The 72089-nt window shown below is 40.8% G+C and overlaps 1 protein-coding gene across 1 annotated transcript; it reads left to right on the top strand.

The window, feature by feature from the left end:
- The first annotated feature begins 37134 nt into the window (after positions 1–37134).
- angpt1 (angiopoietin 1) lies at positions 37135–68658 on the top strand. Its single transcript, XM_072370916.1, has 9 exons — positions 37135–37777; positions 50239–50394; positions 50519–50640; positions 52372–52604; positions 53842–53969; positions 54890–54991; positions 57214–57380; positions 62420–62550; positions 67639–68658. The coding sequence occupies exons 1-9, from the start codon at positions 37469–37471 to the stop codon at positions 67800–67802; spliced, it is 1512 nt and encodes a 503-aa protein (XP_072227017.1). The 5' UTR covers positions 37135–37468; the 3' UTR covers positions 67803–68658.
- Positions 68659–72089: the final 3431 nt, after the last annotated feature.

Here is a 72089-nt window from a genome sequence, read left to right as displayed (position 1 = left end):
AACTCCAGCAGCAAAGAGTGAAGTAAGTAACTCTTCACATTACTGTCACTGCCTTCATACTTTGTTGCTCACAGGCACATTTCCTCTAGCACAGAATGTCCAAACTCTGTGCATACGGAAACTTCTATTGGGTATAGAGAGCACCAAACTAGATATAGAATACAAGAAACTGAAAATAAAAAAGATCAAGCTATAGATTATGAAACTGGAGAGGGATGTAAGTATAAATTCTGACAAAGGAGAAGGTCATGGTGTGAACTGCATTTAATTCTGTTTTCTCTACACAGCTTGAAAAATATGAATAATTAAACAATTCAACACAACCTGAACTTAAAACTTTGTACGGTTCATACAAAGTGTTAAATTTGTTTATACATTTATATTCACAGTGGGGTGCCATGACCTAATATTTGGAAAATTATAAATGATCTCTGTTCATTTAGCCTTCTTACAATTTCTCTAACTTGCTACTGTGTCGATTCTAAATTATGAAAAGAAGTTCTAACTCAAAGGTAACAACAATAAGGATTAATGGAAATGTGTGTCCTTGAATAGGTCCCTCACTGTTCTTCCATCCATTTGTTTGGGAATGACCATGTCGATGTCCTCCCATTGTTCTTCCACCATCGTGGTGGACAGTCTCTCCCAGCGTATTGATGCTACATTGCGAAGGCAATGACGATGTCACAAGTCCGATCAGGAGAAACCTGCAGGGAATCAAGCAAGAAAAGACTTGAGCCTGAAAAGTTGTCCACAAGACAAAATGTGCCAAATATGAAATCTACTACTAATTTGACTCTGTCAGAAGTCAGCCATATCAAAATTTGGCTGCTCTCAAAGGTCATTTCTATCCGTGCCTTTGTAGCATGCGCATGGTTGAGCGCCCTCTCCGCCCTTGTTCCTGCAGGATATGGCGTAAGGAGGTACGGCCAGCATGCATAGCCTGTCCCCAAGTAGGACATTGAACTGCAGAATAAGAGAAATGTTGGTTAGATATACGTGTGTTAAGACTTGGCAATTTAATGCAATATGTGCCTTATATGCCTATCTATAATAAAGTATGACGAGCACTTTAAATTCCTTAAGATGACCTCTACACCTGACCTCTCATTAAATTACCAAACCTCTGTGCCAGTGAGGATGCTCAGACGATCCTAGAATCGTGAACTGATTTCGGCCATTTAGCCTCAATGTTGGAAATTAAATTACCTCCATCACAGATCATCTGTATGCATGGAGGATAGGAGTCCATGATGAGGTGTTTGGTTTCACAGGGCATTAATGTAATATTGCTCAGCATTACTCAAAGGGGTTGATGTGGTGTTTTTCAAAATGAGAAATCCAGTTCATAGTCTATGGATAATTATCCCCAAAACGTATTTGTACATTCAGGCAGGAAAAATTTTCGTTTTACATAGTCGGCCTCCACAAGTCCAGCAGGGGCCTGGATGCGTACAGTCTAGTGCACCGATAACATTGGGGAAGGGAGATGATGAACTTCATGCAAATACGTCAGCCACTAATTGTTTTACATTATCGACTGTTGTAAATGTGGAGCAGCAGCCTGAAAGGACTGTGTTTGTGAAATGTGGGATGGAGATAAGGTATTAATTAGTTCTAACGAATACATGTTCTTTTTCATTTAATTAAAATGTTCAGTACTTGTATAGTTGCGTTGCACTGATTGATTTATTGATTGTTTTTATTTAATTTTTTCAAGACAGTGAAAGTGGTGATATGATGACCACAAATTTTTTGTTTTGTTTTTATACAAGATTTGAGTGGTGGGAGCGCGGAATTCTACCAGATGGAATTTTGTTTCGGAAGTCCGTTTCAGTCAGTCAGACCCAAGAGCAGGCTAGTTCTGTGGCATAAGTTACCATGGTTACTCAGCGGGCATTCAAATAAGCCATGTTGGTTGAACGGAACTCTTTCTTAAATAAGCCAGACTTTCCCTTAATCCAGCTTCGTGGAACCCTCTGATCTCAGTTTAGTTTCCAGTTTATTTCGTCTTTGTTTCACATCCTCCCCAGTAGCTGTTCCAAGTTCCCTTGGTTTGGTTCCCTCAGCTCTCCTGCACACCTGTCTCTAGTTAATCTCAGCTGCTGTCTCATCAGTCCCTTCAGTATATAAGCTCCATGTTTCTGTCTCTTCTGGTTAGTGTGATCTTCTGTTTTTCTCATGAGTTTATGGTTTTCAGACCTGTCTGTGCTTTTGGTTTCAGTTTAAAATAAAACTTTCAGTTAGTTTTCATTCTGCCTCTGGTGTGCTGTCTGCACTTTAGTCCTCAGAAACTTCCACAACCCACCAGTCAACAACAATTTGCCTCATTTCCCTGAAAAACTTGGTTCCGATTGGGTGATGAGAACGCGTTCTGTTGCTGTGATGCTAACATTTGTAACGGTGTCACACCGCAGTGGTCATTAAACACTGCATGAATGTTTCTCTCAAAAGAAAAAAAAAAAACTAAAGCAAAAGGAGGATCCGGTGGAGTTACTGAGCACTGCAGATGTTTGCCTCAGAATGACGTGTTTGTAAAGCGTCTGGTTGATGATGCAGAGTTCTGACATTTGGAAATGCTTCCTGTGTTCCTGTCTACAAGCATCTGTCAACCATCAGAATACACCACCACAGAGGCAGCAGAGCCAAAAACAGGCAGGATATATAAATAGTAATCAAAGAACAAAGCTGAGAGAATCCCATAATGACACCGTTTAGAGAAAGTTTGAAGGCTTATGTCTGGAAAAAAAAAAGTTAAACACACAAATCAATATGTTAAGAGCCATGCTTGCTGGGTGTTATGTTTGTGTCTGTGATAACTTACAGCTGACACCTGTGTGTGGAGATGAGTCAACACAACATAAACACAAACATAACAGTGAGTCTGTGTTTAACACATTCAGACAAAACTGAACAATATACCTGAGGACCGGCATCTGTTCACACCTGATGCCAGTTCCACAAAAAAACAGGAAAACACACCTGAAGCCTTTTACTCTCTGTGCCTCCTTTGTTTGTTGCCAATTCGTCTTGTCTTGTACACCATCCCAGCATTACTTTGTCTTGTATTCCTAGTTACCGGATCGACCTAGTTATCGACCTTGAGCCTATTTTTTTTATCACAATTATTGCCTTACGTTTTTGTACTTTCTCCTGTACATTTATTGTACTATCTAGCACTGTCTAGTAAACAGTTTGAATCTCCACCTTTGTCTCTGAGTCTGCGTCACGAATCCTTCTGTGTGCCCACCCTGATAACAGCGACCGTTTGTTCGAGACATACACATCAGTATTAAACCCCAAGATAAGGGGACAACGTGATGGCAGTTTTGTCAATTGGATCCTCTCTTTCTTACACGCAGCTGTCTCCCATAGCAACTAATTAAGAGGGCAGAGCCAAAATGGCTGCCCTGTTCTAATACTGCTTATGAGGGCAGAGCCAAGATGGCTGGCCTTTCATAAAAGCCTTATGCCAGCGCGTTTTATGTGTGCTCCTAATACAATATAACACGACAGCCTCTGTCTCTCGGCGGGCAGTAGCTCCATTGGCACCCATCACAATATTTTGCAGCTGTGCGGTTGTGGTTTTGACGATCGCATTTATGTTTTTAATGTTTTAATTGACGTTTAAAATTCGATATCTTGTCTTTCTGTAATTAATAGGTCCTGGAAGCATAAGGTTTTCATGCGTAGGCGGCACATATTACAGAAAAAAATAGCGTTTTCAAGGTTCTTTTGGGTCAAAATGAAATAAAAATATACTTCTGATCATTAACGACACTGCAGAGTTGTGTAGTGGCTATTGCTTAGAAATAGTTCTGCTTCTTTTCCGAGAAAAATCATAATTTCATTGGTTTGTTGCGTTGCAATTTACACTACATTTCCCATGAGTATGTAAGCTAACACACAGTGAACATAATTTGTACGTTTTATTTGCACCTTTTAAAGCCAGCACAGTTAGAAATTAAAGCTTTTATATTTAGGATAAGCTATATTTTACTGTAAGATGGACATTATTATACATCATGCGCAGCAGTAAGTGCAATTTAAAAAACATAAATGCGATCATCAAAACCACGACTGCACAGCTGTAAAATATGTGGTGCCAGCACGAAAGATTATTGAAATGCATTCATTTTAAAGTTGTCCTGAGCAGCACAAAAATGAATTATAAATCATTGCAGGGAGCATGTATTGGACGATTTAATTTCGTGACAGTTTCACGAACTGCCGTGAGACTGGGTTGGGGTGAGGCAATGACATCATACATCAGCTTCTTACAGCCAAACTCAGAAGGTTAAGGTTGGATAAGGAAGAGGTCTTCAGGAGTGAGGACAAAGATAGATTACAAAGAGGCGAAGTACAAGTTTAGCAAGATAGTGAAAGAGGCTAAACGACTGTACTCTGAGAAGTTCCAATCAACGACTCTGCGTCTGTCTGGAAAGGGCTCAGGCTGATCAACTACAAGCCAAAACCCCCCCACTCCATAAACGACCAACCCCTAGCCAATGACCCGAACAAGTTCTACTGTTGCTTCGATAGACAAAGGGACAGTCCTGCAACCATCCCCCACGACACCTCTCAACAGCTGCAGCTTCAGTGTATCAACTCCACCTCCCCAACCTCAGCAGGGGCCGGGGTACCACTACCAATGCCCACCTTAAAGTCTCATTCTCGTCTCCAGAGAGGGTGATTGGCTGCAATCTTCCATCTCTCCAGGATCTGTACACCTGATCAAACTGCTCAGAAAAGTATTTGAGTAGTTGAATTTGTTTGTTCACAGACCACAGAGGTTTCATTCAAAGTAACCGAAAATCAGAGCCGTGCTAACGGAATATCTCCCTCACATTACTTGGTTCTGTATATTCTGTATTCTGTATATAAAAGTTTCACCCATTTAAGGTACTTTTCTCCCATCCCAAACCATCAACTATTTCCATTCAATCCTGTCGAAGGCCTTTTCGACTTTGTTTTCCAGCATGGCGCATTTCTCCTGTAACATCTTAATAGTATTGTGCACGACGTGCAGGCTGTCTGTTCTCTGCTTCTATAATCCTATTGGCTTGCCTTTGTAACTCATTCTTTAGTCCACTTTAGTCCGCTCAACACATCTTCAAACTTTTTCGAAAAGTTGCTTTGCATCGAACGTATGGCGCTGATGACTTCAGCAGCTGACCCTTCCTCTGCTCCCGCCTCCACAGCTTCCATGCCAGCCGGCTGAGCTAGCTTTAGCTTGTGGAGTAGACGCTGGTAGTTTCGATGTTGTTGGGTTTTGCTGAGCTGCTTTCTGGTCTTTGGTGTTGACCACGATGCTGACTGGAAGTATGTACGGTTTAACCTTATTGTGGTCTGCTTAACACGATAACCAGTAAGCTATCCTCGGAGCCTTGCTGAGATGCGTCTCACCAATGTCCCGCCATTACCGGAATGTCCCCCCCTCACATTACTTAATCTTCAACCTGTGAAGTTCTGTTGAGCCAGAGACTGTGGTTCCGACTGGTTTTCCTTGACATGAATATTCACAGAAAAATGCAGGACCTCAGCTGAGCTGGATCCACCTTCAGATGAGAGAACTGAAGGTTTAAACTCTGTGGGTTGTGCTGTGAGTTGAATCTGATTCCTCGTTCCTTTGCCACGAACTATAGTCATTCTTCAGCAATTTTCTTAGGTCAACGGCTGAGTTCAAATGTAAAGAAAGGCATGTGCTGCTGTTGACCAACGGCAGTGAGGAATGCGTCTGCTATGGTCACCGATGAATAGTGTGGACCTGAGGCTTCTGATGAAGGCATCTCAGGTCATCAGTTTCTGTTTATGTTGGTCTGAAAGTGTCAGGTGAGGATCAGGACATTTTACTCAGGATGACACATGTTCACACACATGTTAATATAACTGAAAGATTTCCATCTTTCATCATCAAATGGGCACATTTTCTTTTTGTAACATCATCTGTAATCTCAGGATGCTTCATCCATCAAAGCATGAAATCTTTCTGTGAGTGTTAGATACAGTAACTGCTGCATGCTGACAGGATAGTTGGTGTTAGAATAATTCCGTTCATCTGGTTCTGATCTCAGTGTTTCCAGCACATTGCCACATCACCAAAGCTGTTCACTTTCAACGGTTCTTCAGCGGTTTGTCTGTGTATTAATCATTTACATTTAATCATTAATGATGGTCCATTTTGGAAGATCTGCAGTTTCCTGTCTGGCTCACTAAAGAAAAGGACATCAAACAAACCCATAACTCCATCTGGATGTGTTAAAGGTCCTGACACTAGAGTGATTCCACTTCTGACAGACTTTTCAGTAGATCCTCAGAGCTGAATAAGGTCAGCTGGAATTCTTGGTTTTTGAAGATGTTTCACCTCTCATGTGAAACGTGTTTTCAGTTCTTAATTAGTTGGTTGGTTCACAGTGCGAACAGCCCCTCTACTACTTATACTACTTTCAGATGAGAGGTGAAACATATTCAAGAACCACGAAGAAGAGGTGCAGTTGACCTTATGCAGCTCTGAGGAGCACCACAACCAGTCTCTGAGACCATCAGCAGCAGAACAAAGCAATCTCTGATCAACAAACCCAAATATTGAAGTCCAGCTCTGCAGCACCCACATCAGAACTTTCCCCTCAGAACCAGACCGTCCCGTGGAGACATCCAGACAGATGAGTTTAATGAGTCCTGAGGGTGTTTCCATAGAGTTAGTGCTGATACAGCAGCTCAGCCTGAACACAGTTAAATCAGAAGTCAGTCAGTTGTGAGACTCAGTCAGAAACAGATCCAACATCGGGACATCATACTAAGCTAATTCAAACAAAAAGAATCCTCTGTTTGTCAGTCAGTGAAACAGACAGGGACTCGGGTCAAAGGTCCTGTTTACCCACAGTGACCTCTGCTGCTCAGTAAAGGTGCTGCAAGCAGAGGTATTTACTCCACAACAGACTGATGATCTCTAATCAGCTCATCTGAAGTGAAACACTGTAGTGATGCTGTACTGATAGACTCCGACATGAAGGCATCCCAGCAGCCTTTTAATTAAACTAGAGTGAAGAAAATTTGGTTCAGACATGAATGTACAGCTGCTCATCAAGTTATTCCCAAAACAGTTTGAAATAAAGAGTCACTCAGAATTATCGAGGTGGAAACTTTGAACAAACATCTGATATCATGGAGTCACATTTGAATAAGATGATTACACATGCAGCAGAATAACTGACTCTTATTGTACCTCCATTAGTCCAAAGTTGAACCAAAAAGCAGTTTCATTAACATTTTCTGTTTGTTTACCTCTCTGTAGGCCGTCTCATCATTGTCATTGATTAGGCTCATGATGGTTGTGTCGTCCATGAACTTACTGATAGTGTTGGAGCTTTGCTTGGAGTACAGGAGGGGATTGAGCATGCAGCTTTGCGGTGTTCCTCTGTTCAGGGTCAGCAAGGAGGAAGTGAGGTCACCGACTCTCACCACCTGGGGCCTGCCTGTGAGAAAGCTGAAAATCCCCTTGCAGATGGATGTCCCCAACACAAGGTCAATGAGCCTGGGGAAGAACTTTGAAGGAATTATTGTAATGAACGCAGAACTGTAATCCACAAAGGGCATTCTCACATATGTTTTCCCTTTTTCCAGGCGAGTGAGGGCATTGTGCGTTGCCAAGGCGATGTCACTCTTTGTCACCATATTAATTCTGCGTGTCAGGAAGGGAGGAGCAAATGTGGTTTATGACTATGAAGCAGTTTGTTCTGCACAGTAATGATGGTGGATGAATGGAAGGCAGTGGGAAGCACAACTGTCTCACAGAGAAGCTGAAGATGTTGGTGAACATGCCAGCTGGTCAGCTTGGCCTGAGATGCTGTCTGGTCAATGCTCTATGAGGGTTGACCTTTTACAAGGACTGTTTCACATCATCTAGGGTCAGTGTGGTAGTCTCATTGCTCAACTGAGGACATATGAAGGGTTCCTTGCTGGCCATGTCAAAATGACCATAGAGGGTGTTGAACTCGACCAAGAGAGCCGTGGTGGGCTGGGCACCGACTATGTTTTTCTTCTGCAGAGAGGACCACCAGTCTACTTTCTGTCTGAAAACTCACAGCATGTTCTGATCACAGTTTGACATCCATCAGTGCTGATGAGTCTGTGGTGGGTTCAGCAGGTTACTCACTGCCTCCTTCTTTCACGCTTCTAACCGACCCAAAGCAGCTGAGCAGCTCTGTTAGTTGACCAGCCTCAGTTTAACATGACCACCATGTCACCCTGTTAGGTTCAGCCTACAGTAAAAACATGCTGGAAGCAATTAGTGGTCGGACCCTCCCATCATATTCTCATACCTAACCAGCACCAACAGCAAACCTTCCATCATCCCACTGCCCTCTTACCTGAAAAAACAAAAACCCCAGACGTGCCGAACCAAGGAGACGGACTCCTGCCACTGTCAGGAGTCTGCAGACATGTGGGGTAAGCTGGTAACAGCAGAGCTCAACCTGGCCTCTCTTGGATGTCATTCCCACACAGCTGAGCAGGGAGTAGGTGGACCACAACTCAGTCAGGGAACAGAAGAAGATTAAACTGACAGAGTTCAGTTACAACAGAACATATCTGAACTGGAAACATCTCAAACTAATGTCAGAAGGTGAGTCAGAAACAATCTGCAACCTATGATTAAACTGAACATCATCAGAACGTCTGTGAAAGACATCAGCGAGGCATTAAGGGATATTAAAACACCACATGTACGGATTAAGTTTTATTTTTCTTTGTTTGTGTGGGAGAGTAGAGCAGATGGGGCTGCTTCTGTTTTAATAAAGAATTAATTTCACAGCCTCATGTGTTGCACCATAGAGAACATAAAGTATTCTCTAGTGTGAGAGTCACACCAACATGGTGAACAGAAAAGTATTGTTATGCTCTGAACCTGCAGCTGCAGCCTCGTTCATGTTCATCCAAACAAGTTCCAACATGAGGGTTAGAAAAACTTTTCTGCTATAAGTCTGCTGGGTGCTTTCCACCATCTCTGTGTTCTGGGAACTCCTGATAAATTGTCTGATTACAGATGAACTTTGAGCCATTTTGGTGATTACAGATGTTCACTTTAAGTCAAAGTAAAACAGACACCACTGAGTCCTACTCCAGTGGGAACTGATTTGTTGCTCTGAGCTGCTGTATGATTTTGGTGTGTATGGTTTTAAACACATACACAGTTTTATTCACTGGCTTGAGCTGAAAGATGGAGGATAACTGAAAGAATAACTCCAGCAGGCCATTTGCACCACACAGGAAGTCTACCTGTTTCATCTTTGGGAAGTGGTTTATTTTGTGACACAGCAGAGAGATCTTAGACTCAGAAGTGCAAACGCTCTCTTCTTTATTAACAAAGACATGCTGAAAATAACACCAGGACAGAAAGTGGTAGGTTTAGACTATGTGACACGTCATCTTATTAAAGGTGTGGGGTGGATCTGTGGGGAGGTCGGTCTGTCTCTTCATCATCTCCGGAGACGTTTTTGTCCTTCACTTCTGTCTCAGATTCTCTCCTCATGCTTTTCATCCTCCTTCAGCCACACCTGGGAGTTCAGGACAAAACTGAAAGATGAACGGCATCTTCTGTCCTCCTCCATGATGACCAAAGACTGTTTATTATTTCTATCCAGGAGATGAAGTGGGAAAATGAGCTGCTCCTGGAACGTGTTTCTGCTTTAATCGAGCAACAGAAACCTTTGTTGTTCCAACCACGCTGCTCTAACTGCTTCCAGATGTAAAATTATAAGCACTTACAACCATCAGAGCCCCCCCCACCCCCCCCCCCCCCAAAAAAAAAGGGAGATAAAAAAACTTGGCAGACGTTTAACTCTATGCAGAAATTTTTATCTGTTTCAGTTTTTCTCTAATATGAGGATTTTATTGTTTCTAAGAGGCAGATTGTGTGTTCTTACCCACACAAACCACTACAGAAGTGGGTGTGTGTTTCATTAACTAATTATAGACCAAACACACACCCACACTGGAAAAGAGAGGGTGCTGAGCTTTTTCCAGCTTACTGAGGAAAAAGTTGTTATTCTTTCCTCTTCTGCAAACAGTGGGACAAAATATCACATTACTTACCCATTCTATGGTCTCCTTTTTAGTTTAATTCCCTCATGTTTAAACTCACTGAATGATTTTTGTGCCTGAAGACTCGCTGGAGTTCATATAAAAGATGAAGAATGAAGAGCAGAAGAAGCATTTTTTTATGTTAGTTATCTCTGTTTTAAACCCTGTTCTTTCCTCTGTGTTACACCGACCTCGTGTCAAAACATGAAGGAGTCATGGAACAGAAATGTTTGTATTCATGTTGAAGAAGAGAAAATCTTTATTTTTAATGTGATACCAGAGTTCTGCTGAGATCTAACAGCAGAGATCATGTTTCTCCAGTTTTAGCTTCTCTTCATTGGCTCCCTGTTAAATTCAGAATAGAATTTAAGGTTCTTCTCCTCACATATAAAGCTCTTAATGACTGAGCTCCATCACATCTTAAAGATCTCACAGTTGGATATTTCCCCAACAGAGCACTTTGCTCTCAGGCTGCAGGTTTCCTTGTGGTTCCCAGAGTTTCTAAAAGCAGAATGGGAGGCAGAGCCTTCAGTTATCAGGCCCCTAAAAGCAGAATGGGAGGCAGAGCCTTCAGTTATCAGGCCCCTAAAAGCAGAATGGGAGGCAGAGCCTTCAGTTATCAGGCCCCTAAAAGCAGAATGGGAGGCAGAGCCTTCAGTTATCAGGCCCCTAAAAGCAGAATGGGAGGCAGAGCCTTCAGTTATCAGGCCCCTAAAAGCAGAATAGGAGGCAGAGCCTTCAGTTATCAGGCCCCTAAAAGCAGAATGGGAGGCAGAGCCTTCAGTTATCAGGCCCCTAAAAGCAGAATGGGAGGCAGAGCCTTCAGTTATCAGGCCCCTAAAAGCAGAATGGGAGGCAGAGCCTTCAGTTATCAGGCCCCTAAAAGCAGAATGGGAGACAGAGCCTTCAGTTATCAGGCCCCTAAAAGCAGAATGGGAGGCAGAGCCTTCAGTTATCAGGCCCCTCTCTGTGGAACCAGCTGCCAGTTTGGCTTCAGGAAGCAGACACCCTCTCTACCTTTAAGATCAGGCTGAAACTTTCCTTTCTGATAAAGCTTATAGTTAGGGATGGCTCAGGTGAGCCTGAAACATCCCATAGTTCTGCTGCTATAGGCCCAGCCTGCTGGGGGAGCTCCCATGATGCACCTCTCCGCTCTCTGCTTTTTTCTTTCCACAGTTGCCTCGTGCACACTCAGGATAGGGAATTGGATCAAAGCCAAATTTCAATGCAATCTGTTGATTTCCTTAGCTAGGAAATTGTTTTTGAATTGGCTCTATGTATTAATTAGACTAATTTGGAATTTAATTAATTAGATTTGAATGGATGATGATTGTATTATAATGAACTGGAATGCTTTGAGATGTCATTTTTTGTGATTTACAATTTCTAAACAAAACTGAACTGAATTGAAATCGAATCGTATTTAGTTGAGGGTTAGGGACTGTGCAACCGTTACTCCAAGAACACAATCTGTTCAAGTCTATACAAGCTACAAAGTAACTTGTAAGGACGCAAGGAAACAGCTTCTGACTAGAAAAATAGAAATTCAAAGGTAAACTAAAAAAAGCTGTTCCTGCAAAACAGCAGTGAGAATACTGAAGAGCTGAATGGGGATAGCAGACCATGCTAACAAAGCTGAAAATAGTGAATTTTTTTTTTTTTTTGCAGAAGTCAAGTGCGTAATAGTTAAAATGGCTGCAGTTAAAATGGCTCCTTAGTAGTTACATTAGCTGAAAGAGGACAACTTTTCCTACATTTTAAGGTAGAATTTGTTTCTCTAAGTCAAACTGTATGAAAGTTGGGGGAATTTGTTTGAATATCACAAAAAGTAAAAAATGATCAGTGTGTCACTCTGCTGGCAAATCAAGAAGGATAAAAAATGTTCATGTTTTTGAAACTGTCATATTTCAAAATTGGCTTAATATTTGAAAAAGCTAAACCATTTGGTAATAGCTGAATGTCTTAAAGTTTGAATAGTGTCTCTGGCTGAAAGTATGCTGAAGTAGTTCGGTTGGAAAGAGGAGGAAGAATTGAAAGCATGTCCCATTCATTTGAATGACGGGAAAATCTGAATAAAAGTTGAATATTTTAAAAAGTATAAAAGTTATAAACACCAAAAGTCATAGTATAATAAATTTCCTGAAAGAGCTGAACGTTTTGATACCAAAATGGTTGAAATCAGCAAAAGTATGCAGGAGTAGTTAAATGGTGAAAAACGTACGGAGGAACTAAGATGATGGAATAATAAAGAAAAACAGGAAAACAATAGTGAGAATGCTTATGCAGCATTCTCACTATTTCTTGAAAGTAGTCAAGACAGAATTCTGTCATGATTATAGTTTTTGTTTTCATGTTTTAGGTTATGTGTTTAGTCATTAGTTTTTGCCATGTTTCACCTCAGTCACTCTTGGTCACTTCCCCTGTGCTTTCCCCCTCAGCTGCACTCATCACCTCCCTTCAGTATTTAGTTTCCAGGTTTCCCTTTGCACTTGTCTAGATCCTCACCTTCACTGTTGTCAGGTATGTCCTCATGTTTTCACAGCCAGTACCATAGTTCAAGCTGAGTTTTGTTTTACAAGTATTTATTTCATAGTTTAGGTTTTGTGTATTGTGGCTCAACCACACTTTTTGTTTTGTCTGTATTTGAATAAATCAAGTTTACTTCAATATATATATCTGCATCCGGGTCCTACCTCCACGTCAAGGCACACCACACCACAGCCTTCCCTTGTTGACAGACTCTTGACAAACTTGACGTTTGTGAGTAGCATCATCCTCCATTCCCTCCAACCAACAAAGGTGAAGTTTGTTGTCTGATAAGTTGTTTTTATGTGCAATAGAACACAGAAAGACAGGAATCAGAAAATTAAGTTCACATCTTCATGTGAGACTTGTTCACAGATTTAATCCATCATAGTCTTAGTATGGTGGGTCCCTCCATGTGTGTGATGGGCCCTCTGTGAACAGCTGGTTATGTGTAACCATAATCAGTGGTGGGCTTAGCCCATCACAGACAGTTTGGGAGGGTTTGGACCAAAGGTCAGCTGTGGTTTAATGTACCTGATCTATTGGTTTTCCTCCATTAATATCGCAACCAAATATGGTATTTGAAATATTTCTGAATGAAACAATCTAGAAAAATGGAGAGAACCGCCTGAATAGAATTGTGTTTTCCGAATTACAAATAATTTTGCGATGCTTCAGCTACTCAGATCTTCTGAGAGACATTTTTCAGAAGGAACTACTGACTCAGAATCTAGTTTTTATGAATGATTGAACTGATGAATAACAACACATACTTTTTAATTATGGTGTTTCATGTAAAAATGTGTCTCCTTTCAGGGGCTAATGTTGAATGTATAAGAGTTCGGAAGGGTTCAGAGTTATAGTTCAGTTTTATTAAAAGGGATCAAAATCTGAACTGGAATTCAATGGTTCTTCCTTTGTCCACTCTCCAATAAGAGTCCTGAAATTCAGTGTTTGGTTTATTTGTGAAAGCCAGTTGAGGACAGTATTATAAGAGAGTCAGGAGGACATGCTGACTCATGCACACACAGCCTCAGTATGTGCCTGATCCAGCTCAGCTGCTGTTGGTGCTGTGGCCTGTGGTCAGTAGTATGAGATAACATAATGTCAGGGTCATCACTGTGTTGCTGAACTCCACCTGTGAGGTCCACCTTCAGCCTCATCCTGGGATCCCTATGGAAACAATAATTAGGGTTAGTCAGTATACATGAAAGCCTGAGAATACTCATATCACTGGGACAGGTTTACCTTGTCTGTAACATTCAACAATGGCACTGCTGGATTTTAGAAAGCTGAGCCCAACATGTCTGTTTCTAATGTTCATCTTAATTTTCCACTAGGAAGTCTGAGCGTTAAGAGCAACAACCTGCAGATAGATGGAAAATTTTCCACACAGCTCTGACTTCAGGAATTAGACCCAGAAATACATTTTCTCTGGAATAAATGTGCTCTCTGTCAGTTTCACTCTGAAACTCACCTCAGCTACAAAAAGAAAGGCAAAGAAAAAGCTGACTGGGCCACAGTGCAGCTCACAGGTGTGCAGCCGTGCATATAAAAGGTGGACAGCGTGTTTTCACAGGTGTGTGACCACATGTTGACATATGCTGCCTCTCTGCTGACAGATGGTGTATGATTCTCCTGAGGCCCTCCTCACTGAACAAGGCAAGTTTATTTGTAGAGCACCATTCGTACACAAGGCAATTCATAGTGCTTTACAGCCACATAAAATCACAAAAAAGCATATAAAATCATTCCAAAAAACAATCAATAATTAATTAAATTAAAAGTGAAGAGTACAGATAAAAAAAACTTTTAGTTGTCATATTCACAGCTAAATAAACTGTTTTCAGCCTGGATTTAAACATTGTCAGAGCTGAGGCTGTCTCACATCTTCTGGAGGACTGTTCCAGATTTTAGGAGCATAAGACTGAAACGAAGCCTCAGCTTGTTTAGTCCTGACTCTGGGCCCCAGCAGGAGACCCCTCCCTGAGGTCCTCAGAGTCCCAGTTGGTTCATATGGCTCTAACATGTCAGAGATTTACTTTGGCGCTAGACCGTGTAGAGACTTGTACACGAGCAGAACTGTTTTAAAGCCTATTTTCTGAGCGACAGGAAGCCAGTGCAGAGACCTAAGCACTGGACTAATATGGTCGTATTTCCTGGTTCTGTATACGGTTCTGTAAATAGTTCAGTAAACGTGTGCCTGCCTCATGTCCTGTACTGTTACAGCACCACCGCCGTTTTTCCTGATGTTTGGTCAGGAGCCAAAGCAGCCGATTCACTTCTTGTTGGGCAGAGTTGGTGGGTCCATTCATGAGTGGGTTCAAGAGGACCAAGCATGTTTTCAGGTAACATTTGAAGGTGCCAGGGAGCGCTTGAAATAGGCTGAAGATCGGTGGAAGTGGGCCCATGACCAGCATGTTAAAGGTCTGCCACTGAGTGAAGGGCAGCTGGTGTACTTGTGTGACTTTAGTGCTAGGGGGCCTCATAAGACCCATGATCGGTGGAGCTCTGTGAGGTACCGAGTTTATGTTTATGTTTCTGTATTTATCAGACGCTTTTATCCAAAGCGACTTACAAATGAAGATATAATAAGCTATATAAAAGCTAACAATAAACTACATAGAAGGAACCCACTAGTCTGACTATGTTAAGGAAGTGCAGAAAGATAAAGTGCAGAGATAGAGGGGGGAGGGAAGTACAAGGTAAGTGCTGGGATAGGAGATGCTCTCTGAAGAGCTGGGTTTTCAGGAGCTTCTTGAAGATAGACAGGGACGCCCCTGTTCTGGTAGCGCTCGGTAGGTCATTCCACCATCGTGGGACGACACATGAACAGAGTTTGGATTGTCTTAGGCGTGGTGTAGGAGCTGCTAGACGACAATCCTGGGACCAACGGAGGGACCCAGTTGGGACAGAAGCCTTTGCAAGAGCCTTCAAGTAGATGGAGCCGTTCCATTAAGCTCTTTGTAGCTAACATCAGGGACTTGAATTTGATGTGGGCGGCTAAGGGCAGCCAGAGGAGTTCAATGAACAGAACCAGACGCGCCGCCATGTTCTGGATCATCTGGAGTTCTGGAGTTCTGAGGATACCACAGGAGGGTGGTTCAGTGTACACCATTGTGTCGGTGGATGATGAAACCAAAATGAGACAGGCCCACCGCACTATGTTGAAGGCTGTCGTAGGGGCGGACTCATACGGTCACTCACCACCCAGGGAAGGGCCATCCTCTGATGAGGAGCCTCTCATTTGACTTGCTAAACGGTTCTGTAAGCAATTCTGTAAGCAATTCTGTAAGCAGTTCTGTAAGTGGTTCTGTAAATGGTTCTGTAAGCACTTCAGTAATCACTTCTGTAAGCGGTTCTATAGGTAGTTCAGTAACTAGCTCAGTGCCCGGTTTAGAAACCATTTCTGTTACTAGTTCTGTACCCAGTACTGTAACCTCTTTAGTATCCAGTTCATTAACCAGTTTAATAACTAGTTTAGTGACTGGTTCTGTCGACTGTTGACAGCTTTTTATTGAGGAAGTTCTCAAAGTGAGGTCTTTCTCAGAAAGACTGAGCCATGAAGGCCTTTCCTTTGCTCCATGGGTCGTTGCCATGGTTCTGTTCAGATCAGTTTGGCTCAGATATCTAGTTTAATTTCAAATTAGGTTGGACCAGATTCCTGGGTTCTGTTCTGATCATTTTGGATCAGATCTGTGTTCATAACCTAGAATCACATCTTCTAACACGTATTCAGGCAATATCTGCTCGGTTCCCGAGGCCCACTTCTTTTTTCTGTCAGTGTTCTGTAGATGATTGTCAGTAAGTCTATAATCAGGGTTCAGCCTCTTTTCAGATCCACTGTGTATTTTCACTTCTCACTCCACCTCTGCCTGTGTCATGTTCTGCATTTTTTTTGCCACGTTCTATGTTTGAAATTTATGTCTAGTCTTTAGTTTAGCTATGTCTCCACTTTTTTCCTCAGTCTCTCCTGCCCTGCCATCAGCTTCACTCACTCACTGATCACCCTCCTCAGTATTTAGTCTCCCAGTTGGTTCATGTTCCTTGTCAGATCCTCACCATCACTAATGCTTTAATCAGGTTTGTCCTTGTCAGGTTGTCTATCTGTCAATCAAGATCTGGGAACAGAGGAGGAAACACTTAGTTTGTTAGGTTAGGTTGTTCTGGTTGTCAGAGCTGCTTCTCTTCACCCTTCTCCTGCAGTTGCAGCTACATGAGTTTAATGTGACGACGTCTGTTTGTCCTCTCAGAAGTGAGTCTGAATTATCTGATCAAACTTTAACCAGCCAACTGTCCATCGGCAGCTCTCTGAGTCTCCGAGTGCAGCAGCGCCATCTGGTGGCCGTCTACTGGCCATCTACTGACATAATAAATCACATGCTCAGAAAACCCAGTATGCCCAGTCTGGTTGGTGTCCTGCAATCCATTGAGAGTCAGACAGGACACTTGAAGACCAGAACCTCTCTGCGAGTCGAATAAAAAGCTGTTTCCCTCAGGTCTCTGTGGACCTGAAGGCTATTGTGTTTGTTAATGCTAAAAACCCATTAATGTGTCATTACTGGACTTCACAGGGAGAAACTAACCCTGTTGTCACTGATGCTGGACCAGCAGAACCTCTTGGATGTAGAGACTCCAGTTCTATCTGTTCGTGTTGAGCTCAGCTTCTTTTTAAAACCCTGAAACATTACTTTCTGTGCTTTGAAACATTTAAGCCCTTAAAGACTTCAGGATGTTTTATGTTCAAGTATAAAATCATATCACTGTATAGTGTAGCGATAAGTTTGCCACTTTTCATGTGGGTGACCTGGGTTCAAATCCCTTGTATGAAAGGTATTACCTTCAGTAGGGGTCCTTAGGCAAGACCCCCTTACCCTACCTGCCTACCAGTGTAAGTCACTTTGGATAGAAGCATCTGCCAAATGCATAAACATAAAACCAGCCGGTACTTTTTGTTGATGAGAACAGCCCAAAAGTTTTCCATCAGATCAGCGTGAAAGCTCTGAAAACCTGCCTGCCAGCATCAGGAAACAATACACTAAAGTCAGACAAAACTCAACAGGTGATCAGAAACACAGGGCCAGGTTGAAAAGTCAAAAAAAAAAAAAGAAACAATAAAAAGAAGTCATCTTTTCTTTGACCGTGTGAAAAACATCTTGAGGTTAAAGTCAGATGGAAAACTGCTTCAACACTCAGGAAAAGACTCTGACACTCAGCCGTGATGTGGGTCTGAAACTCCAGATGTTCAGTAAATCTTCTCCATAAACAGCTGCAGATACTTCATCTGATGGGATCTGATCATGTTGTCACAGGAAGGTTATTTCATATATCAGATTCAGACAGCTCTGATCATGGCTGCTGCTCACATACTTCCAGCTCATTTCACTCAGTTAGGAAGGTTCTGAACACACCGTTGGACCGGGCCCCAAATGTTCTGAAACAGAAGTGTGTGCGTGTGCAGATCAACGCAGCCTCTCAGTTTCACTCTGTGTTGGGCGAACACATCCCACTCGCTTCGTGTTTTGTCTCTGAGAGATGAACAAACATTATTTCTGTTCCTGTTCATCACATCTGGATCAAATATCCCCCAAATGAGAACTGAGACCAGGGGCCTGTTGTATCCCCCACATTATATGAGTTGAAGAATATTGAACATTTTGAGTGTATTTCCTACATTATATGAAGTTAAGGAATATCAATATTTATAAGATAACATTGACATAACTTAAGGCAACTGCAAATGTAATTTTTATTTTATGTAAACTTAAAATATTTAAAAACATTAAATACAATACATTAAAATATTGTGTTATCTGTTACAAAATAATTTTTGAGTTCTGTGAACTTATTAGGGTTTACAGTGTAGTGCAGTCCAGTGAACCAATGACATTAGGGAAAGCTATTATTAAAATAAACCCTTGTGAAAAACATAATGTGAAGCCCATCCTATTTTACCTACACATTTGTCTTTATGTGTGTATTTCATATTACCTGCGACATATTACTTTTGTAAAAACCCTCCTTGATGTAACACAGTCGTCTGTGGCCAGGGAATGTTACAAAAATGTGACTGATTTAAGTGCCAAATACACGTGGCGGATGGCCCGGCACACAGCTCCTTTATTAAGATTCTCAGCATCCCTGATGGAGTTGAGAAACAAGACGCTTGCAAAAAACAGAGCGCAACACAGATCATCTGTGGAACTGTCATTGCGCGGCTTTGGGCTGTGCGTCGCTGGATTTTAGGACCCAGTATTCCACACAGGTAGCGGATGCCCTCTCCTGAAAATCTGTATCTTCCTAATAGATACTCGTCACTGAACGCCAGTGGATCTGACCCGTCTCTAACCACACTCTGAGGTCGAAATGCCCACCAAACAATTGCTACCTCATCATCCACAATGTCCTCCAAAATAGGACACGCCATTGTGAAGGAAAGGACTCGTGTTCATGTGACTTAATATAGTGTAGGCGTTACCCTAATCGCTGACTTAATTGCAAGCACCTTTGCAAGTGCAACCATTTCTAATTACTCTGGATTAAAATAAGATTTGAGCTGGCAAACAATATGAAGGCTGTTTATTTTCAATGACAAGGCCCCAATTATGAAAAAGAACTATGGTAATAGGCTATTTTTGTTTTTTAATTTGATCATGTTTTTTTTTTTTAAATAATAATTTAGCCTAGTTGTTGTTTGTTTAAAAAGGAGGCCAACGCGTAGCCTTCATCAGAACATGGAATGACTGTATAAAACACATTAATTTCTGATCAGCGCAGCTGCTGACAAAGATAAGACAACAGAATCAACTAAGCCTGGCATTTAGCCTGGTCTGAAGCGGGCTAGCTGCAGAGCATAAATCCCCATGGTAACTTGACCAGGATAAAGTTAACTAGCTTTCGAACAACCAACTGTAGGCGGAATTCAGCCAGGATGACCATCGTATCCCGGCTTAATCTCTTATCTAGGTTTCAAACAACAGGCCCCAGAGCACATCTGTTTCTCATCCAACGTGCACAATGCTACTCTGTTGAGCTAAGACTGACTACAATACTTATAAGTTGCAGTCTTCCTTTCTGTGATGCTCCCAATAACATGCTGCTGATGACCACACACATATGCACACACACATACCTTCTGTAAGATGATCCTTCCCTCAGCAGTGTCGTAAAGACAGGCTATTAGTGGCTCTAACCTTTCTGTGAATGCACGTGTGTGTGTGTGTCATTGGATCATAAACACCCTTTATCAAACACATTGAGCCCACTCAAGCATCAAACTGATTGTGATTTTAACAGATTTTAATGAACATTGTTGTGAGTTTGATAAGATAAAATTGACGAGATTACATCAATAATAATTGACCAGACTCATTTAAATAGATCGGTTTGATTAGATCCACAGAGGAAAGTGTGTTTGTTGAAGCAGAAATCCAAACCTCAGCACAGCTAGAACCCACCTAACAGTTTCAGGTGTGTTTGCTGTTACCTTTCCTCTCCTACAGATGGCGTCCCTGTATCACATTTACAGCTTTTTGTCTCTTTGTCTTGTGATTAAAGTGATTTAAATGGAAACACAGACATTGAGAGGAGTCAGATGAGGAGGCATCTGGTTAGGATGCCCCCTGGACGCCTCCCTGGTGAGGTGTTCTGGGCCCATCCCACTGGGAGGAGACCCCGGGGAAGACCCAGGACACGTTGGAGAGACTATGTCTCTCGGCTGGCCTGGGAACGCCTCGGGGTCCCCCCGGAAGAGCTGGAGGAAGTGGCCGGGGACGTCTGGGTTTCTCTGTTAAAGCTGCTGCCCCTGCGACCCTCGGATAAGCGGCAGATGATGGATGGATGGATGGAAACACAGACAGATAAAACCACAAAAGAAGACTTCCCTTTTTCACTTTCTTCTTGTGATTTAAACACGTCATGTTCTGTATTTCTGTCTCATCTTTAGTTTTGCCATGTTCTCACCTTTTTCCTCAGTTCCCTCTGGTCTGGTCATCAGTTCCACTCCCTTCACCTGTGTTCATTATCAACAGCTGCACTCACTCTCCCGGTTTGTTCATGCCAGTTTTCAGATCCTCACGTCACATATGTTTCCCAGTCAGGTCAGTCAAGTTATTTTTCATTGTTAGAGTCAGGTTTTTGTCTTCTATTAGGAATTCCAGCTTTGTCGTCCCTTCTGTTTAAATGTTTGAATAAATCAAGTTTTCATTTGATATCTGCATTCGGGTCCTCTCATCTCCAAGACTACACCACACATCTTGACAAATGCATTTGTTTCTGGTTTGTGTGACTGTATGAAATAAAATGACCAACTGATACAGACATTATTTATGAATACTAACTGCATGAATGAAGAACGTCTTTACTGATTGCTGCAGTGACTGAGGTCAGATATTCCGCTCATTCAATCTGGGATCTCTTCTGCAGCTCCAATAAAACCATAAATCACAGAATGTGGCCTTCATATGGACATTATTCCCTCTGTGACAACTTTTAGTTCAGCTCCTCAGCCCCCTCTATGGAGGAGACAGACTTTCCAAAAAGAAGAGGGGAAGGGCAGCGAGATGATTCATAGATGTGACCACTTTTACAGGCTCCTGTAATGTTGGTGGGGCATCTAAAAAAGGACCCAGCTCAGAGTTTTCTGTGAAACCAGCAATCAGCAGCACTCTCTGTGGAGATAATGTCGACCCAATAAATACTGTAGATACCAATAAATACGCAGTCCCACGGCACAGCCAGAGGCTATCAGAGGCCTCCATGACCCGCCGCCCCGAGGGTTTGTGGGAGCAAAGTGTCACTCTGAGCTGCTTCAGCTTCTACAGCTGACTCACAGCCTTGTTCATCACATTAATGTTCATTTATCAGCTCTGAGCAGCTGGTTTAACTAAAATTCCACAGTGTTGGTCATTATGAGGTCCAGGCGGCTGAACCCTAACTAATTGGAGTCACAATAAGGTAGTTTGGTCACTGTGATGTCACTGACTGGTTTTGCTGATGATCCTCTCTGATCCTCGTTGGGATGCTGATTGCCTCCTCTTCACTGCTCAAAGTATTATTTTTGAGATGTAAGTATTTCACTGGGTGCTAAAACTAAAAGAAGAACAATGTTTTTTTTGAAAAACTCAGAAATTTAAAGTCCTTTGTTTAAACTTCATAATTCTGTCTAAATAGACATACAGTTAAATTTCATTGGGATTTTCAGCAATCAGTGTCTTTCCCCCTAATCTGAAGGTAAGCGATGTTTTCCTTTTCTCTGAGGTGGATCAGTCATCTGTGTGTGTTTAATGTGTCCACCGGTTCTGTAGAGCCGAGGTCGGCGGTATTTCTGGTGCTGTGTTTTATAGCTGTTCTGTTTCTGTCAGTGATGACAGATATGAAGTTAGAGATTGAATGAGCTCGAAACCCAAAGTTTCACCTCTCTCTCTTATACACACACACACACACACACACACACACACACACACACACACACACACACACTCAGCTAAACTGTCTGTTAATTCAACATGTGTTATAAATCAGCAGTGTGCCAGAGTCTGTGTTAGTTCACACCCTGAGTTGGTTCAACATGGCTGTTAGATTTGAATGGGTGCCTCAAACCCTTTTAGTCCGCTAATCAGCAGATGAAATGACATGCACACCGTCCCACAGAGCTTAGATTGTACTCTCAGTCCTCTTGTATGGATAACTGGTTCAGAAATAATTGTTTGTTTAAGTTACCATGAGATCATTCATGCTCTGTTTATCTGAAATATGTTTTTATAATAGAATCGCCACCTTAATGTATGGAAATGTATGATGTTTGAAACTTTTTAATTTAGACTGTGACAGTTTGCAAAGGATATGAGTAATTTTGGACATGCCACTTTTTGTTCAAGTCAAGTGTAAGTAAAAGCTGAGAAATATCATTTTACACAATGATGCCTCTTGTACATTGTCTTATTATCTTCTGGTAGATTACTGTGTAATTTCCAATCAAGAAAAAACTTGCTGGTTGAATAAAAGTAACTTTAAGTCAAAATTTGCTTGGGGTATGAGTACTTTCGCGCTTGACGGTATGTATATGTTTATGTTTATGCATTTAGCAGAGGTTTTTATCCAAAGCGACTTACAAATGAGGATATAACATTACAGCTAACGTCAAAGCTAACAATAAACTACATAGAAGGAAACCACTAGTCAGGCTCTATCAGAGGTGACAGGGGTGACAGTGTCTGGATAGAGTGCATGCATAAAGGGAAGTACAGGGTAAGTCCCATAGGAGATACTCTCTGAAGTGCTGGGTCTTCAACAATTTTTTGAAGATAGACAGAGACGCCCCTGTTCTGGTAGCGCTCGGTAGGTCATTCCACCATCGTGGAACGACACATGAAAAGAGTCTGGATTGTCTTAAGCGTGGTGTAGGAGCTGCTAGACGATAATCCTTTGACGACCGGAGTGACCGAGTTGTGACATAAACCTTTGCAAGAGCATTCAAGTAGATGAAAACCATTCCATTTAGCACTTTGTAGGCTAACATCAGTGTCTTGAATTTGATGCGGGTAGGTAAGGGTAGCCAGTGGAGCTCATATATGTATGTATGCATGTATGTGTATATATGCATGTTAATTTCTTATATGTTAAGCTTAGCTGCAGGTATTGAAGATAAACGAAGGCAGGTAAATTTAGGAGGATCTAAGGTGAAGAGAATGGCAATTCAGTTTATTTAAGAGGGGGAGAAAGTTAATAAGACAAGGAGGCAAGACAGCTTAGAGGATGCTTGTGATTAGGAGATGCAGGTAGATTTAGGGGGGAAGCTTGTTGTTCCCCAGGAAATAGCCTCTACAAATCTAAGACCTGATATAGTCTTGTGGTCTAAGAGTAGAATGAGAGTGGAATTAGAGTATATTTCATAGAGCTGACTGTTCCTTGGGAGGAATTAGTAGTAGAAGCATTTGAAAGGAAAAAGCTTAGGTATGTGGAGTTGGGGGCAGAAGCAGAGCAGCGAGGATGGAAAGTTAGGGTATGTCTAGTGGAAGTAAGATGTAGTGGATTTGTTGCAAAGTTTGTTGTCTCATTGTTGAGGGAGTTGGGTGTAAGTGGACAGAGTGAGAGGAAAACAGTGAAGGAAATGTCAGATGAGGCATTAAGGGCCAGTCAGTGGATTTGGATTAAAAGAAGCAATAGTAGCTGGGGGCCCAGCAGGGGGAGCACTTAGGGTAAACAGACTCATGGAAGAAGCAAAGAAGAAATCCAGGATATATTTAAGTGAGCCTTTTGAAGCCAGGTGGCCATTTCAGGTGAGTGGGCCTGTATGGCCTTGTTTTTGCTGGCATTTTTACTGATTGTAGGACGGTTTAGGTGAGTTTGTCTGCTGAATCTGCTCGTATGTCTTGTCCTGCCTCCACCTCTGGCACCCTCTATACTTTCATTACCCCCTGCCCAAACCAGGGTTTGAATCCCATTCCTACTTATCTTTACCTCTTCTATTTCTACCCCCTATCCAAATCAGGGTTTGAATCCCCACCCCGCTATGACTGGTGTGCAGTTGGTGAGAGGCTGGGGTAGATTGTGGTTGTGGAAGAAAAGATGGTTGTTGTGGCAGTCAGGCAGTGATGGCTGGCGTTATGGGAGTGACTCGGGGATGCCAGTGATCACTGTCTAGCCTCCTGGAGGCGTTGTGGGCCCAACTAGACGAAACACTGATGAAAGGAAGTTCCCACCTGATGACCCCAATGACATGTTGGTCAGCACTGCTCAGTGATCTATTTAGGGATGCTATGGATTATTCACAGAGTCTGGTCCATTTTTAGCACAAGTTTCTTGTGTTTACTTTGAACTGAGAACTATTCTTATTGAATAAACAGCTGAAACAACATCCTTCGAGTGTTCTGATTCAGTTACTTTTTTCCAGAAGTTGCATATCATTGCCAACAAGCTGATGCAAGATCAGAGGAGATAGATGTGAGTGCTTCCACAGTTGAATGGATTATCCATCTTAAAACTGTAGATATATTAAAATGATGAATTATTGAAAGTCAAACTGGAAAATAATAGAGTTAGAAAAGCAGAATGGAGGTTTACTGGAAGTCACTTCTGTCAGTGCTCAGGTGAGAACATTAGCAGCACCTTTTTATCATTCAGCAGAGCATCGGTCTGAGTCGATTGCACAAAGAGTTCATTCAGCTGCCAGGCTGAAATCACCCCTCAATGGCTGTCGGCGTTTATCTTTTCAAGCTCTATTCTTTCCTCTCTCATTACTCTCTGGGGGCGGGTAGTTTCTGGATCTGTAGCTACTGATATGCTGGACACCCTGCCACACCTGCCTGGTGTTGTTACTCCTGAGCTGGTCCTCTATCCTCCTTCTGTATGTTGCCCTGGTCTCACAGATGCCTCTTTTCAGGTTGGCTCTAGCAGTACTGTAGAGGGCCGTATTCCCTGACCTGAAAGCAGTGTTTCTGGCTTTTAACAGGCTCTGGACCTAACAGTCCGGGTCATAATGGGAACTCGTTTCCGGAAAGGGGTTTATGCAGGGATCAGAAGCAGGGACGCGTGATCAGACTGGCCAAGGTGTGCTAGGGGGTTAGCCCTGTAGACCTGTCTGTTTGTGTACAACTTGTGTTTTTTCTCCCCTGATTGTACACTTTATGTGTTGATGGTATTTGGGGAGGACTGCTTTCAGATCAGCATGATTAAAGTCCCCGGAGATGATGTGAGCAGCCTCGGGATACTTGTTCTGTTTGTTGCTAATGGTGTTGTGCAAAAGCCCTAGAGCAGAGCTAGCATTAGCATCTGGTGCCATGTACACAGCAGTGAGTAATGAAGTGGTCCCAGCAGAGTGCCTGTGTAGAAATTCCTCCGTTAGCTCTCCTTTAGCCGCAAGTAGCCACATAACAGCACCTATGAGCTAACAGAGCTATAGTTGGGATAACTCGATCCGATTGCCCACTTAACGTGCCGGGAGACGACAGTGGATAGGATCGAGCGTTCTGCGCATGCTCGAGATTTTCTCCCGCGATTGTCACCCAGAAGTGGAAGGAGACGATATTACTGTTGTTGTCGCCGCCGTCAGAAAGAAACAAACAACGCAATGGAGAATGCGCCGTTCTCTCACAGATGTAGAGAGACGTAGCTTCATCTTGCTCTTCGTTCGCCATCTTTCTGAATGCCTGAGTTTGTTGCTGTTGGTGGTGAAGACATCAACCAGAAGTGGCTCTATTAGCGATAATTGAAATGGGTACAGCGCCACTTATCTACTGTGGTGTTGCATGCTTTGTGCCAGTGATTCAATACATTCACTGCCATGTAACAAAGGATAATTACCCTCAGATAAGGAGCATAACCCAACTATAGCTAATCGAGTTAATCTCATCATGTAAACCTACTGAATGAACTGAAGCAACGTTGGAAAGAAGAGTGGGCCATTGAGGTGATTCATCAATGAGGTGCAGTTTACATTTGATGTTACAACATGTTAACATTTTTACTGTTTGATTACACTTATTTTAACCCTGGTTTTAAAGGCATCCATTTTGGGGCATTTGAAAAACAACAAATCCTGCCAGAATAATATTACTGCTGTTTTAAACTTTCATTAGCTGATGTGTGTGTAGCATGAGATCAGATGCTCATAAATTAACTCTGCAATCCTTCTACAGAGAGAAATTTTTCAAGGAGGCATGTTTGGTACACAACAATAGGCTATCTGTGATTTGCTTACATTAGCTTGATTATTCTCATGACTATCAACTTCATGACAAATCTCTATGGTATAACAGATTCTTTATGAGTAGCTAGCTATGTAATTTCTTTGTTTAGTCATTTCTGGAACTCATTAAAGTTGGCCCCAGGACATCTAAACAGACCATTGTTAAATACAATTTTTTTTTTTTTGTAAATTCTGTCTTTTAAAATGTTAGCACTTATTTACAAGTGTGCAGTAATTTTCACCTTGACTGGTATATTTTCTGATGCAGACAAAAGGCTGGCTCTCGTGGACCTAGTTTGTTCTAGAAATGGTGCTAGAGGTACTGGTTTCTGCCTCAGTCATCGGAAACACAACAGACAGTAGCTTCATCAGCACAAACCAGCTGGAAGAAAATATCTGACCCTAAACTTGCACAGAGGAGCGACAGAGAGCATTCTAAGACATTTTCAGACACTAACGCTTTTAGACAGATAGAAAATCTGACCTGATTATCATAAATTTCCCCAATGTGGGCCTAATAAAGATTTAACTTATAGTATGTTTTCCTGAACAAAAAGCTCAGGAGCATCAAATTAATTCCTGTTAGCAGCAGTCCACCAGCCAAGTTTCTGTAGCAGGGACCTCTTTAGTCTTTGTTCAGGCTTTAGTTGATCAGTTGAGTTTTAATTATTTATTTTTCCTTCAGCTTGTCAGAAGGAGGACTAGTCTCTGTTATGATACTGCTCAGCTATCCTTACCTCAGGTCTGAATGTTTTCAGAAACAGGTTGGGATGAGGTGGGACTTTACCTCTGAAAGGTTGGCAGTTTGTTAATGATAAATGTTTTCAGGGCTAGCTTACCTGTGACCGGCAGCCGTTCAGGTTGGTTACATTAACAGCACAGGTAGTTTTTACAGACACTTTCTGTCCATCTTTGGTTTTTAGAAAAGTCATTATCCTTCCATCAAACTGACATATGACAGATGTATGACCCCCAATAAAACCACAAAATGTGAAAATTGACGAACGGGTTAATATGTTGTTTTCTATTACAGTATCTAATTATGTAGAGACCTATCTGATGGGCTTTTCAAGTCTTTAGTTGTTAGTCCTTTGCTGAAAAAACCTGGTTCAGATCCCAGTGATTTCAATAACCTCCACCCCATTACCTTCATTTCATTTCCAAAATCCTAGAAAAAAATATTGCTTGCCAATTTCACTCCCATCTCACCAATAACAGCCTTTACGAACAATTCCAGTCCCGTTTCCATCCCTGCCACAGCACAGAAACAGCCCTCATAAAGATCACCAATGACCTCCTCATGGAATCTGAGTGCGGCCTTTGACACCAAATTTCTCACTCCATCCTCCTCAATAGATTCTCCTCCTTAGGCATCACCAGCACCCCCCTGCACTGGTTTCCCTCCTACCTCACAGACTGCAGTCAGTTCATACAGCTCAAGTGCTTCTCTTCTCAGCCCTCCTACTTCACTTTAGGTGTCCCCCAGGGCTTTGTCCTGGGGCCCCTCCTCTTTATCATCTACCTCCTCCCACTTGGCAACATCTTCAGAAAATTTGGTATTTGCCTCTTCCCTCGATCCTCCCAAGTCACAGCCTGCCAAGTCGCAGCCTGCAGCCATGCCAGTCCCTGCTCCAGAGGGGATCCAAGGGGGCCCGCTCCCTCCTCGCTGGAAGTCTGCCCATCCGTCAGATCGGCTCCAGCTCCCACGTTGCCGGTTGTCTGGCTTCCCACAATTACATTGCCGGCTCCAAGTCCCTCGTTACCGGATGTCTGGTCTTCCACCAGACCGTCTCTAGCTCCTACACCCTCGTCGTGTATCTCCATAGTATGTTTCTCTGCCGAGCTCGCCTCTTCCTGCTTCTGCTCCAGAGGGGGTCCAGGGGGACCCGTCTCCTCGTCACTGAAAGTCTGACCGTCCATTAGATCGGCTCCTGCTCCCACATCGCCGGATGTCTGGCTGTCCACCGGATCGCCTCTTAGTTTTTCCCATAGTTTCCTTAGTTTCTCTTGCCCTGCCATTGAGCTCACTCACTTCACCTGTGCTTTCCCCCTCAGCTGCACTCCATCACTAATCACCTCCCTTCAGTATTTAGTTTCCAGGTTTCCCCTTGCACTTTGCCAGATCCTCACCTTCATTGATGTCACGTCAGGTTTGGCCTTATCAGATTTTGGGTCATAGTTTTAGTTATAGTCCTAGTCATGTTTCATGCCATGTTTTGTTTTGTTAGTTTTTCATAATACACATTTTAGATTTATTGTATTCCAGCTCAGCCGTGCTTTGTGTTGTTTTTGTTTTAATAAATCAAGTTTTACTTTCTAAAAATATATCTGCATCCAGGTCCTACCTCCACCCCAAGCCACACCACAGCAACCACAGCCTCCCTGCTTCTGACAAATCTATTATTATTATTGTTGTTTAATAGGATTAGCATGAACAATTATTAATATCTCTTTCATGAGATTAAAAAGCCTCATCATCTTCATCCTCCTTCCCTCTCTGGTCCGGCTCAATAAAATGATCTCATGACGATGTTATAAACGGCTCACCTCCATGATGAGTTCTACAGTGAAGTTTGTGTTGTTTCATATTACCAGATAAATATCTGTATCGAAGGCAGAAACACAGCTGATTTTGGATCCTGAGATGTCGTTTTTGCCAAAGAGCCAGGTGGCTTAAGGAAGAGAGGACTTACAACCATCATATGGATTTACGGTGTCATCCTCCTCCTATCTGTGAGGATGCAGCTGAAAACAGTTTCTATCAGAACTGAAAAGTGGAACTGTCAGGCCAAAATTGACCATTTAGAGACATTGATGTTCATGTATGGAGAGCTTTTCTGGCAACCAGAACATACCATCTGAAGGTGTTTTATAGAAAATGTCTCCATCACCGGGGCAGCAGAAAGAATGGAGAGAAACAAATAAAGAGCTGGTGTGTGAGCTGTGGTGTTGAAAGGCTGGCTGGTTCCCTGTGTCCTTGTGTGATAGACAGTTACAGATTATATAAAATGTTCCACCCCACACATTCAACACTAATCTGTTTGGACAGTCTCTGTGGAGAAATACGTACTATATATTCTCTGATAAAACACAGAACTTGGAAATCTGGCATCATTAGGAAGAGGTATGGCCAAACCAAGGGATTTTAAGTGTAAGGATATTTCTGTCTTACACTTAATGGGAGTCTGTGTTTTAAAGTAATCAGTGATGATTGTAGCAGAGTACGTAAATGTGAAGTAAAGCTGTATTTGAAGTGGGAACACTGAGTTTTGCATCAAATAAAACTTTGCTGCCAAATAAGGGTCAGGTTTGAAAGAGGTAAACACTTGACTAGTGACTATTTGATTTGAATCTTATTTTAACAGAAAGCAAGGAGGTGTACAGAAAAAAGATCCAGCAGAACAACATCAGAGATGAAAACAATCACAGGCTTTAAGGCAAAAGAGAATCAGACAGATGGAAGTCTGGACAGAGCCAATAAGTTCAAGATGTAATTAAACAGGTTCAGCTCAGATCATACAGAAAATACAGGTGTATGCCTCCACAACCACCTGGATTATTAACTGCCTCACAAACAGAGCACAGTTTGTGAGACTGAAGAGTTATGTGTCTGAGAAGGTGGTCAGCAGCAGAGGAGCACCACAGGGGACTGTACTGTAACCCTTCACTCTGTATACCTCAGATTTCCAGTACAACTGTCAGTTCCAGAGATACTCTGATGACTCTGCCGCTGTTGGGTGTATCAGTGAGGAATAAGAGGCTGAGTTCAGGGAACTGGATGATCACTTTGTGGCATGGTGTGGGAACAATCACCTGATCTTGAACACAAACAAAACGAAAGACATGATTGTGGATTTTAGGAGGACCAGGAATAAGCCAAACACTGTCTCCACCCTGGGAGAAGAGGTGGAAGTGGTGGAGGAACACAGATACCTGGGGTTTACCTGTACAACAGACTGTACTGGAAATGCAACACTGACACTGTCTACAAGAGGGGAAAAAACAGATTGTGCTTCTTTAGAAAGCTTATATCCTTCAGTGTCTGCTCCAATATGTTTTATATCTTCTATCTTCTGTCTGTGGTCAAAGAAACTGAAAAAAATGACCTCCCTAAGTAGCTATCCTCCTTCCTTTGTTCAGTGCCAGATTATTGTATGTTGTTGTCTTCACTCTCGTGGTTTCGCTGTTGGTCTGTTAGTGAGTCAGTTTGTTCTTCCTTTGTTCTGTTTGAGTTTAGTTTGTAGTTGTTAATAGTAGTAGTTTTGTAGTAATAGAATTAGTGCCCACTTTCTATAAGAAAAGCTCTTTGGCTATTTGAGTTTTAATAGGCAGCTTGAAGTTATGCTTTCTGTGAGGTACTTTGGGTCAGTGCTGCACGATGTCACTCACTCTCCTTACATCATTGTGTTTCTAATGACTGAGGAGAGTGATGCCAGACTCTGATGCCTGACATGTTTCCAATTTCAGAGAAAGTGTAGAGAAACATCTCCATGGTATGTTTCTCTAAATTATTTTAGGAGTTTTTTTGGGCAAACCAAAAGATGCTCTCAACAATGGTCACATATCATTTCTGTACTCACAACTCTTTGATAAGACACTCACTTTAACATCAGCTGAACAGGATCCAATTTGTGTTAAGAGACTAAAACGATTAGCTTTGGCTCAGTGACATTTAACTTCATGAGTGCAAAGGGATGTTGTCATTTCTGTTGGCTGCTGTTTTCCATATGGTGGTCATAAAAATCTGATCTTTTAAACTCAAAACACATCCTTTCAGAGTGTTACAAATGTTTTGGGCATGAATCAGCAGAAAACCTCCATCTGAAAACCTGAATGTTGATATGTGTGCAAAAAGAAGATGGCTTCTCTAAACTGTGAAAACACGTAATAATTTTTACAGTCTGATATTTGGTGCTGATTTTTATATCAAGACCTGGAAAATGTTCATGGTCAGCTTGTGGTGTCCTCATGTGACTTTTAGTTTGTCAAACTCTTATTAGAACTTAAAAACTGTTTTATTTGGAGTTTAACGTGACACAGGTCCAAATGAGATTCTGCTTGTCAGAGGATGTGAGTCCCCTACAGTTTATCTGCTATGTTGTGTCACTGTAACAAGTATCAAGTCGTGATTTCAGTTCGCAGCAAGTATGTTGTAAGTTTTTAATGCTTTGTTACTCGTAGATAACAGGTCTGAGGATCTTATAGATCCATCTTCTCTCTGACTGATAAACACTGTCTGACAAAGTCAAGACTTTGTGAACATTCTCTGACTCTCAGTAAACTAACCCTCTGTCCATTAAAGGATTACCCATGTGACAGAATCGACATAAACCGTCTGTTCCTGGCTCTATCATACTTCAAGGTAGAGCTTTGAGTCAGTTTAGGTGGGTTGGAAATGGGAACACATAAAGCATTATTTGTTCACTCTAGCTGTTCTTCATTCTTTATACAGTGTGTTGTAGTGGGCGCTGTAGCCTCTCCATTCACCTCCATCGGTTTCACACCGAACAACACAGAAAGTGTGTTGGAAATTCAACTAATCAACACTTTATTCCCCACATGTGACGTGGACCTGAGCAGACCAAAGGCTGGGAGTCTTATGTGGATGTATTTATTGCTCTGACATCTATGGCCTCACACCACACACACCTATACACTCAGTGTATGTGTTGAGTCTACAGGCAGGTTAAATCCAAAAAATAACCATCCACTGATGTCATGCTTCTTCACCATGTTTGGAGGACTGACTCACCCCATTACCACAGAACAAAATACAACATGACAAATCTCAGCACACTAAGGTGAAGAGAGCAGGCAGAGTATGCCAGTGTTTAAAATGATGAATCTACTCTGATGTTTGATGATGCCAGAATAAGAAAAAAAGTCTCCATCAGCAGGATTGTAACTGATGTCAAATACTGGTCCAAGTACCAGTCCTAATTACATGCTACTACTTACAGCCTCATTTGACCCTCAGATCAGGTTTGACTGTTTGATAATGAAATGGAGCAGATAACCTTGTTGTAACCAGTCTGACTGTTGCTCAGGCTGACAGAGGCATGTTTCTGGTCATGATCACTATCTGATTGGGTAACCCAACACTCACTCATTGGTTTCTATCAGCTGTCAGTTTATGTTCTCTACATTGTCCAGCCTCCTTATATCTGATGTGGCAGATGAGGATGGAAAACATACATGAAGATTAACGAAAAGCTGAGGAATGTGATGGGCAAAGTAGTCCATGGGCCAGACCAGATGTCGGTACCACTCAAGGTGGCAAAGGTTACTTATCATTTTTGAAAATATCCATGTCTGTCGATGATATTTTAGTATGATAACCCTATTCACAGCTATATTAGAGTTATCAGCTGTTGAAGTTAACGTCCCCCTTGGAAAAAATGCATTTCAGACGCTGGTTTAGATTCAAGTTCAGGATATTTGTCAGTGCTTAAAAATATTGTGTTTGGTATCATTTTAAAGGGGACACTCTGAGCTTTCATTCAAACTCTTTTGTGAATATTTATGAAAAGTACAGTGGTCACTGGATCTCTTCAAACTTTTAATCACACACATTTTTCCACAATTTCCACCTAAATCATATAGTTTCTTTTAGTCTTGTGACATCAAGGAATAATAGAGACGCAAAACACTAGCACTAGAATACTCACAGAATATACCCATACCGCTTCATTCTGAGGGGTGATTTTCCAGCCTTATTTTAAAAGTGAATTTTACCATTTCAAAATCAGCAGGCCTACCTCAGTCTGTCCACTCACTGCTGTTTTCACACAGACACAGTCACCAGGCTAGCTCTTGGTGGGTCCAAACACTATTACAACAATGTTCAGGACATTACTAAGCCACTTAAAATCAAAATGAGCATTTGATCACATGTTGCTATTTAACTAAATTTTAGTATTTTGTTGCCTTTATGTTTGTGACAAATTCTCTACGCAAACTTTTCAGTTAGCTAACTGTTCAGTTAGCTTGAATAACTGTTCAGTTAGCTTGAATAACTGTTCAGTTAGCTAACTGTTAGGAAGCGCTAATGTTATCTTAGCAAAACATTGAAAAGATTACTATCTTCAAATATGTTATATGGGGTCAAACCCTCCTCTGGATGTGTGTCAAATTCTCTAAACAAACTGTTCGATTAGCTAACTGTTAGAAAGTGCTAATGTTATCTTGGCAAAACATTGAAAAGATTAGGATATCTTTTTTCCCACTAGGTTATTCAGATCAAATTTTTGTTTAATGATTAATGTATGTCATGTATGTTGCAGGTGAAAATTGAGTTCTAATGGCCACCGGTGAGCAAGTGAGCAAAAGCCCATTATCAAAGCAAATCTTTGTGAACCTAACCCAAAACCTAGAAATAACTGTTGTTATGTCACAATTTAACATTGTTGATTTAAAAATCCTAGCGGAAACAGTTCGGCATCTGAGATCAACAACTTGTACTCTGGACATAATACCATCTGAATTTTTAAAAATTGTTTTTACCTCAGTAGAAAGTGATCTCCTACAAATAGTTAACAGCTCACTGGCATCAGGCATTTTCCCCAAACTCACTAAAGACAGCTGCCATTAAGCCACTCCTAAAGAAGAGAACTCTGTGATGAACAACTACAGACCTGTCTCTAACCTCTCTTTCATATCTAAGATTATAAAAAAAGTTGTCTCGATAACTGTCAATCAGGTTTCATCACAGCATCATCACAGCAGTCATCACAGCACTGAAACAGCTCTGGTCAAAGTGTTAAACGACATCAGGTTGAATGCAGATTCTGGTTATGTTTCAGTCCTGGTTCTGTTGGATCTCAGCGCTGTGTTTGATACTGTAGATCACAGAATTCTGTTGCACAGGCTAGAAAACTGGGTTGGACTTTCTGGAGCGGTCCTTAACTGGTTCAGGTCCTATTTAGAAGGCTGGAGTTATTTTGTTACAGTTGGCAGCTTTGAATCTGAGCGAGTGGCCATGACTTGTGGGGTCCCCCAGGGGTCAATTCTTGGACCTCTTCAGTTTAACTTGTATATGCTCCCATTGGGTCAGATATTACAGAACTTTAACATCAATTATTACAGTTTTGCAGATGATACACAACTTTATGTGTCTCTGTCACCAGACGACTGCAGCCCAGCAGACGTACTGTGTCAGTGTCTGGAGGAAATAAACTCCTGGATGAGAGAGAATTATATACAATTAAATTAAGACAAAACTGAAATCATTCTGTTTGGCAGCAAAGAGAAGAGGGTCAGCATTGGTAAATACCTTGAGACTCAGGTCCTTATAATCACTGACCAAGTCCGTAACCTTGGAGTGTTGATAGACTCAGATCTGACTTTCAGCACCACATCAAAGCTGTCACCAAGGCAGCTTTTTACCAACTCAGAAACATCAACAGAATTAAAGGTTTTCTCTCCCAAAAAGACCAGGAGAAACTCCTCCACGCATTCATCTCCAGGAGACTCCATTACTGTAATGGTCTTTTAACTGGACTCCCCAAAAAGAGCATTAAACATCTGCAGCTCATCCAGAACGCTGCTGCTGGAGTTTAAACCAGGACTCAGAGATCTGAACACATCACACCAGCTTTAAAGTCTTTACTCTGGCTTCCAGTCATTCACAGAATAGATTTTAAAAGCCTGCTGATGGTTTACAAATCCCAGAATCTGTGATATGTTCAGAGAATATAAACCCAGCAGAGCTCTTAGATCCAAGGACTCAGGTCAGCTGGTCCAGTCCAGAGTCCAGACTGAACCTGGAGAAGCAGCATTTAGCTGCTATGCTGCAAACAAGTGGAACAAACTGCCAGAGGAGATTAAACTGTCACCAAATGGAGACATTTTTAAATCCAGGTTAAAAACATGTCTTTTCTCATGTGTCTATGCATGAAATCTGCACGGTACCTTTTTAATTTACCTAGACTCTTACTTGTTTTTATTCATTTTAATTTCTTTCTCTTTATATTGTTACATATTAACCTGCTCCCCGTTGCAATGCTTTTATTTTATGTAAAGCACTTTGAATTGTTTTGTACAAGGCTAGGTTAAATGTCCACCCAGCCTTTTCAGAAGTGAAACACCAGCCAGATTCTCATGAAAACCCGCTGCCTCGAGGTCTCTCACATGATGATCCTCTCTATGGCCGACTGTCACCAGCAAAACAATTGCTGTCTTTTACCAAACTGTCTGGGCATTGAACAGCTTCTGCGGGCATAAAGCGAAAAACCTAACAGTAAGTAAATGATCAAACTTTTAGCTCTGCAGTTTTCACTGACATAAGAATGAAAATCTCTAACTAACTCTAACTAATTCGAACTAATTTGCTTTTGATTGCTAACATTGTTTTAGAATAAAGTCTGACTTCACAAATCAGAATTACTACTACTACTAGTCTTTAACTACTGTAATCCTAAACAGGACACAAAATAGTACCTGAGAGATCAGCTGGTGGTTTATCAGCTAAATCCCACTCTGCCTAACTTAAGCCCTTTTTACTCTGGTCAAAAAGCTCATTCAGTTCCAGCTGGACCAGTCCATCTAACTGAACCAGCGTCTTTGTCCTGGTATACCTGCACAGCAGCAGAATCCAGTTAGTGACTGAAGTCTGTCTGAGACTGTGACGCTGTGGACTGTGAGAGAAAACCTTCCAGACATCCTGCTGCTTCAAACTTCCTCTGTGGGAGATCAGGGTACATGTAAGTACAGCTGAATTCACTGCACAGATGCTGTCTTTAAGTTACTGTCATGGTGATTCTGTGGTTATAAAATCAGGATTTTATTTGAGCAGAGCGACAGTCTGGAAATGCTATAAGTGAGCATCAGTTGACACAGTTTTAATGGGCTGATTTTCAGTCCCCTGACATGTTTAGCTGTCTCTCACCTACTAAATAGTTTTGTGTGCGGCAACTTCTCAGAAATCATCAACAGGTGATTTCATTACAGCTGTATTCACCTTCAAGTTCAGGTAACCCTAGCCCTTATTCAATGAAATCAGAAACTTTTTCTCTCAGTTAGTTTTCTCAGAACCTGTTCATTCTCAAAGTTGTACCAGTAATGAGAAGTGTGATTGAGTATCTGTGGAGGCTTTAATTAATCCAGTTCTCAGTTTGACAAACATTTGTGAACATCATCAGAGAACATCATTAGAGAACATCTGGAAACACCATCAGGGAACATTATCAGAGAACATGGCTGCCCACCGCTCCAGTGTATGGCATCTGTCTCTATCAGTGGGTGACCCTGAGCATGTCAACAGGTGCCAACCTGGATGGGTTAAAAGTGGAGGACACATTTTGTGTGTATGACTGCATGACAAAAAAAATCTAATCTAATCTTAATCAGGAACATAATCAGGGAACATCGGTAGAAAACATCATTGGGGAACATCATCGGGTCAAACAGACCCTGATGACAGATTCCCTCCTACTGTGGGATTAATAACCGGATCAGCTAACACAACCTGAGCAAACTTCCAATTTTTCTGTTCCGTTACCAGAATCCCGCATGTTTTCTCAGAGTTATATTTTCCTGGAAACTACAAAAGAAAACAGATTAGCCACCATGTGAGCTCAACCTGTTTTGGTTTTACAATGGTTTGTACTGACAGAGAATCGGTCCCTTCCTCCTGTCTGTATGCAGCCCAGTATATCAGGGGCAGGTCAATTAAACTGCACCTTTAAATGAGTTTCTGCTGACATAAACTGATCCTCGGAGCACATCCTCTGCGCGGGGGTCTGCTTCTACAGGATTAAACATGTACACAGCTCTGTGCACGCATTCTTCTGTGAGGGGCAGGCTCACACTAAGTCAACGCCTCTCACACTCAGAGCAGAGCAGAAACCAGGGGAGGTCTGACGGCACCGTCCAGCTCTCAGCAGACAGACCGAGTCGTCACAGCACGATGGTCGTGAAAAAACAGCATTTATGAGCAAGCTGTCACTCTGCAACAGATATGTGCAACTTCAGCTGGCAGGCCAAAACTCGAAGGTTGGGAAACACATGACGGGAGTCTACAGCAGATTTCAGTCCGGAGTGAGAATGGATGATACATCCCTGGAAAGCAGAATTCCTCCACTTTTATGATCCAGTCTGGAAGGAACATCCAGTCACACTCAGAGGGAGCAGCTGAAGATACAAGAAGTCATCTCGCCTGTCTCACAGGCTGATACGATGCTGTGGTGCCACTACGGCTTCTGGTCGCTTTCTCTCGCGACTCTCCTGGTGACTGTGAGCAGTGCGGGGGGGGACAGCAGCCGGCGCTTTCATCAGATCCAGCATGGTCAGTGCACCTACACTTTCATCCTACCTGAGGGGGAGGGAGCAACTGGCGGCTCCTGCAGGGGGGCCGCGGCCGCCAAGTCTCAGTATGACGCAAACTCTCTGCAGAGGGACGCGCCGCCCCCCGAGCCCGATTTTCCCAGCCAGAAGATCCAGCAGCTGGAGAACATAATGGAGAACTACACCCAGTGGCTGCAGAAGGTAAAGATGGAGCGGGCGGCAGTGTGCATGAGGGGAGTTCAGGTTTCCTCAGACTGACAGGAATTTTCCCTTTAATCGTGTTGATCTCTGAGAGCGCTTTAGAGTAGTCAGGCTCAGTGTGTTTGAGATGTGTTTCTGTGGGTGTGTGGTCTGTTCGTTTAGGTCTCTCACCACACTGTCGTGGGTTCATCAGAGGAGTTGATGCGCTTTAGTTTTCCTCTTTTTATGAGTGCGAGCAACTTATAATCAAGATATCAAAGAGAGGCTGTTTTTACACGTGCTTGTATTAACTGTTAGAATATTGGTGTCGCTTGCAAGAATCACATTAGTTGGTCCTAGAACGGAAAGCTCCACCTTAGTGTAATAAAGATATATTTGTTAAAAAGATAGAAATGATATATTCTGACAGAAATAAGCTGTAACTATGTTGATGTGTTCACAAACTGAAGAAAACCGTTCAGCAGTTTGAACTTCACCAGACATCTCTTCTGTTTATGCTCCTTTTCTATTCTCTCATGAGTACCATAGACGTCCATTTGAGTCTCTCAGATTGCCAGTTTTAGTCTTTTTAATGGCAGGAAGTCAGAGAGAGTCCCAGGAGACTCACAGAGGAGGAGAAGGCTGCCTTTATTTATTCAGGACGTCAAGGACGTCTGAATTGAACTGAGAAATCCAGATTCTCATAAAAGTTGATTCTTTTCTAAAGAATTAAATGAACACGACTCTGAATTTTTATTGAGCTGAAGTTCCCTCATCCAGGGAGCCACTGAAGTGTTCAGATACGGTTATAATGATGAGCTGTGGGGCATGAGCTGATATGACTTGGCAGCGGTCTGCTTTTTCAGGCTTTGAGACTTTGTCTCTCCATTGGAGCGAGACTATGTCCCTGAAATGAATACATGATTGAAACAAACAAACCCCAGAATGAAGCATAGCCTCTGCTGCTGCTGGACCTTCTCAAAACAAGATCAGCTGCTTGAAACTATGATTTATTACTTAAAGCTAAAAGTTTATTTTGTCTGCTGGATGTCCTAACCCAGCTGATGAAGATAATTAATCAGCATGAGCTTCATCAATACATTCAGTCTGTTCAGCAGCTCAAAGCATGGTCTGGGGGAGGGGGGCAGATTGAGTGAGGCAGCAAACAGCTGCAGCACAAGTATTTCATGTCTGAGATCTTTCCTTTGTCAGCCATAGTAAGTACCCTGAAAACATTCCTGACCATCAGAGGTGGCCTGAGTTAGTCCAGAGATTTCTGCTCAGGCTGCCAGAAGCTACAAAAAGCCACCCACCAATTTTATGAACACAACTGCTATGATGCTATATATATATATATATATATATATATATATAAGTGCTGCTTAAACCTTCAGGATCTGTTGGCTTTATTTGTTTTATTCAGCTTTGGTGGAGGAATGCAGTCTCTTCTTTGTTTGTGTGCTTGTTTCAGTCCTTCCTCCAGAGGTGCAGGTCATGTGATTGTTGCAGTTTGTTTGTGAACAGGACAGCTCTAAAACCACTACCCAACCTCCATGAAACTTGTCTTCTGTTAACTGATAAAGTCTTCTCCATTTGCACTTTTTGGTGAACGAAACAATGGATGTAGTTTTTGTTTTATTTTGAAATTATGCCCTCACTTCCTGCATTAGTGTGAAAGCTGCATTGTTGTTCCTGTACATTTGAATCAGTTTTGATTCCTGCCCTTTAACCATCTGTTTTCAGTTGACTGGATTGCCTCTAACCAGTGTTCAGAGGTCAGATTGTCTCTGACTCCTTGGTTCAGAGCTCATCTCCACGTGTCCTGACTTTGACTGGTGACCTAATATATATGGTTTTTATTTTGTTGCCCATTTTTTGGACATATCTTCTGCCTGGTTGAGCAGATTTTGGATTATTTTATGAAATTTTGCCTGCTCCGACCTGTCTGGTCTTCCCATGTCTTTACCCTCATGGTAGGTAAAAGCTTTGTCTTTGGCAGGGTTTGTCTGTTTATCACCACCTCACAAAATCACAATGCAACCCCCAAAATGGAAATTGTGAAATACTTGTTTTTTCTAATCCTAACCAAAGTAAACCGTAAAGCGTAAAGAAAACCTAAGAGTGAAAATCCACCTGCTGTTTAATAGTTTCAGACTTGAATTTTTCTTTTTTTAGTGTGTGAGGAGGAAGCTCAGTGAAACTGTAATCCACGTGCCTGACAGATGTAATCAACTTAATATCTTTAACAAAAAAATCAGGAGCTCCCATTAAATTCAACTGCTTGAATAGGTCTATTTGAATGACTTTTTTAGTTACAAATTTTTATTGAGCACACACTGACCATTCTTTAAATATTTATAAAAATAAGGGAAACGTCCCTTTACAACCAAAGTTTAGGGTTTAATATCAGATTTTATTGATTGTAGCCTTAAGTGGGCAGTAAAAAAAAATTTCAGAAAGTTTTGGCTGAGAAAGATGAGTCTGAAATATTTTGACTGTACACTTTCTTTATTATTATTTTAATTATTATCAATGACTATTTTATTGATTTATAAAATGAGAGATTAGCATTGCGAAGAAGTGGTGACCTGTCCAGGTGGCTTCATCATGACTCTGAACACCTGATGAAAAATATGGTTCTCTTGCTAACTTCAAACTATCCACTAAAACTTTATTTCTTAGCTTCTGTAGAAATTAAAAACACAGAATAAGAAAAACTTAACCCCCCTACCACCACCATGACCACATACCCCAGCAGGTCATAATGGCTTAAATAAGTTAAACTGCGGAAGTGGTTGAGCGCTTTAAGACCTTCAGTTCACACGAAACAAAAGCAGAAGGAAGCCTGTGTGTGCCGTCTTGTACCTGTGAAATTCCCATCTTTCTGTTTCTTGATTAAGCTGATTATGTTCCATAAACAGTGGGTTAAAAGGATAAAGCAAATGGCAGCTTTTTTCCTTTCAGATCATACAAGAGAGAGTGAAAATGTTTCTCTGCTTAAAGCTGTCAGAGGGCCACACAGCATGCCTCGGGATCCAAGCAGAAATCTGTTGTAATGGTGACTTCCTCTGTGATACTTTATTTCACTGATAGTGTGGACCAAAACTAACAATCCGATGATACATAAAGACTTGGGAATGCTCTGAGGAATAAAGTGCTTCTCTGTTCTGCCCCCAAAACTTGTAAAAAGGAAATCACAGGAATTACTGAAAGGCAGTAAATAGGGTAGAGTTAGAGTTCCAGGAGAGACGATGGCAACGCATGAATGGATGTAAAACAGGGCTTTCTGCTTATGTCATCGGAATAAACGCTGCAGACACGGAGGCTGGTTTTCAGGAATACAGAGCATTCAGTGACTTTGTCACATCAATAAGAGCTGAAACGGGTCAGAGGGGTTCACAATTTTTCCTGAAAAGTCTATGGTGGAAGCATACAGTGATTTTTACCTGTCATCTTGAGACACTGTAACTATAAAACCATCAGTAATGTACTGGGGGGGCTCTCTGGTGGATGCTATGATGGGAGTTATGCAGAAAAACGATGATCACAAAACTGACACCTAACAGACAAACATTAACATCCATCTGAAGTCTTATCTGGGTTCATCCTCCCCAGAGGGAACATTTGAGTCTTCAGCTGCTGAGACTTTTATTTAACAGAAAAAATGATGTCACTTGATGCATCTGTTTGATTCTTAACACTTTGTGTAAAGTGTATCTATTAGAGCTTTTTGGACAAAACGGGCACCTGTAAGACTATGCTGATCTGGGTTTAGAGATAAACAGTGAATGTACAGACAGAAAACAATAAGCTTTATGAACCTTAGATCACGAACGTGCAGCTCCTCTTGTTTAGTTTGATCCAAAGTTTTTATTTCAGCATCTTTAAAGAAAGTATTTCCATTTAAGTCTTACTCTATCCCTATATCTTAATGCATTGTATAATTCTTTAATATAATTTATTCCCCTGGAGGTCATTAGCTCTTCCTTCAGGTTCATGTCCCTGCTGAAGCTGAGTTATTTGGAGCCACATTTCTAAGAACCCAGCTCAGAGTAAAACAGTAATCTGATGTCAGTTATGTAGTGTTACAGCCTGCAGTGAAGCTTTTTTCACTCACAGGCTCGACTTTTGTTCTCCGACTCCTGATAAACACTGCAGATGAGATTTCTGTTTGTATGCTGTAAATCAGAGCCTGATGATGGTCAGGGGACCTGAAAGGCATTATAGAGAGAGTTTGGAAATGCGAGCTGTTTGTGGTGGACATCTTTCACAGTCTGAATTTACAATAACGTTGCTTTCTTTTACAGCAGCTTTACGTCCAGGAAAAGATAACTGAGAAAATGTGCGGGATTCTGGCAATGAGCAGAAAACTGAAGAATTAGTGAGTTTATGTAATGTTCTCACCTCAAGTTCATTCAGTTTGGAAGTTTGCTCAGGTTAGGTTGTCTGATCCAGTTATTATTCTGAAAGTAGGAGGGAATCTTAAACTGTCCTCGGGGTCGTTTGACTCCCCAGCAGATGTTCCCTCTGAGAGGTCAGCTGTGTTTCACCCTGTTCAGCCGGGCAGATCCAGTGCTCCTGTCAGCTCAGATTGCAGAAAAATGAATCTGTATGATAAAAGGGAAAGTTGTGTAATCCTATCTCGTGGAAAACGGACAGGGAGTGTTCTGGTGAAAGGAATAGGTTCAGAAAGACTGCAGAATAACCGATTACAGATGGATAGTTTTAACCCTTCATTGTTCTTCAGAATAGAGATCTAGACATTCTATGTTGTTGTAGTGGAAGGATATTTATAGAGGAATAAAACCATCATATTCAGAAATAAATACAAAGAGAAATGACTTGGTGAATAAATTATAATACTCATAAATGCACCTGAAATAAAAAAATAAATACATTTTAGAATGTATTATGTGAAACAGATTGAAAATGTTTGTGAATTGAACAAACAGTAGTATTAACACGAGGTTGATTAAATTCCAATTTTAACCAGAATATAATGTCTGCAGCTTAAAAATGGTCAGAGATAAAGGGAAACTGTAAATGGAGGAAAAATACTGAGTCTGACCCAAAGTGTATGACAGCAGTAAATGTGATCACCTAATTTGCATGTGGTGATGTCACTGATGACATCACTGATGACACCACTGCGTGGGCGAACATTGGATTTTGAACACATTTCCACCTTTTCTGAATTCATGAACACAACTATAAACAAAGCTGCTCCAACTAATGATCTTTTTCATGTTTTCATCTACATAAAAACAGAAAATCAGTAAAAGGAACGTCAGTGAGAATCAGTAAAATGTCTGGTCTTGAGGCTTTAGTGTTTGAGTGGCCAAGAACTGGTGTTCATATTTTAGTTTCATTTGTTCTCAGAGTCCAGAAATCATCAGTTTGGAAGAGGGACAACGACTCTGGGCTCAGCATCTGTCACATCTCTGTTTCCTCAATAGCCAACAGGCTCATCAAAGTGTCTGATTTCTAAATTTTAAATTTTTGTTGCATTTATTGGCATATTCAGTGATTGAGCCCTTTCTATTTTTTTTGTATTGATTTCTGATTGTGGCAGTTTCTGTCCCCTGCAGTTATGATGCACTTTATTTGTCTCACCTACGATCTAAACTCTTATGGTCCTGGACTGTAGCCGACAGTTGGTTTCTATGAGATGTGCTGACTCACAATGTGATGCACCTCTTGTTCAAAGGAGCTTTGCAGAGTGTCTTTCTGTTTCCAGTTCTGTTTTATTTTGGTTTGGACACTTCTGGCTCAGTTTAGTGGTCCTGAACATAGTTGTATGCTTTTCCTGGAATCTGAGCTGGGTTCCTCACATTCCTCTGAACACCAGATGCATCAGTGATGCGTAGACCTTTTCCTCCACACAAACTGGTATGTATAAAGCAAGACTGTAGGCTATAAAACCTGTTTTACAGTATTGTTACCCTGATATGATGAAATCTGCAGAATTACTGAATTTCCCTGCAGTGGTATAGGTTGTTGTCATCCTTGTAACTACATACAGTATAATTTTGTTTTTGATTCTATACTCTTTAAATAACTTTAAATAACTGCTGCATGCATCACGCTGTGGAAGCCAAACTGTAAAATGGATAAAATGGAAAATATCAATGTTCTTGCAGTTTGTAAAATGTGCACGTGTGTGTGATCTGAACACACATTTAGAAGAACCCAAAGTTACAGATTTTACAACCATTACATGACTAGTTTTACCCCAAAGTATTCTACATGTTGAACTACCTGTACATTCACCTGCAAAAGTCACCGTGCTGCTCCATCCGTTGGTATCCTGCCCTGTTCTGATCTTTTCCATTCAGGCAGAGTTTCAAGTCTTCAGTTCTTTAAAATACTTTCATGTTTACACTGCATGATCTTTTAGACGTGCGTTTTATTGAAGAAAGACTATTTACTGAAAGCAGCCCAGAATGGCTTAACGGCTTCTTCTGGTTTTCTACCAGCAGCTCATCAACTCTTTTAGCTGAAGGTCACCAGCTACCGTGCACAGATGAAACCAGATCACCGTCCACCTGTAGCTCTCTGATGTCATCTTTTTATAAGCAGATGTTTTTTTTTCCAACCTCTGCAGGGTTCTTTGCTCTGAATTAACAGTCAATCACTTCTGTTTTGATTTTTTTTTTTCAATTCGGCCTTTGTTTAACTAAGACGGTCCCATTGAGATCTCTTCATGAGAATCCTTTTGTTTTGTTGTTTTCTCACTCGCTGTTTTTGTTGTTTGTGATTTCAGAACTTGGAAACTAAATTAAATGGATGTGATTTAATTTGCTTCACTGAGTGTTGCATTTTCATATTCAGTGAGCAGCCCAAACTTCAGATATTCAAGTCATGGAAAACTTATTTGTGCTAATGAAGATTATTTAAAAACTTTTTTTATTTTTTATTTTATCACAAATTTAGATAAAAACATTGCAGAAGGTGTCTGGTTAATCTATTCATCACATTGAGTGTTTTGCTGATGGGGGAGGATAGTTAGCAATCCAAGAAAATAATATTTTGATGCATGGTCACCCAATCATATAATTGTTATAATTTGAAGGAGAGTGTTGTTGAAGGCCCAAATGCAGACACGGGTAAAGGCAGGAGGTCGTAGGAAAGTAATTTATTTCTAACAAAACAAAAAGTGTGGCCAAGGGGGGCGGGGGCACACGACGACAGATGGATGCAGGGGGCAGAAGGAGAAAGTGAGACAAGCTGTGTTTGGCTTTCACAGAGATGATTGTAACTCAGGAAAACTACAGGAATGCTTTCTAAACTCTGTATTCCAAGCTTAATGGGATGTTATGATGAAAGATAAACACAAAAGTGACATTGAAGCGAACAACTATTGTCATTAAATGCTCATTCCTTTTGATTAGAAGAGACACCCAGCTTGATGGATGGAGGTGCTGGCACACAGACTGGAACATTGGAAACATTTTTCCCTGACGAGGAGCTTTAACATGCAGTGCTGAGCAGTGAGCTCTCCATCATGGCTGAGCTTGAGTACAGCTTTAAGACCGAGACACTGAGATCACACTGAGATGCATTCTGAAATATTTCAATGTAAAAGTCTCCATGATGCTGGCTTTGTGGTGTCTGGTGGGGGCAGATTGATGTGGTCGTCATCGGACACATTCCTGCTCACATGAGTCCCTGAGGAAAGATGTTGAGCAGCAGCGTGGACACCAGCAGCTCTGCTGAGGCTCACAGTTTAAGAGCTGAAGATGGACTCATCTGAGGTTGGTGGGTTTGCTTTTATTTCAGCATTCCCATCTCCTGAACAAGTAGTTTCTCTGCCACAAGGACAGAACATTTTCATTCTTTGGAGACATTTTGAGCCCATTTTGACAGAATTGGATTGTAACTGGAGATTTTGTTAAAACATACATTCATATGTAAGCTTTGTATCTCTGTATTTGTTTTCTTTTTCACTGTTGTAGTCAAATTAAAAGGGAAAAAACCACCTGCAGTGTCATCTGGAGACAATATCCTGTTCTCGGCTCTCACATTATGACGATTTAGCAGATATGATAATGATAATAATGACTTATGTTTTTCTTTAATTGTGTTCAAATTTTCTTACTGCCCATCAGTGGTACGGTTGGCACACTGTTTGTCAGTATATTCAAACCAAAATACTTTCTTTTCTTTTAGGTTATTCTAAAATCAGATGAGTATGGCTTCAGTAATGGTTGATAGTGAATATTGTACGCTTTTGTAAACCCTGTTACTATGAAGTAAGAAAGGGAGAAAAGCACATTTTGTTACCTTGAAACTTCAGTGTGAGAGAGGGAGAATTTAGTATTGCTAAAGTATAATACATCAACATAGTAACCAGGAAAAACTCTGGTCACTGGGTAAAAGCACTGTGTTTACAAAGTTTCAACAAACAGAATAGTTTTAACTACAAATTCTATTTAGTTACTTAGTAAGAAGGGCAGAACTGTGTATACTTGATAATCCCCTGAAATGCAGCGTAAACACCTGGTAAGAAGTACAGGAGTGTGAAAAAATAATGTGTGGAAATATGAGGGTGGAAGGACAGTGGCACTTGGCAACTAGGTAATTGGAGTAAAGTTAAACAGAATAAACTTATTTTATTAATTAAATTAGCCTTATCTAACCAAGCCAAGCCTTCCACAGCGCTTGGCTTGGCTTGTTTTCTACCTCTACCTTCTAGCCTGTGTAGAGTACCTGTCAACTTTCTATAATACTGAACAAGAATATCCTGTTAATATCTTTTCTTCCGCCTCTCAATGAAGGCGGTCACATTTCTCTGCTCTCCTGTATCTTCCCTCTCCCTTATCTTCCCTACTTCTCTTCTCCGTCTTGTCTTGTCCTGTCTCAAACTTTGGTGCCTCTCTCTGCATTGCTCTCAAAACTAAAATCATGGAATTGGTCAACTGGTCTCTCAACAGAATTGACAGAATCTTTTCTATGAAAAGCTCGGGCCCAGGGGAACCCACCTGTCCTGATGGAACGTTCACTGCTGGCTACACGAGGGACTCCTGGGAGCAGTGGAGGGTTGTGTGCCTGGCCATTCTTTCCGTTGAGGACATTGAGGATCTATACATATTCGAACCATGATAACGGGCTATCTGCTGATTGGATAATTGCCCTGGTGTATTGCAAAATACGGAAGTTGGAGACAGTGGTCAAAGGCCCCAAGCTGCCCAACATGATTGTTGCAGTGGGCAGAGCTATTGGCGCTCAGACTGTGGTCATTAACCGCAATATGGAAAATATCTTGGAGAAGCTGGTGGCTTTGCAAAGGCGTATGGACAAACGGAGTAAGTCGTGTCCATTGAAACTCGCCTTAACCCAATGTTTCTCAATTCCGGTCCTCATGACCCACTGCCCTGCACATTTTCGATGTTTCCCTCCTCCACCACCCCTGATCCAAATGAATGGCTCCTTATCAGGCCACTGCAGAGCTTGGTAATGAGCTGATCATTTGAATCAGGTGTGGTGAAGGAGGGAAACATCGAAAACGTGCAGGGCAGTGGGTCATGAGGACCGGAATTGAGAAACACTGCCCTAACCCAACAATCATAATCAGATTAGACCCCCCCCCCCCCCCCCCCCCCCCCCCTTCCCCTTTCTTCCCCTTTCTTCGGACACCTGGTGACTGTTGACTCCGACTGGGACCCAGTCAAGGACTTCTCCAGGGCAACCTGCTGTGGTATCACGATGACATCCTGAGACACTGGTTGAGAGCCAGACATAGCAACTCTCTGGGCTTACCCCCATCCCACACCTTCAAGTTGGTTTTGCGTTTTTATGTGTGAAGCGAGCAAATGTTTGCTTATGTTTTGAGTTCGATGTTGGATGATGAGCTGATGTTTGCTGTTCTTGATGTTGAGGTTGTTGAGGTTTTTTTCCCAACTCCACATTGTTCTCCTTTAAGGGGCATAGTCTGGACGCTGTTATCCCCCTCCCCTCTCTCTTGTTTGCGTTTGCAAGCTGCTGGGCTAATTTCGTTGTACTCATGTCCATCCATTTTCTATACCGTCAATCCGTCGGTCGGGTCGCGGGGGGGCTGGAGCCTATCCCAGCAGTCATAGGGCGAAAAGCGGGGTACAGGTCGCCAGTCCATCACAGGGCCACAGTTGTACTCGTGTATAGTGACAATAAAGAAGATTTGATTTTGATTTGATTAATGTCAACCAAAATTCACAATGTGCTTGAAAAATATCTCCCAGGACTGCAGATGGGCCTTTCTTTCTTTATTTTTATACACTAATTGAACAGATTTGATTGTTTTTCTTTTCCTATTGATCTACCTTAGTTGATGACTTGCAGTATATTCCTCCAAAGTACCATATAGATAACCATTATTTAAAAAATCGTTTACATGATAGTTACATAACCAGTACTTTAAACAGTAAACTTTGTTTCTCCTTTCCTACAAAATACTGAATAGGTAATATGGTGATGAAGATTCTCAGTCATCCAGGTCGTGGTAATCATAAGAGCTTGAATAAGGGCAACTGGACTTCTTTTCATATTTTGAAGACATTTCACCAAACATCCGAAGAAGCCACCTTTGGGATGAGAAGTGAGACGTCTTCAAGCTCCAAAAGGAATTCCAGTTGGCCTTATTCAAGCTCCTATAATTACTGAATATGTACCTAATCCATACAAAATAATCTCTGTAATTTGTTTCTCCCTCCAATGTCTCACTCAGTCCTGGCATATAGCTTGATGTCGTCCATGTCGAGTAGGTGCAGAACAGTGAGGAAGGAGCATCTCCTTGATAGATATCGCACTTGATGTTAACTTGTTTGGCCACCAGTGCTGTCTTCCACAGTTCCATTGAGTTCATGATGGAGACTCTTAGTGTCCTGTTGATGTTGCAGAGTTCCAAGTGTTCCAGTATCCTTGTGTGCGGCATGGAATTTGTGTGTCTGATCTTACTGTCTTGAGTGACAGTTCTGTTGATCAGTAGCTGCTGTTTAGCTCCTCTGGTGTTACTCCCAATTCTCCTCTGGGCTCCACTAATGTATTGAGCTATGTGCCTACTCATCTTATCCGCTATGGTGCCTGACAGGAGCTTCCATATTGAACAGAAGCAGGTACTGGCCGGTAGTTGGATGGAACCACCCCCATCTGGGGAGCTTTCATGATCAGGACTGTCCAACCTTGGTGTGGGTCCCATCCATTAGCAGATGGCTCATACAGTATGTGCTACTAGGTGTTCATGGAGTGCAGTTATTTGTGTTAGCTGGTAGATGTGTATCATGTCAGGGCCTGGTGGAATTCAGCTCTTCATACTTGTGACCGTTTCTTGGATGTCTGCCATCGTGATGGTTTCTAGTTCCTGTTCTGGGACACTGCTGTGATCTGCTCTCAGATCCACTTCTCTCTCCTACATGCTCTTCCAGTATCATTCAGTCCCAGCCCTGGGTGGGTCTATTCTCATCTCATTACCCTGCCACTCAGAGTACACTTTGGATGGTTCAGCTTCTCTAGTGTAACTTTTAGGCCAGGCAGCCAGAGTTGTGAGTAGTTGTTTGGCAGTCTCCAGTGCCTCAGGTATGGAGAGTCTGTTGTATTTCTTTTGCATTTCTCTCTTTATTGTACCTTTTTGAAGCGGTGATAGGTGCCTTTCCTACCTCTATGTGGCCTTAGTCTTGGCCTCCAACTTTTGGGGATTCTGCCCCTTACTGCTCCTTGTGTTGTTCATCTTGTAGCCAAGCATCTTTAGGACCACTGCAGCTTATTGGTCTCTGTGATGGTCCCAGTAGGTACAATATGTAGTGCTGCAGTCACATCTTCTGACTTCCTGACTTTCAGAAGGAACTTTGTCTCTTAGCCTTAGCCAAAGGGCCATGGAGCCTACAAGTATCCAGGTTATTCATGATCTTCCATCCCAGGCCAGCTGCCCTCATCTTCAGGTTGTTGGGGCTTTGTCATGCGGCTTGGTACCCATTTTTGAGTGGTGGGGATGATGATGTTTTCCCCCAGACCTGTCATCCTGGCTACCCCTTACCATAGCATCTTTGTTGTACCTCATTGATCTCTCGCTGTGATAGCAGATTCTGTTTGAGAAACATTAGAACTCTGATGTTGGTCCCCTAACATCTGACGTGGACCTTTTACAATCGAGGCATGACTTCAATTCTGTCTCTTTTTTTCATATACTTTTGAATCAAATCATTGTAATATTTAGTCTCCTGCTGTACATTTCCTCAGGGGTACTTATTTCTTGTCTCTCTTCATTTGAACAGATCAGTGATGGTAAATCTGTATGTTTACAAATGAATTAGGCAAAGCTGAAAGTAAACTATATAACCCATTCTGTGTTCTGAATATATCTGGGATCATGAGTGTCAAGAAGGAAACGTTGTTTTCCATATTTTGCAAACACATTCTGTCAATTATGTCCTAATGAGCACCTTATTGTGTGCTGTTTTCTTTCTAGTTATGAGCAAACATCCATTTTCTGAAATCTTTCTTGGCTACAGATTGAGAGTTACATCAAAGAGAGTATGAAGAGGGAAATGACTCACCTGCAGCAGAGTGCTGTCCACAACCACACTGCAGCCATGTTGGAAATGGGAACCAACCTTCTTTCTCAGACAGCTGAACAGACGCGCAAGCTAACTGATGTTGAGACACAGGTACCAATATAGAAACACACTCATGCTATGGCTTTCAGACATCTGCAGAACTGACTATCAAAGTATGATATAATCAATATTATTTATGTATTTCATATATTTGTAAACATTTTTACTGTGGCAGGTTCTTAATCAAACTTCCAGGCTTGAGATCCAGCTCCTGGAAAACTCTCTTTCCACCAACAAGTTGGAGAAACAATTAATGGTCCAAACCAATGAGATCGGCAAGCTGCATGACAAAAATAGGTAAACACGCAAAACACCACATAGACAGGCAGCCAAACCAGAAGAAATGGAGCCAGCACACACGCATAGCAAAGACAAGAAAATAAAGCATTCCTCACTCAATATCCCTGAACTCTCTGAAGCTGCATAAACAAAAATCTAAAGCTTTCTACCAACTCCTATTGAATAAAACAGTTTGTCCATTTTCCATAACAATATCCGCTTGTATAAACACCAGCATGGTATGAAGCCACATTCTCTTTATGTTTAGTCAATCACTCTCAAATAAATAAGGCCATGCTTTCCATGTTGGACCAGTGTATGTGTTGCAAAACAAAGTAATTAAAATGTGGCTTTTGGATCATTGTTCATGTCTCCAAATCTTTTCAGTGAGTGGTCCTGTGGGGTCATCTTAGATGATGTAGAGAATGGATCCAGATATCTTATTTCAGTATCCATAGAGACTCTTAATTACTGAGCAAATGAACACCATCTGCATCTGAAAGCATATTCTCTGGTAACTCCGATTTGTTCTTGAGGTTAATGGATAAAGATTTCTGAGGGCAGTTTTCATCAGCACAAGCTGTTGGGAGGTTTTTCCATTTGTTTACTTTCCATCTTCTTTACCGGATTTGGAGGGAAATAAATCATTAGTTAATAAGAAATAGTTACCTCTCACATACAGTAAGGACATTTAGCCATCAATGGGACCCTGCAAAGTGCATTATTAAGCTTGTGATTATGTGGCATGAGGAATACATGCCATCTGAGTCTATTGACACTGTATATAGGTGCCTAAACCTCCACACTTGCTCCCATGTGGGGGATGCTCCCATGCTCACCCTTTCAAGCTTGAATAGTCATGTTTGACTATTGTTCATTGTGGTTTGTTGTTGTCTGAAGTCAGTGGCGGCGCCAGAGTATTTTTTCTGGTTAAACTACGGTGGGGCTAACCCATACAGCGGTGGGGTTCAAATCAATGCCATAATTTCAATGTGAATATATGTTCAATAAAACAACACCCTCCCACAGTTACAAACACAGAAACAGAGACACAGACTGAGAGAGAGAGAGAGAGAGATGGTATAGTTAATAGTCAAGTTGTCCTAAATCCATATATAGTCTACCACACAACAGCCAAGAGTCAAAGCACAGCCGGACCAATTAAGTATGCTAATTAGGCAACAAGATTGCAGCAAGGAAGAGCATGAAACAGGCAGCACACGATAACAAAGTCAGCAACGTTTCCAAAAACAACAGAGACAATATTAAAACTCACCAGGTTGAGATTTTCAAATTAGTACAATCCGCCGGGTTTTGTGGCGAGCGTGCACTTAAAGTGCGCTCACATGAGTGACAGTTGTCATCGCAGCTGTCTGACGTGGAGGCGCTGTTGGACTCTGCACTTCTCTTGGTTTTATGGTAGGGCTAACGATAGGGCTAACATGAACGTTAGTTGGTGCTCCATTATAATCGATATGCCTGAAACTCATCCAGTGCGATTAAAATGCGTTAATTTTTTTAACGCATGAGTGTTTGTTTAATTAATTTGTCTTAATTAACTCGTTAAAGTCCCGGCTCCTAATATATATATAAAATTTGATGTGTAAAGTTTTTTTTTAATTAGTTTTACTAAATAAAGGAGGGAGTTGTGTCTTCATGCTGACAAAAACAAAAATAAAAAAAGACATGCACATTACAAAAACAGAAAATCAACAGTAAAAAAGTTTGAGATTTCTTCATCTTCTGCAGCCTCATGGAACAAAAGATGCTGGAGATGGAAATGCGACACCATGAAGAGCTGGAGACACTGAAGCAGGAGAAGGGGAGTCTCCAGGCTTTGGTGGGGAGGCAGAGCGGCGTCATCAGGGAGCTGGAAGCCCAGCTGAGCCGGGCCACAGGAAACAGCACCGCCCTGCAGAGACAGCAGCAGGAGATGATGGATACTGTCCACAACCTGCTCAACCTCTGCGCCAAAGATGGAGGTAAGCAAACTGGCATGGAGGTCACACATGGATAAGGTCTTAATTCAAAGTGTAAACATGGTCTTACAAATGGTAATCACTTAAGAAAATATTCTGGTTTATTCACGAGGGACATTTAGATCACTGCAAACTATTAGAAATATACGTAAGGATTTAACCAAACAGCGTTATTTTAGTTTATACTGTAAACTGTGTTTCTTCACTAACTGGTGAAATACCAGTAATAATTGAGATAATAAGAAATGTAAACTAAGCAGATTTTTTTTCTCAGCTCCACCTTCAATCTCGCTCTGAGTTTGTGCCAAAACGTTATTTCCAATTAATTTATTCTGTCCTTGAAGGATTAGAGATGTGATTTCTGGCTTGACCGCCCATTTCAGATAATAATCATTAAAGGCTATCGCATAACCATTGAGCAATGTCTTACAGACATGTCTTTTACAAAGTTCAACAAGAAAAATAGAAAATAAAAATAGATAAAAAAACCACACAGTAGCTCTGAGTTCACAGCACTCCAAATACTAACAACTTTCTTAAATGTGTAGCACAAAACCCAAACATCACTAAAGTTCAATGAGCCACATATAAACATAAAACTCATGTCTGCTGACATGAATTTTTACTGTGTGGGGAAGCAGACCCCATTAATCCTAACCTGTGAGATGAATTATATTTATGGTCACAGTCCAATCTTGAAGGAACAGATGCATGGAGCAGTTTCTCTGCATCACCCTGAGACAGGATGTTCCTGATTTTAACAATGTTACGAAGGTGAACGAAGGCAGAAACCTGTTTTATATGTGGGTCAAAGGACAGACTTAAACCAGCCTAATGCAGTTCCTTTAATCCCAATAACATGTTCAAGTCTCTGTAACAGAATGCTGTGATCGATCGTATCAAATGCAGCACTGAGATCCAACAGGACAAGAAACAAGTCCGCTATCAGAGGCTAAGAGGAGATCATTGGTAACTTTCACCAGTGCTGTTTCTGTGCTATGAGGGGCTTTGGTTCTTCTGGTGCTGGTTTTAAGTGAGAAGTTTACATACAGGCATGAAAGTGAGAATATCCCTTTTTTTTTTTCAGTAATAACCTAAAACCATTCTCAGAGTATCTGGTTCTGTCGCAACACTAACACGAACACTTTTTGTTCCATATTGCACCTTATGCAATATTCTATGGGCAAAAATATCATAACCCTATAATCTTATTTTTTTGTATTGTTCTGTGTATCCATAGTTGTTCCAAACAGTACAAAAACTGTGGCTGAAGAGAAGAAGTTTCGTGACTGTGCTGACCTTTACAAGGCTGGTTTCCATAAGAATGGTGTTTACAACATCCAGATAAATTCACAAGAGAACAAAAAGGTGAGCGCCTCAAACCTGTGTAGCTGGCATTCCACTGCTGATAAGGGTTTTCACTTAGCGTCTTTGAGGTGGAACAAAATGTTTTTCTTGTGAGCCTTTGAGTGTGAATGTTGAATATGAGCTCTGCTGAATTACTGAACATCAAAGATAGACCTGGCAGCTTTAAATGAACAGGAGGTGTATCAAGACTCTGAGGACTCTGGCACTGAGGATGGTTACAGCGGTCCAAGTTTGTGTGTGAATATTGTTTTTTAATGTCCAAACTATGCTCTTCATGATCGATGGGAGTGTTGAATTTAGGACATTGGTGGAAGGAGTGCTTTGAGTGTGGGATGCAGGGTAAGTATCAGAAAAGAGTAACTTTAAGCTTTAATCCTTAGACAAGATGTGACTGACATCCATTCCATGGTGCATTACCGTCTGCTCTCTAAAGACCTCAGATTAGAGAACATAAGAAAATGTTATGTTTACTTCTTAATCTCATCTTCAGTGTTTAGAAGGACCTTTCCTGTTTTACACCAACATTGTAATGTTGGTGTAAAACAGGGCAAACTACTAGTGTGTGTGGGCGGCTGAGCTGACAGACCCTCCACACTCCAACCAGGGCTCTCCACCACAAAACAAAGAGCAAAAATGCAAATACTACAGCAGCTCTGCATTATCACCATATACACAAAGGTTAAGGGCCACATTACACCCAGGTGTGAGCTGGTACATATTAGGACAAGATCTCCATTGCGATGCTGCAGAAACAGGAGCATCTGTGAGGGATAAGGGCGAACTCTGAGGAGGGGCCGTACTTCACATTCTCAGTGATGATTCACAAAAAAAGCTGAAAAAAGGAGGGTCAATGGATTGTCCATTGTTTCTTAATGCCACTCAGACTCATGTTGAATTGATCAGTTTTTTCGGTTGTGTAGGTGTACTGCAACATGGAGGCCGCTGATGGTGGATGGACTGTAATGCAGCGCAGAGAAGATGGAAGTGTGGACTTCCAGAGAACCTGGAAAGAGTACAAGATGGTGAGACCTGGCAAATATGTACACACAAATCCATCAAAAATAAGATGAAGATGTTAGTTCTCAAGACAGTTTAAACTTCCCCTATCTGTTAAGTATAACTTACAAACCTGTAATAAGAAAAAAATCCTATTTCTAAACTGGACTTCCAGAGCTGTTATAACCCTAACCCTTTGACTAAACATTTATGAAAGGGAGGCGTAGTGCAATGATTGACACCATTTAGAAAAGCCAGATGTCGTAGCCCCCTTTCAGTTTGTTTCAGTGTTCGTATCTTGGAGTCTGAGACTTGGGATTCAGTGACATGATGTTATTGTTCCTCTGCTGTAACAGAAAATCAGTATATTTGTTTAGTCTGGGTCACACAGTGCCATCTATGTCATGTGTTCTTCATCAAAGAGTAATAAACGCATATATGGGTTAAACGTATTAACATTTCCAACTTGGGTAAGAGGGTAAATTGGATTTTTTTTTTAAACCTTTTTTTATAGCTTTGCTTGTAACTTCCTCTACTTGTCACTTTGTTAATTTGGCCTCCTACAGTCTGGTTCTGTTTCCATTTATTTAACTTTAAACTGATCTTGATGCAAAATTAATCAGCCAGTGAAAAAAGGTTAAAAATAAAATGATTGTAGATTAAAAGCAAATGAACCAAATGAAAGTGGTTATATTAAGTGCACTTAATAACAGAAAAGATAATGAGACCTAAAAAATGAGCCCCAATGAGATGGCTATGCAGACCATCCAGCTTTGAACAGGTGCTCAGTATATAAGTGTGCACTCACAGACCTTGGCTGACATTTACACTTAACCACACAGCATTACTGGAAGTCTCCTTGAAAAGACTGTAGGTGACTCATGGTGTCATGTTGTGATATTGATACCTTATTTCTTGGTTTCCTGAGGTGTGCAAATTTAAACGCATCTAGAAAAGTTTTTTTGAAAATAGACTGTAATAAACTTTATAGACTGTAATAAACAGTTAGTGTGGTCACATAAAGCTCAAATAAAAGGTCCAAACAGCCTTCTGCCATTCCAAAACTGCAATGTAAACTTTAAAAAAATACCAGAAATTCAGTTAAATAAATAAAAAAGTTGAATAAACTGACAATACCAATCTTGTTTTTGATAATTAACCCATTACATCCATAGGTATTGTTGATAAAAATACATCAAACAGAAAGGTTTAGGAACAACTGTTGAACTCTTTGTATGAGGAACCGAAACACAGATTTACAGAGTTCATCATTGTTTCCTCTTTTTTTCTGGGAAATTGGCTTGATTTTTACAATATGTTAAACCAAATGTTCAGTTCAACAGGATGGCCAGTCATTGTCTCATCTGCTCTGGGCTGAGTGATGTAGATATGGTTTGCATGAGAAGAATTTCAAAGCACCAGAGGTCTGCAATGCAGAACTGTCAAAACAGTTGGACTCTAAACCTTCTCTCCTGCCTGGGTACGTCTGACAGGAACGTCACACGAGAAATGAAAGTAGAGAGTGAGCGAGGAAAATAAGAACAAGCCCCAGCTCTGTTTCCTTCCACCCACTCAGCAGGAATGCCCCATATTTATATTCCTAGTATCCATTCCTCATCATCACACTCGCTTATCACAAATGCTCACGGACTCTCCCCACTTCATCCCCAACTTTCCAATCTTATTGAGGGGTCCAGACTGTCCTGTTACCCTGCTTTGTGATATCCCCCCTCTGCAAACTGCTGTCAGAAGCACTTTGCCTGGAACCAGGAGTCACTCTGATCCTTCTGCAGTTGTTTAAAGGAGTGTCTTTAAGTAATCATGAGTTAAACATGTGTGACCTCAGTGGATTTTTTTCAGGTGGTACTAATTTACTAACTTTTACGAAAAGGTAAGTGTAACAAATCAAGATTGAGCCAAAACACTGCTCTAAAAACTGCTTTATTAACACTTGGTGTGACTTTTCCACTGAGGTCTGAGGAGAATGAAGAATGATTTGAATTAATAAAAGCACCACAGAAACATTTTATTGGTGAGTAAACAACAATATTAATTATTATCAGACCTGACTGTTCTTATCTGTTGCCAGGCTAACAAAAATATATCTGTAAAAAAACAAAAAAAACAGAAACCTCTTACCTATTCATTGAGATTTGTTCATAGTAGGAAAGGAGAGTTTATTATTCACAAAATGGATTCTTAGAAGTATTTTCATGCAGATAATTGAATTTATCTTGCTTAATTGCAGGGTTTTGGGAGCGTATCTGCTGAGCACTGGTTGGGAAACGAGTACGTTCATCAGCTGACCAGCCAAAGGCAGTACGCCCTCCGGGTGGAACTCACTGACTGGGATGGACACCTGGCTTTTTCGCTGTACGATCGCTTCCAAATCGGCAGTGAGAAACAAAACTACAGGTACTATCAAAGCAGAAGCCGTGTCCACACACTCATGGCAGCCTTGAAATTTTTGGGTGAATTTCTGTGGTCGTGGCTCTGTGAATAAAAAAGAAAAAAAAAATTTGAAACTTTATTTATTCCACATGGGCAGTTCAGTCAGACAGCCTCCCCAGTTCTCACAGCAGCATCAGTAAAACATGTCAGAGACAACAGATCAGGATTTGACACCCACCGGCTGCCTCATATGAGCAAATAATCGGCTCATAACAACATCAGGATTAAAAACATCAACCTACTGTCAATATTCAGCAGTCTGACAGCAGAGGGAATGAAAGAATCAGAATTAACAGTTTGTTTCCTCGTCACAGCACCACCCTGAGGGCATCAGAACAGAACAGCTGGAAAAAAAACTGCCAGGTTGACAAATAACTCCTAGTATCCTCCAAAGTGAACACAGCTCCTTTAACTTTAACTGGACTACAATAATCTGTTTAAACTGTTTCTGTACTTCACTGAAAGCCCATTAAAGCAGCACAGAGATGAATATATTTAGAGACTCAATGAAAACCTGATCAAAATTATTTTAAGTTCAGTTTCCTCATCAGTGAAACTTTGTCCTCTTTTGGTAACCAACTCTGCGTTTTGAACCAAGCTTCAAGATAAAACGCCTCAAACTATGCAGATGCTTGGCCTTTTCATGTATGGAAAACTACGTTCCTCTGACTTCAGAAACACCTCGGATTCACTTGTTTTCTGTGTTTCTTTCAGGTTGTTTCTTTCCTTCAGTTGCGTAACATGTTGTGTTCAGCACAGAACGATAAAATAAGGGAAATGTTTCTGTGGGTTAAAAGCTTTAATCACACCTCTTCCCCTTCTTCTGATCTCCGTGGACAAGTACAAGTTTCAGTAGACTTTAAGCCTTTTGAAAGGCCCAATGTTCAGAACAATCAAACTGGTTTCACTTTCACTGGGTTTTTTTCCAGAAACTTCTACCTGGGGTCTGTGTTTTTCTCTGGAGAATTGATCTCAAGGTGATCAACCAATGTATTTTTATGCTTATTTTGTTGTTTTTGTCCCACACATTTGTGACGTGCAGGCTGATATATGTGAAGGGTTGTTTACCAAATCTGAATATGCACTTACTGAAAGAAGGGAAGAAAAGATTAATAAAATGTTAAGAACTGTACCTCTTAAAAAAATAAAATAAAATCAGCACCTTCCTCGACCATCTGCAACTCGGTTTCACTCACAAACATTAAGTGAAAAAACAATAAAAAGGATATACTTTTTTAGAATCTTTTACCATCTCACACTTGGCCTTTTTAGTAATAAAAGTTGTTTATACTGAGCAAGGCAGAGGGCGTCCCTGGCTGTTTCAGCTTCTTTTGGATGCAGGCTCTCACGGTTTCAGAGTCCAACTGACATACTGATATCTATAAATAGATCTGTTCTTGAAAAATAGTTGTGGTATGATAGTCATGCATTGCTCCAGAGAGACATGAACCAAAACAAACCACAAGCCAAGGCTCCACATCCTCTGTTCTTTCTCATTTGACACCTTCCTGCTTTGAAATGTCAAACACTGTAACAAATTGTCCAGATTGCATTTATTGCTTTGAAACTCTTTATTTTGCTTGGTTTTGGAATAAGTTCTGTCATCTGTAGAGATTTACAAATGTTTGTCTGATTTTTGCTGACCGTATTCCAGTAAAAGACTGAGTTGTTTCCGTCTGTCTTATACTCACTTAAAGCATGAACGTAAACGAGGCAGACCATCAGCCCTCTGAGAGAAGGCAGAATAATAGTCCAACAGTCCAATGATTCATACCATTTATCACAAATGTTAGTGAGCATTACAGTCATGAAATGTTCATCTTGCTGCTGGAATTACTTTAATTCTTATTGACTTTTCTCAACACAAATAAAATGCATTATTAACAGATAGTAAAGTTCTGACTGTGGTAAAATATTAATTTTCCTTTTACTATCTAAGTAGAGTTTAAGATTAGTATTCAGCATTTTCTTTACACTTCTCCACAGTCGTCTTTGACTGCACTGAAAGCCATTTCAACAATAAATGCCACCTAGTTTGACAATGTGGGACAGAATGAGCTCCTTTCTCTCATAAAGGATGGTCCAGTGTTTCCTAAAGGAGATCATTAATGAAGCATTGGAACTCTTTCACTTATTATTTTGAGAACTGGAACAATTCAGGTGAATTCTGTACATTTCTGGGTCATAAGGAACCTTCCTGACCCATTCGAGCAGACCTCATCACTCACTGTTGCTCAACATGCACCTGGTTGCATAATTCAGTGTGTACGTGTATCACATCAGTATTTATATTTGCCTTTATGATCATGAGGTGAGTGTGTTGTACTTTTGTGTGGCCCACAGTGTTGTGTAACTCGAGGATGTTACTACCTGAGTGAAGGATGACCTGCCTGTGATCACTGTGAGTGGGTCCGTCTTTCCATGTGTGGTGTTGGTCTATGACTGTTTGTGGGACCATTTTGTGCTGAGGAGACATTTCTCGTGGGGTTTGGATTATAGCTGCTGCTTTGGGTTGTGGCAGTTGGTCATCATTTTGTGTAAAGTGTGTTCAGTGTTGCATCTTTATGTTGATGCTCATAATCAGCACATCCATGTATGTTTAGGAAAGTCCTTGTGAACATGTGATGTGAGCACATGGTTCTATTACAACATGTTAGTAAAGCACCTTTTACTGCCTGTGCAGCAGCAGTCTGTGTCTGTAGGTGTTTCAAAAGTTAGTTTGTCTTGTCTCAGTCACAGGAGAGGCTGTCCTGTTTGAATGAATGAATTATCTTTTTACCACATGAGGAAGAGCACATCAGACATCAGTGTATCATATGTATAATGATAATTAAAAGTTAAGATTTGAAATAATCACAAGAAACTTGTGCAAAAAGAAAAATTTAATGGACCAGATTCAGTGAATAATCCCCTATATAGACCATTGAGCAGTACTCATTGGGGTCATCAGGTGGGAACCTCCTTTCATCAGTGTTTCGTCTAGTTGGGCTCACAACGCCTCCAGGAGGCTAGACAGTGATCACTGGCGTCCCAGAGTCACTCCCCTAATGCCAGCCATCACTGCTCCTCACACCACAACAACCATCTTTTCTTCCATAACCACAGGCTACCCCAGCCTCTCACCAACTGTACACCAGTCATAGCGGGGTGGGGATACAAACAATGGTCCGGGCAGGGGGTAATAAAAGTATAGCGGGTGCGAGAAGTGGAGGAAGGACAAGACACAATAGCAAATTCAGCAGGCAAACTCACATAAACAATTCTACAATCAGTAAAAATACCAGCAAAAACAAGACCATACAGGCCAACTTGCCTAAAATGGCCGCATGGTTTCAAAAGGCTCACATTGGCCACAACCTCCACTTAAATATATCCTGGATTTCATCCTTGCTTCTTCCAAGAGTCTGTTTACCTTAAGTGCCCCCCCTGCTGGCCCCAAGCTACTATTGCTTCTTTTAATCCAAATCCACTGACTGGACTTTACTGCCTCATCTGACATTTCCTTCACTATTTTCCTCACACTCTGTCCACTTATACTGTTATGGAATTTTTCACGCTTCCTTCCTAATACCTTCCTAATGATGAGAAATTAAATCCAGGGAGTCCTGGCCAAGAAGGCAGTAAAAAAAATGAATTTCACATTTATCAATTTAATGTTGAATATGAATATGACACAAAGAGAAAAAAATGACAGGTCCATAACAACTAAATCCAATATATTTCACATCCAGTTATGAAACTGCATAAAACAGGTTCTCGCATCATGTGGACACATTATCCATATTATGTCTTCTACTTAATCTTCTACAATGTAAGACTCCTTACTCCTTGCTGTCATTTTTGAGTAAACCTTGAGATGACTTGGATAGCTAGAGTCATGCCTGGTTGAGCGCCGTCACTGAAAGCTTCAGTTCAGAACCAGTTCAAGCTGGTTCATCACCCCTGTCCCTCCCTTCTGACTGTGGGGTATGAAGACAGCCATTGGTCAAGGTCATTGACCTCTGTAATGGGCCAATCAGACTGCATCTCATGAGTCTAATGACTTCCAGGTGTGGAACAGCAGCTGCCTTCATGCTCCAAACAGAAACCGAACATCTTAAACTTTTTGAGTCGCTTGAAAAATGAGAAGCTGCAGTTTTTTGTAGGTTCTCTATGCATTTTATCGTACATACTGCATTAAGATTTTGTGGTCACTATAATAAATATTCATATGATTAGTTTTTGGTTTTAATTATTGACTTATGTGTACTAAATTCTCCCTTTGATACATTAAAGTTGTATTTTACCTTACCTGAGGTTTGTGCACAGTTTCGCTGTCCACTAGACACCCTGTTCCAAAATTGTTGCAAATGAATTGTTATTCAATTCAGTTTTATTTATATAGTCCCAAATTACAACAAATGTCATCTCAAGATAATTCAATAATATAGTCCAATTCAAGCCAATTGGAGTTCAATTCATTGTAATCATAATCAAATTCAATTACTGTAAATTGTGGACTATAAACCGCTACTGTTTCCCCAGGATTTGAGCACCCCAGCTTATATAGCTTCGGTGCGATGTGGCTAATGGTTTTTTTCTTTTGTTTTTCATGCCACCAAAAACATTTTGCCTCGTAAAATTAGACCAATAAAATTAACAAATAGTAGTGATCCTTCCCCAAGTGGAGGAGTTCAAGTATCTCAGGGTCTTGTTCACAGTGAGGGACGAATGGAGCGGGAGATTGACAGGCGGATCGGTGCAGCGTCTGCAGTGTTGCTCTGCACCGACCCGTCGTTGTGAAGAAGGAGCTGAGCCAGAAGGCGAAGCTCTCTATTTACTGGTCAATCTACGTTCCCATCCTCACCTATGGTCACGAGTTGTGGGTAGAGACCGAAAGAACGAGATCGCCAATACAAGCGGCTGAAATGGGTTTCCTCCGCAGGGTGTCTGGGCTCTCCCCTCCCCGCTCTTATGTTTTCATGTCCTGACCTCCTCCTTTTCTGCCTACTGATGTCTTTCAGGTTGTTCCTGAAAAGCCACAGTGGGACTGCAGGCAGACAGAGCAGTCTCGTAATCCATGGAGCAGACTTTAGCACCAAGGACATGGACAATGACAACTGCATGTGCAAGTGCTCACTCATGCTAACTGGTGGTAAGTGCAGTTAAACAATGCATTACAATTACAATAATATTACCTCACAAGTAATCAGACAGTTGCTTATTTACATGCCATCAAACACAAAGCAACATGGACATTTCTAGAAAATTACATTTGAAGTTTCCTGGTAGCTTTGAGTCCAATCTGTACCTTCTGTGTTTTTGATCCCCGTCAACACACTAAAGAAGGAAACATCTCTTTAGCTGCTGCATGTGGCAGTTAACCACCAGTTGGTGAGCAACTTTATCTTCCAAGTGGTTATGTTGTTTTAGAGAGCACATCAGAAGTGTTTAATTTTTTTTCTTGATTTTAAGATATTTAGCGAACTTTAAGGTTTTGTTCCAAACTACATGAATCATTTTAACATTATCAGACTTCTTGTTTGCAGTGTCTCCACATTTCCAGATCTGACCTATATACTTTCTGAATTATGATGCAGTTACGACAGTAAATTATGAGAACCTACATCAAAGGTCCTTAATATAAATGGTCTACATTCCCATAACACCTTTTAAACTAGTTTCAGAATCAACAAATCACTCTATAAATGTGTTTATCTTTTACCCATTCATGTACATCCATGCAGAAATTCTTATTACATAGTTAAACTTTGTGTAGCGTCTTGAAAATTTGACTTTTAAAACTGAGTTTGACATTTGTAGATACGTCATAAAGTGTACTGAAAGAAAATACAATTGTTACGACAGAGCTGTTTGATTTTTATATAACCTTTATTTATACAGGCAATCTTATCCAGACACAGTCTCACTCCTCAGAGACCTGATTCAAACACACAATTTAACACATCAGTTATAAACAAACAAACATCAATACAGTAGATACGTATAAATAAAAAGTAGAAAGTCATAGCAGGAAATGTCAATGGGCAGTGATCTTTCAGGGTGCACTTTTGTTCACCCAAAACAAACTTATTTCTCCATTGCCTGCGTGTATTTCCTTTTATAGCGTTTCAGCAGCAAAACCAGGACAAACGCAAATTAAAACAAACAAACAAAAAAGTAGCCTATGGTGATTGACATGACATTTGCGCAAGCTACAGCGATAGTAGTGTAATTGGTAACCACTATAGCAACATTAAAAATAAAAATAAACATTACAGGTTAACAACTAACAAACTGAAGCTTGCATACATTCCCTGAAGGAAGATTGTAAAAATGAAAAGTACATTTTTCGCTTTCAACAATGCATTATAATGTCAAAACTATTTTAAAATGTTTATTTTCCTCTGTGAATAAAAGGCACGTCAGCCCTGACTTCAGGCTTTGCACAGGTGCCCTGCTCATGTTGATGGATATTCTTAGGATTATGCACGAAAATCTGTGCATAACTTTTCGTACGTTTTCATAAGAACTGTGGGTGAGAGCAGCCTGAAATGGGGAAATTTAGCATCTCTAACACCACTGACAACACTATAATCACTGAAGTTATTAGCAAAGACCCCAATGACAGAGTATTTATGTAGCATCATTGTTAATAAAAAGATCAATAACAGATGATTTGTCTGGAAATTTACGATTATGATCATTGGGACCGTTAATGATCTTAGTGAGATTAAAAGATAGACACATCATTAGACACAGATGAAAGCCAATCCCAATCAAATGTCCCACCAGGATGATTTCCTTTAAATGTAATTGAGATTAAAGCCGCTCTAAAGATGTCGGCAGTGGCAGCCAACAACAGTTAAAGAATTATTTACCGAGCAAGACTTGTTAAATAAAAAATATCATATATTACTTGAGTACTTCCTTTCCTTTTAATGTAATATTTAACATTGAATATTAAAAACATTAATTCAGAAATAACAATAACATCAGCACCTGCTGAATCAGCACAGATTCTCAGCATTTCCAGTTTTAGAAGAAAGCTGCAAGTATTTATATATACCATGTTATCCAGACATATTCCTACAGTCAGATGGTGTCTTACAAATAGTAGCAGAACATGGGTTAAGGTTGATGATTATTCATTCAACCCATCTGCTGTGAGCGGTTGGGTACAACCATATTTTCAGCTTTTTGTCTCAATTTTGTTTTTATGTTTATGCATTTGACAGACACTTTTATCCAAAGCAACTTACAGGTAGGCAGATAGGGTAAGGGGGTATTGCCTAAGAACCCCTACTGGAGGTAGTACCTTTCATGCAGGGGATTTGAACACCGGTCTCCCACACAGAAGGTGGCAATCTCGTCATTGTCAATCAACGTCCTCTTGCAAACCATTAAGGGGACAAATGTGGCTACTAAAATATCAGCCTGTATATTTAGGTGACATTCTGTATCCCTTCACAGTTGTTCAACATACTTGGAAACAATTGCATCCAAAAAATCCATAGGCACTGCACTAACTGTCCTGGTTGTTAAATGACTCTCTTACTGAAGTGGAGCACAGCAACCTTGCCGTCACCTCTGTTGTTGTTGGAGTCCTGATTCAGGGGCTGGTGTGAACCGAGAGCAGTCCCACATGTACAATACATAGTTAATCATTTAATTTATTATTTGCTTTTAGAGGTGTAAAGCTGGAATTGTTTATTTTATTTCGTTAAATAAACGTCAGTAACAAACAACAGGAAAAACTTATCTGATACATTAACAAGTGACAATCACAACAGGCCATGCCAAAACTATGGAGGGTACACAAATTTCTATTTTTACTCAGCACCAGAACATGCAGTAGCTATGACTGTACTGCACGAGGAAAAACAATTAAAAACAACAATCATTAACAATAATTTTATCAATCTTTAAACATTTCCTATCAGGAAACAGACAAAATACTGGTTATATAATCACAGAAATCACACATGTGCAAAGTAGACGTTTGTGTGTAATTTCAGTCATGTCGTCTGCAGTTTATCAAGGGATAGCAAGGAGTTCACATTTTCTGTATGGTTTCAGAGCAGATGATGACAAATTATTGTCAGTGAGCACAGGTCACTACTGCAGCCATATATTCAATTCAATTCAGTTTATCTATAAAGTGTCAAATCCCAACAAATGTTATCTCGGGGCACTTGATCATAAAGTGTAATTCAAGCCGATAAGAGTCCAATTTATTGTAATCATAATCCAATCAAATCCATTAAATTAAAAATAAGTCCACAGAGCCATTTCCAAAACAATTCCCTAGCTAAGGAAACCAACAGAATGCACTGAAACTTCTCTTTGATCCAATGCCCCATCTTGAGCGTGCACGAGGCAACTGTGGAAAGATAAAACTCGCTTTTAACAGGAAGAAACCTCCATCACAACCAGGATGAGCAGCCATCTGCCTCGAACAGCTATTAAATGACAAATATAACATTTATGCTGATGATACTGTGATGCTCTGCATGTACTTCCAATCAGGCTCTCAGCTACATCAAACTTTCAATATTGTCCACTAAAGTTTGTGTGATTTTAAAACTTGTTATGAATGTCAATAAAACTCATGATCTTTTTCAAATGAAAGATCACACTCCAGAATCTTCAGGGACTGTGAGACTGAACTAGTGTTGCAGTACAAATACTTAGGAATCTTACTTGATGTTTATGTCTTTTTAAAGTTCCTATTTGCCAACTGGTTTAAAAAAAAAAAACTGAAGTTAAAACTCTGTTTTTTATAATAAAGTCTTATTGTTAGGGAAAAAGAGTTGCTACTCTTTTCATGTGTATAGTCAAATTTGGTGATGTTATTTGCATACATCTTTCCAATGCGCACATGCACTGGATATAATCTATCATAGACCTATGAGCTTCATCACAAACCTTAAATCACCCACACAATGGATAGTGTGCCTTGTCCTCCTGTTGACTCAAACATTGGCTTATTCTTATTTATGAAAGTATTTTAGGTCAGCTCTCAACTTTTTTAAAGATTTCTATTCTTGAAAAAATGACTGGGACTTATTGTCAAAGTTAAAAGTAAAGTAAGTAGAATAATAATCATGTCTAATAATTCCTTTAAATCTTTCAATGAGAAGACTGTCCGACTTGAAATGTTCCCATGTGGCGTTTAATTATGCGGTCAGATCCAGCCAATAACAATTTTCAAAGAATATGTGAGAATATTGTAAGAGCAACTTCATGTTAAGGATAAAAATGACATCCTCTACATTACGGTCCATTGTGGTGAAAGTCAGCTTGTAAACGGAATGTGTTTTTACCTAACGATAATGATTCCTAATCCTGACCAACAAATGTTATTTAAATCCAACCAGGAAGTGTCAAAAGTGTTTTAGTAAAATGTTGTTGTTATCGAAAGGATGTTGTCGGTCTTGATCTTGCGTCAAACAAAGACCCAGGATTGAAAACTGCGCCATTCAACCACATCTGCTTCCTCTTTAAGGATTTTGTGGCTTTTTGAATGAAAGACTTGAACGATCTCTGCTCTCTACAATATAATTTACAAAATTTTCAATATAAGGAAACATAGAGCTACAAAATGGTTTCATGGCAGATATTAGGGACAAGTTTGTTGTAAAATTTAGGGTATATAATGTTTAATTGATGGTTACCAAAGGAAGTATGTAGAAGTATAACTAGACAGAGAATTATGTATTTTAAGCCAAACAAAATAGGCCCCTTTGGATTAGCAAGAAAAGTTTACAACTAAATTATCAGTGTTCACTTTAATTATGAATTAGTTAGCCCATAACTATGAGAACACATTTTCAAAAATGAAATATTGTTCATGGAAATCATGAAATGTGACACATTGTGAGAAGAGAAAGTTTCTCATACCATTTACCACTCTGACATCTCGATGAAGCTCAAACACATACACTCTGCTTTAAATAGAAGGTACAAAAAGTGTTCAACAACAGGTATTGGTATGCCAGTGAACCCACTCACCCTAACACATTGAGCAGATAGCAGGGAAATGGTGTCTGAACGTATGCCAAGGATCAGTGGGGGGAGGCCATGGGAAGCTCTAAACCTTTACCAAGGGCAAATATGGTTGAGGTGAATTTAACAGTGTGTTGACAGAACAGGAATATTTAAGCTTCAACTGCACCCGGTCATTCTACTGTGTATTTCTTTAACAAACAATTTTTTTATTTCTCTTTTCCTTATCCACCAGGTTGGTGGTTTGATGCTTGTGGTCCATCAAACCTTAACGGGATGTACTTTGCCCAAGGACAACACATTGGAAAGTTGAATGGTATCAAATGGCACTACTTTAAGGGTCCTAGCTACTCGCTTCGAGCCACAGCTATGATGATCCGTCCATTGGACTTCTCCTAGTGTTTTGAGATTCTCAACTTTTAACTCTGCAATGGCTACATAACACACTGGAAGAACCCTTCCTGTTTAATTTCCTTGTCTCATATCTTATGCTCCCTGGACATTTAAGTATTTGATTAGATCGTTTTTTTCAGCCTCGTTATTTTCTGGAGTCGCTGATGTGCCTGCACTGCTGAGGCCTCATAACCTTTTCTCTCAGTGAACTAAAAAAAGCAGCTGTTAAGCGGAAGGGAGAGCAAGTCATGGCATACCTGAACTGATCTCTGTTACCAAGCGGATTTCCAAGTTTGATATCACGAATAGCACACATTTGTGAAGAATTGTTGAAGATGCCACACACCAGTTCTTCCTTTTATCGTGGGACCTGTATTTCAGTGTTGCCGGTTTGAGAAGTAGTTGATATCAGTCCATCAAAGACCCCCTAAAATGTAATTTTAGGTTTCTTTTGCTGTATTTTTGTTTTTCAAAGTTAATAGTTAGAGTTACATGAGATTTTATTTTATGTTATAGTGAAAATCTTTCTGCATTATGTGTACTTTAAAAAAACTAAATTCAAGTAATGATACACAGTTGGTAATTATCCTAAACGGTTGCAAGTGTTTGCAGGCAGTTTTGAGTTCAACATGTGATGTTATTATTGGATTATTTCATAGGTGGAAAACTATTTTCCTTGGTTACTGGCTGAGAAACGATGAATACCTACCCGAGTTTACGAGTGATCACTTTACATCTGTTGCACCCAAAAAAAGACGCATGTACCTGCCACAGTTTGTACAGTATATACTGTAATATATGAATGCTCATGCTAAGCTGATGACTCATAAATAAGGATAAAAGTTATTTTGTTTTGATCATTTCCATATTTCAATGTGTGAATTTGTGACGGAACATTAGGAAAGTATAACCCAAATATTGTTGACAGCCATAGCATCCAGTTAGTTTCTGTTTCTCTTCAATGAATTTTTGGGAATACTGAAAAAAATTGTCAAGGTTTTACATGAAGCATGAAATTAATGAGTCCACCAGCGGATGTATGTGAAAACATATTGCTTGATTTTTAGCTTTGCATAACAATATCAACTTTTATTGAAGGTACATGTGGTAGGTAGATGAGGAATATCAAACATTGGTAAAACTACAACTGATGGGATTATTGGTATATAAAAACAAAGTAAAGGACTACTTGAGGCAGCTTCCCTGAGGAAGTTTATATAACCTTTCAAAACTGCCAGTATAGCATTTGTTAACCTGTACATAGCCAGCCATGGAAGTTAAAAGAACTGTAAATGATGCCTTTCATATCTGCTATTTTTACATAATGAAATTCCTAACTTCTGGATGTATTGAAACATCTTCCTTAAAGTGTGATTATTACTTCTTTAGCTACATTCAATAAAAGAATGTGATGCATTATTGATTTCAGTCTGTTTAGGCATGACTGGAAGGCTGGCGGTTTGATTCTTTAGCTTCTCTTTATTGGCTCCCTGTTAAATTCAGAATAGAATTTAAGATTCTTCTCCTCACATATAAAGCTCTTAATGACCAAGCTCCATCACATCTTAAAGATCTCATTGTATGGTATTTTCCTAACAGAGCACTTCGCTCCCAAACTGCAGGTTTACTTGTTGTTCCCAGAGTTTCTAAAAGTAGAATGGGAGGCAGAGCCTTCAGTTATCAGGCCCCTAAAAGCAGAATGGGAGGCAGAGCCTTCAGTTATCAGGCCCCTAAAAGCAGAATGTGAGGCAGAGCCTTCAGTTATCAGGCCCCTAAAAGCAGAATGGGAGGCAGAGCCTTCAGTTATCAGGCCCCTAAAAGCAGAATGGGAGGCAGAGCCTTCAGTTATCAGGCCCCTCTCTGTGGAACCAGCTGCCAGTTTGGCTTCAGGAAGCAGACACACCCTCTCTACCTTTAAGATCAGGCTGAAACTTTCCTTTCTGATAAAGCTTATAGTTAGGGATGGCTCATGTGAGCCTGAAACATCCCATAGTTCTGCTGCTATAGGCCCAGCCTGCTGGGGGAGCTCCCATGATGCACCTCTCCTCACTTTGCTTTCTTTTCCCCCTGTTTAATTTCTCAAATGATATTATGTACATGTGACATTATTGTGGTTATTAACTTGTGTTTCCCTGTTCCATCCCTGTATCCTTTGAATGGTGTTATGGTGTTTTTCCCCCCTCTTTTCTGTCTTCTCAAACCCCAGCTGGTCGAGGCGGATGGCCTCCCTTTCTGGTTCTGGTTCTGCCAGAGGTTTCTTCCTGGTTCTGGTTCTGCCAGAGGTTTCTTCCTGTTAAAGGGAGTCGTTCCTTTCCACAGTCCCTCAGGCTCAGGACGGGAGATTGGACTGAAGACAAGTTTCGGTGCAATCTGTTGGTTTCCTTAGCTAGGATATTATTTTTTTAATTGGCTCTATATGAATGAATTGGATTATGATTACAATGAATTGAATTCCAATTGGCTTGAATTGGACTATATTATTCATGTGCCTTGAGATGACAATTGTTGTCATTTGAATTGAATTGAATTCTTGGCTTCCTCTAACCAAACGTTGACGTGTCCTTGGGCAGGACACTCAATCCAACATTGCTTCGAAGTGTCCATCGCTGTGTCAAGGATAGATGGAAAGAGAAAAAAACTATTTAGTTTCTTATTTGTGTAAAAGTGTAACTGGATTCTGGAATTAATTATTTAAATCTGGTTACAGCATTACCTGATAGACACTTTCCTGTCTGTACATTTCTTATCAGAAGCAGTATAGTCAAGTAATGTAAAGTCAATGGTCTTAAAAAAAAAAGTTGTCAAATGTAATAGAGTTATACAGGAATACTGTTAACTGTCAACTGTCAATGCCATAAGCCAGCACAAGATCAAAGGTATGGATAAGACAGTGAGTAGGTACAACTTTATGGCTCCTCTTCCTGACTATTATCCAGCTAACCTGGGGTCCCAGCTGCTCGGGGCATTGCAGCAAACTATGGAAGAGCTAACGGGTTTAACTACGCTACGTGGCTTCACACCACCCAAGATGGCTCTATCCTGGCCTTAGGTCTGGGTGCCCGGCCATTTATTTCTGTCTGATAGGTGCAGTGGGCCTGAGCTTGTGTGTGTGTCTGTTTGTCTCCGTGTCTCTCTGAGTATTTATGGGTGTGGGGGGGGGTTGGTATGTTGTATACTATTGTCCTTTTTAGCCTCTGTGAGGCACTTTGTGTTGATTTTAAAGTATGAAAGGTGCCATATAAATAAAATTTGATTTGATTTGACCAGCTAAAGAGACCTTGCTAGCTATCGTGTCGTTTTCAACGATGCAGAGCTGAGATTTCAATTCGTAAAATCTCGCCTCCCAAATTACTAAAAGGTTATATTTGGTAAATGTACCATGATTGCTAAAGGAGGTAGAGGGGTAACTAAATATCTGACACACGGTACAATAGAAGACAGGAAATGGCAGGAGAGAGCTGGTAACCATGCAAACTAGACACACTGCTTGAAAAGTGAAAAGGTGTCAAAACACCAAAGATTAATCTGAATGGGTGCTAGAATAACACAAATAGTGTGTGACATGGCTCATGATGCAAAATTGGCACTTATCAGAAAAAAATGAGAGAAATACAAAATCCCAGAGAGGCAAGAAGTTCCACAGAACACAGATGAGGTTACAGGAAGTAATGAAATACTGTATTTTACTATGTTTACTGTTGTTATAGCAAATTATTAACACGTAGCAGCATTGCTCTTTCACATAATATGTGATACAACAATGATGTCTTTATATTAATATGTTAAGCATGTCATGCACATTAAGATTATGGGCAAAGAAAGACACAAGATTAATCACACAGATATAGACCTCTCTAAATACTGAAAATCCTTGTTTATCTGGACATCACTCTTGTCTCAAGTGTTGGCTCACTTCCTTGCAAGCTATTAGCAATGGCAGATTGCTTAAGTGCCAAATGATGCTGTCAAGACCTGTAGTGTCTTTTCATAGCTGACATTCCATGGCCTAATCAGCAGTTAAACGAATTGCTGCAGCCTGAAGACCACAGTGTGTTATTCTACACTTGTCCTAATCCAAATCCCTTACTGGAATGCTTTACATAGAGTCTAAAGAAGTGCAGTCTAAAGAAAGTCCACATTTGTAGGCAAACACTAATTTGGCTCTTAAGCATTTCCTTCTGTTGACATGAGTAGAGGAGATGATGAAAAGAGTCACAGACGTATGCTTGAAGGAAATGAATAGCAGGTAATTTATGAAATGAGACATAACCCCCACCCCCCCACACACACATA

The sequence above is a fragment of the Leuresthes tenuis genome, unplaced genomic scaffold (assembly GCF_036924035.1).
Source record: "Leuresthes tenuis unplaced genomic scaffold, fLeuTen1.0.hap1 SCAF_18, whole genome shotgun sequence".
NCBI classification, from domain to species: Eukaryota; Metazoa; Chordata; class Actinopteri; order Atheriniformes; family Atherinopsidae; genus Leuresthes; species Leuresthes tenuis.
The sequence above is the reverse complement of the archived record's forward strand: the minus strand, read 5'-3'. Positions and strand labels throughout refer to the sequence as shown.

Excerpts from the sequence above, each read along its gene's own strand:
- angpt1 (XM_072370916.1), top strand. The coding sequence starts at position 37,469 with ATGCTGTGGTGCCACTACGGCTTCTGGTCGCTTTCTCTCGCGACTCTC. Across the intron at positions 37,778-50,238 it reads ACACCCAGTGGCTGCAGAAG|ATTGAGAGTTACATCAAAGA; the intron begins GTAAAGATGGAG and ends TCTTGGCTACAG. Across the intron at positions 53,970-54,889 it reads ATTCACAAGAGAACAAAAAG|GTGTACTGCAACATGGAGGC; the intron begins GTGAGCGCCTCA and ends TCGGTTGTGTAG.